Source organism: Impatiens glandulifera, chromosome 7 (genome assembly GCF_907164915.1).
Source record: "Impatiens glandulifera chromosome 7, dImpGla2.1, whole genome shotgun sequence".
Classification (NCBI taxonomy): domain Eukaryota; kingdom Viridiplantae; phylum Streptophyta; class Magnoliopsida; order Ericales; family Balsaminaceae; genus Impatiens; species Impatiens glandulifera.
The window spans coordinates 19568891-19640979 of record NC_061868.1 but is presented as its reverse complement, the minus strand read 5'-3'; the positions used below and the strand labels follow the sequence as shown (position 1 = coordinate 19640979).

The 72089-nt window shown below is 29.8% G+C and overlaps 5 protein-coding genes across 6 annotated transcripts; 3 read left to right on the top strand and 2 right to left on the bottom strand.

Moving 5' to 3' along the window:
- Positions 1 to 6083: 6083 nt before the first annotated feature.
- LOC124910713 (E3 ubiquitin-protein ligase RMA1H1-like) lies at positions 6084 to 7267 on the bottom strand. The gene is made up of 2 exons (XM_047451394.1): positions 7174 to 7267; positions 6084 to 6927 (listed from the first exon to the last, which is right to left on the bottom strand). The coding sequence occupies exon 2, from the start codon at positions 6913 to 6915 to the stop codon at positions 6235 to 6237; it is 681 nt and encodes a 226-aa protein (XP_047307350.1). The 5' UTR covers positions 6916 to 6927; positions 7174 to 7267; the 3' UTR covers positions 6084 to 6234.
- A 19338-nt stretch (positions 7268 to 26605) lies between these two features.
- On the top strand, positions 26606 to 29542 carry LOC124945764. 2 transcript variants are annotated; one of them, XM_047486257.1, is made up of 8 exons: positions 26606 to 26922; positions 27236 to 27376; positions 27473 to 27568; positions 27659 to 27785; positions 28715 to 28821; positions 28896 to 28976; positions 29050 to 29129; positions 29197 to 29542. In XM_047486257.1, the coding sequence occupies exons 1-8, from the start codon at positions 26614 to 26616 to the stop codon at positions 29414 to 29416; spliced, it is 1161 nt and encodes a 386-aa protein (XP_047342213.1). In that variant the 5' UTR covers positions 26606 to 26613; the 3' UTR covers positions 29417 to 29542. The 2 variants fall into 2 exon arrangements, with proteins under 2 accessions (XP_047342213.1, XP_047342214.1); XM_047486258.1 differs by lacking the exon at positions 29197 to 29542 and having other exon boundaries at positions 29050 to 29133.
- Positions 29543 to 32393: 2851 nt separating this feature from the next.
- On the top strand, positions 32394 to 34743 carry LOC124945166 (transcriptional regulator DEF1-like). Its single transcript, XM_047485554.1, has 3 exons — positions 32394 to 32664; positions 32849 to 33136; positions 33476 to 34743. The coding sequence occupies exons 1-3, from the start codon at positions 32503 to 32505 to the stop codon at positions 34364 to 34366; spliced, it is 1341 nt and encodes a 446-aa protein (XP_047341510.1). The 5' UTR covers positions 32394 to 32502; the 3' UTR covers positions 34367 to 34743.
- A 7216-nt stretch (positions 34744 to 41959) lies between these two features.
- Positions 41960 to 52517, top strand: LOC124945421 (two pore calcium channel protein 1-like). Its single transcript, XM_047485858.1, has 23 exons — positions 41960 to 42164; positions 42669 to 42812; positions 42908 to 43018; positions 43193 to 43288; positions 43936 to 44066; positions 44874 to 44934; positions 45148 to 45314; positions 46132 to 46237; positions 46350 to 46427; positions 46833 to 46894; positions 48847 to 48919; positions 49218 to 49283; positions 49395 to 49538; positions 49762 to 49819; positions 49909 to 50016; positions 50208 to 50271; positions 50436 to 50604; positions 50752 to 50816; positions 51486 to 51576; positions 51693 to 51779; positions 51871 to 51948; positions 52032 to 52066; positions 52172 to 52517. Exons 1-23 carry the CDS (start codon positions 42018 to 42020, stop codon positions 52263 to 52265), a joined length of 2235 nt encoding a protein of 744 aa, XP_047341814.1. The 5' UTR covers positions 41960 to 42017; the 3' UTR covers positions 52266 to 52517.
- Positions 52518 to 53716: 1199 nt separating this feature from the next.
- Positions 53717 to 61100, bottom strand: LOC124909610 (putative ubiquitin-conjugating enzyme E2 38). Its single transcript, XM_047450276.1, has 7 exons — positions 60933 to 61100; positions 60244 to 60424; positions 60012 to 60106; positions 59851 to 59911; positions 58488 to 58627; positions 57967 to 58266; positions 53717 to 53986 (listed from the first exon to the last, which is right to left on the bottom strand). Exons 1-7 carry the CDS (start codon positions 61002 to 61004, stop codon positions 53717 to 53719), a joined length of 1119 nt encoding a protein of 372 aa, XP_047306232.1. The 5' UTR covers positions 61005 to 61100.
- Between the last annotated feature and the right edge of the window lie 10989 nt (positions 61101 to 72089).

Here is a 72089-nt window from a genome sequence, read left to right as displayed (position 1 = left end):
ATTTAGTACTTAAAAGTCATTATTAGATATAAGATTGGTGTCCCAATATTCTATTCGTTGCAACTTAATTCTAAGAAACATAGACTAATTTGACTTACTTATTTTATACGTTGAATCGGTTAAAAATTATTTAAATTAATAATTATTAATTTATCAATAAATTAATAATTATTAATTGATCGATAAATTGATAAATTAATAACTCTTTAAATTAATTAAAAAAATCGATTCCAACATTATTAATTTAAAATTTTGTATTCTCATTTTAAGTTTTTTTAATCCATGATATACTTTATTGGTTATCCTTCCTATTATTAATTTTTATTATTTCACTCAAATTACAATAATTACTTTTTCATTTTATTTATTCCCCAAACTCATTTTATCCATCAAAAAATATATATATATATATTTAATATTTTTTCTCATTTTTTTTTTAGGATAGTCATTTAAACATATCTCATCTATTTAGAGGGTAGAATGGTTATTAAATTTTAAAAAAATAATAAGAATTTTATCCAAAATCCAGATAAAATAGATAAATAAATCAAACAAAATCAAACAAGCTCTAATTATTCATTTTACATTGATATTTGCTGGTAACATTTAAGATTTCATTAAGATAGCTTAAATTACTATTAAGTTTAAATTGAAATAAGGATAATAAAGGAGTGGTGAGAATATTGATAGTAAAAGAAATGACATTTCCATTATATATATATTAGATATAGATATAGGAAAAGAATGCAATATAATCACATTCATTATAAAATTTCATTTGTACAATTTTGTTCTATCATCATCTCAAATCATTATAAAAGTGCATCCTTTTTATTTTCCATACAAATCAACCAAGTCACGTGACAATGAAATTGCCCATAACTTGAGTAATTAACCATCAAGATTATCAGAACAAGATTAAGCATCCATGATGCAACTGCACAACAAAGAAGAAAAAAGCGCATTCCATTCTATTGAGAGATTCATCCATTTTCATCAAGTGATGCCTCCGCCTAGGATTAGTAGTTACAGTAAGATAACATGAATTTGGTAACTATCTTAGTTTGGATAGTTTGGATTGAATCTATTGTTAGAATTTTTAGGTTCACTAGTATAATAAATAATTGTGCAATTGTCATAATTAATATAAGCCAAAATAATGTGATCTAATATGATTAAGTTTATGACTTATGGGTGTATTTGTCATGAATATAAAGTGAGGATACTTAAGTGGCATTTCTAATTTTATGAACAAACTGAATTAGAAATAACTTAACTATAATAACTAACTTAATGTTAGTTATATGTAACGGTAATGGTCCACATTTGAAGTATGGTCAATTCTCTTTTGCGTCCCCATCAACAGAGAGAGAAATCTATTGACGTACTTATTAAATGGAAGAATCATTATATATAAGGAAAGTTCAAGGAAAGAGATTAAAGAATCATTCCATTCATGCAAAGTCTAAGAAATAGAAGATTCATGATTCATCAAGTTAAGGTACCTTAGATTTTAATTTCTCACACATTAAATTTGAATCTAGTTAAGATAATTCTAACAATTGGTATCCAATTGGTATCAGAGTCAATCCTAATTAAGTGTTGAGAATATATATCATTGGTTTAAGATATATATGTATGGATTGATAATAATTTCAAATAATACATTTATTTATAATTTCAAATAATATTCTTAGGAATAAATATATTAATTTTGATAATATTATTAAGAATATATATTTTAGATTTGAAGTTTTAAATCGGATTATATATATTTATTTATTTATCTTTCATTAAGATTAATATATATTGTTTAGATTAGATTGTATGATGTATCATGAAGATTGATGTTAAGAGATATTTATATTATCTCATATTGGATTCTTTTCAAATGATGTTATCAGATTATATATATTAGTTTATAAACCATAATGTCAAGAATATATATTGAAAGTTTTAATCAGAAAGACTTATCTATCATTAAAATTCATATATTTTGAATTTTGATAATGACAATGATAAAAATATATATATATCTTAGATTTGAAAATTTTAATCGGAAAGATAAATATATATATATATATATATTTCATAAAGATTCATATATTCTGAATTAATTAAATTTTATGATATTATATATATAATGAAGATTGAAGATAGATTTATAGATTTACAGATTTACGGATATTTCTATTCTCTATTTATGCTATTATTAAGATAAGATCCTAGATTTACCGGATATTTAGATTCTCGGGAATAATATATGCATTAGTTTATGAATTTAAACTAATATATATATATATATATATATAAATTATTTAAAAATTATTTAAAAACATGTTATCAAATAATTGAGTACGATAATATAAAGATTTATGATATTATCATGGATATTTACTTTCTATTTTGTTAAGTTAAGTTGCTAAATTTAAGAATATTCAGATTTTCTAGTTAAGTTAGGTGTAGTTAGAGAGAAATTCTACCATTGATATAATATATATTATAAATTTAAAGAGAGAAATAAATAATTTTATTATTAGATATATATAAATCAATATATAATAAAATTTTAATTATATCTTTTGTTTTATGAAAAAAATTAAGGTCAATGATTATTAAATAAATTAATGAATAATTAGAATAAATATTTGAAATTTCGTCAAATAATTTTGAAGATTTATTATTTAATTTAATTAGTAAGAGACATTACAAATTTCAAAATCAAGTAAGATTTGACCTATGTATAATTTTATTTTTTATAATAAAATAAATTACATGTTTCTTGGAAAATTACTATTGATTCATATTAAATAATATGACATTTAAATTTAAAATAATGATATTATTGTTCATTATTTGGATTATATTGATTGATACAAATAATCACCAAAGTAACAATGTTTCTTGAAATTAATTCAAGACAATTTTGAATTGTAATATTGTGTAATTCATGTGATTATATTATTTGGCCCAAAAATTAATAATTAATTGACAGAATTGCATTAATACTTAGATATGTAATAATTATAAAGTTGTATTTATGTGAATAATTAATCCATCCAAAGATAGATTGATTATTTAACTTATATTATTATTAATGTTTGATTATTACACCAAAATATTATTAGCAATTAATATTACTGTTCAAAGACTTGATATTAATGTTGCATTAAGTATTTTGAGATGGGATAAATCATTATTTGAATTTAGTTGTTACTTAAGTTTATAAATATGATCAACTATTTTATTGAATAATCTAAGTGATTAAGGACTACAATTTTTATTATGTAAAGTTAAAGATTTTTTTTTTAGACGAGACTACAATATTTTTTTGAGGATATTGAGTTTGAGGGGGAAAATGATTTTATCTTTAAAAATGATTTAGATCAATAATTCCTATTGTGGAAGATTTGATTTATATCTCAAGTGTTTTTTGACATTAATAAGGATTTTATTGATATTGATGATAATGTTAAAAAAATCAAGAGTAACAAGACAATATTGATCAAATTTATTAAGTACAAACTCAACAACCTCAAAATCTAAGTGTCTTTATAACAATCCAATTTAATTGAATTACTCTTTAAAAATAATTTATGGTACTCGTTACATATATTGATATGGAGCTTCACCATAATAGATGTTAAGGGGTTTTTCAATAGACACATTGAAAAAACAATTTTGTGCAATGAGAAAACTTTGTGTCGAGAGACCAAATTAATATGGTTTGCAAATTAAAGAAATTCATCTATAAACTTAAAGAAGCGTCTCGTTAGTAATAGCATAAATTTCACAAAATATAAATTCTCTCTTTTGGTTTTGATGTGAATTTAATAGATTATTGTGTATCACAAGTTCAGTGGGAGTAAACATTTATTTATGGTTTTATATATGGGTAATATTTTGTTTGTCACAAATTTTGTTTGACATTAAGTAGCCAATACTTATGAGATATTTGAAAAAAACTAAAAATTAAATGCTCGCATATAGAAAGTCGGAAAGTCTTGAGATCATTGAGTATTTTGACTTCGATCTTACGGGATGACAAAACAGTATGAAATCCACTCCGAGTTATATTTTCCGCTAACTGGTTTTGTCATTTCTTGAAGAAGTGTCAAACAAAACTTATGATGTCATTCACTATTGCAGCGGAATTTATGACATGTTATTAGGCATCAAATTAATTAATTGATATTGACATCAAGTTTATTGTTATGAAAGAAATGATACAAAGTAGATAAATTTCTATAAAATATTTATGGACAAACTCTATGGTTATGAACTTCTTGATAATGGGTTTATCGTCCATTGTCTTTCATAAGAATATTGCTCGTATGAGTGTCGTAGAGATCGATAATCTCTAACTTCAGTGGGAGTTTATAGTTTGGTTGTCTTTTAGTTTAGTTATTTTATAGATATTTATGAGGTTTTTATTCTGATCAGAAATTAAGTATTATTCAGTTCATTATACTTTGTATAATTATGTTTTAAAGTATGATCTAACTAAAATCAAGTAGGACCAGTTGAAAATTGACATAAAAAGATCACTTTGAATGGAATTTTCATTCCTCACATTCATGATATGATTTGTCAATTAATTGTATTGATTTATGTGATCATTGTTGGATTTAGTTGTGCTTAAATACAACGACGAGCTCTTTGGTCATATATTGATATAATTAATTGATAAAATTGTTTGTACAACATATGATTGAGATGACATAAAACTTCAGGCGCATTATGGTTCATACATTTATTTTTGTACATACGTGACCCAGTGGGAGATTGTTGGAATTTTTAGGGTCACTAGTATAATAAATAATTATGCAATTGTCATATTTAATATAAGCCAAAATAATGTGATCTAATATGATTAAGTTTATGACTTATGGGTGTATTTGTCATTAATATAAAATGAGGAAACATAAGTGACATTTCTAATTTTATGAAGGGGCAGAATTAAAAATAACCTAACTATAATAACTAACTTAATGTTAGTTATATGTAACGGTAATGGTCCCCATTTGAAGTAGAGTCAATTCTCTTTTGCGTCCCCATCAACAGAGAGAGAAATCTATTGACGTACTCATCAAATGGAAGAATCATTCCATATAAGAAAAGTTCAATGAAAGAGATTAAAGAATCATTACATCCATGCAAAGTCTAAGAAATAAAAGATTCATGAATCATCAAATTAAGGTACGTCTTCCGCCATTCAGATTTTAATTTCTCACTCATTAAATTATAATTTAATTAAGATAATTCTAACCCCAAATATGGAATATAATTTATATTAAATTATTAATTATGATAGATATATGTATTCTAAATTTTTGCAAAAAAATTGAAGAGTAAAGAAAAAAAAGATAAATTCTACACATTTGTTGAATTTTTTATGTGACGGATAGCTATACGACGGTGTGATTATACAACTCTATTATTGAAAGTGACTTTTCATCTATACATAAAAACAATTATATCCGTAACGTTTCCATGTTTCCTACATCCAATTTGGCTCTATTTTACATTTATTGACAAATATGGGATCATCTTTCTTTTATTTTTACTTTTTATCCAATCCATCATGCTTATTTTTGTCCTCCAAAAGTATTTATTTATTTTCTTTATTTTTCTAACAAAATTATTTGTATATTTATAAAAAAAAAATTATTATCTAACCACTCATTAAAACAATTTAGATGACCAGAGTCATTTTTATTCATATTGTATAAAAACGTTTTAAATTGAATTGATAACAACTATAGATAATCGGAATAATTTCTTAAAATTAAAAACTAAAAAATATATATTTAAAAATCATTATTAACCCATTTTTCTATGTTCCTTTTATTTATTTTTTTATATATATATATTCTCATTTTAATCCATCATACTTTATTGGTTATCCTTCTTATTGTTTTTTATTATTATTATTTTATCCAACTCATTTTATCCATAAAATAATTTTTTTTTTTAATTTAGTGGTTTAAACATACAGTATCTCTAAAGATTAGAGAATAAAATGAGAATTTTATCCATAAAAAAATAACATTTCCATTATATATATTAGATATAGATATAGTAAAAGAATGCAATATAATGAAACTCATAATAAAATTCCAAAATACAACAATGTACAATTTTGTTCTATCTTCATCTCAAAGCTTTATAAAAGTGCATCCTTACAAACCACCAAATTGATGACAATGGAATTGCCCATAACTTGAGTAATTATCAGAACAAGATTAGACATGCAAGTGCACAACAGAGGAGAAAAAAGCTCATTCTATTGAGAGATTCATCCATTTTCATCAAGTGATGTCTCAGCCTAGGACTAGTAGTAGTTCCAGCAAGATTATATGAATTATTAGGGTTACCTGATGAATTACCGAAAAACCTCCAGTAAACCAGCTTACCAAATATTCCATTGTAGCTGCTGATGCTGATGTTGCTGCTACTAGTTTCTTCAATATTATGATTATTATCAAAGAAAAGTATTGAAGAGTTTGATTCAACAAATTGAATTGCAGGTCTTGGAGGTATTATAACTCCTGATGGCTGAGAAGAATTATAATCTGTAGTTTGGTAGATAGGAACAAGTGTGTCTTGAGATATATCAGATCTACATACAGGACAGCAATATTGTTGTTGCTCTTCTTCGTTTTCATTGGAATTATTAGTATTCATCCATTTGTAAATGCAAGGCCAGCAATAAAGATGACCACATAATGTCACAACAGGTTCTTGAACTGAATCTAGACATATGTTACAATCAAATCCTCTGCATGACCTTCTTCTTTCCATTTCATCTATTGAATCAGATTCATCTGAATACTTCATTAAATATTCATCTACTTCTTCCTCATGATGATGATTCGATCCAGCTCCTAACACCTCTTCAAAGTACTCATCCATGTCCAAGTCCAACTAAAGTCATGAAAAGGTAACAGAAATTAGACGATGAAGCAATAATTAATAAACAAACCGCTTACTTACATGGATCTAATACTAGAAAACAAAATTCATTCAATCCAAAACTCAAAGTTCAGTTTACTACTCATTCATCATATGATTCAACTCTCCAAAACGATCAAATATCTATCATCTGATTACAATTACGAGCAGCTAATAGATAGATAGATTGAGAGAGAGAGAGGATAAGCAGTGTTTTACCTGTTAAAAGTTGTTATTCCTTGCAGAGCTTTAATGGCGGATATTTTGATTATGAAAGAGATGACCGAAAGCAATTGAAAAAGATGTAAAAAATGTTGCAGAGTAAGAAAATACAGTAACACCTCTATTTATATAGGAGAGAGAATTGAAGTGGCCCACGCTGACGGTGACGTGTGCGTATATTAAGCGCGATTTGCGTGACCCAAACACAATCCTATTTACTCTAAATCAAAATAACTTAATTTAATTAAAATTTATATATATTATTTAAAAAGTCTAATTAAAATTATATCAAGTTATGGTTAATAATTAATAATGTAATATTAAGGCAATCCAAAATGAATTACATGACAGCTAATAGTTTATTATAAGAAATTTAGCTAGACAAATTAATATTATTTTAAATTAAGAGTTTTTTAATAAGGAATGAACATGATATTTATTATGTTAGGAAAAGTCTATTTAATTTCTTCTCGTTTGTTTGTGGTATTTATGTACTAGTTTTTAAAATAAATATATAATATAAAATAAAAGAAGTGATGGAGAAGGAATGATATGTATTTGATAAAATATTAAATAAATAAGAGAAATTATTTATTTTTATCCTATTAAGTTAATATATAATAAATAATTCCTATTCTTTTTCAATTTAGTTATTTCTCTATTATTACTATAAATTATTTATTATTCAATCAATAATATTATTTTAATATTTTTCTTCAAAAACTCAATCAAATAATTCTTATTTATTTTATCAATTCTAGAAATCAAACCTGGTATTAGAGCTTATAAGGGAAAACTCCCGAAAACGATTTCAATGGAATAACAATATCACTTCTCAGTTCTACCAATAATATCTGGAAGTGTAAAACTTGATAAATATAACTATATCTATTGGAAATCACAAGTTACTCCAATCATGATAGGTTGTGATTTTATGGATATAGTAGATGAAAGTCTTAAAACTCCTCCCAAATTTCTTCAAGAAACAGATGGTCAAAATAATACAATTCAAATCAAGAATCCAAAGTTTAAACAATGGCGTATCCAAGATCAAAGGGTACTTGCATGACTCTTTTCAACATTAACCGACGAGATTCGTCAGCAAGTCTCAAAATTATCTTCGGCGCAAGATCTTTGGAAACCCTAGAGAAAATTTATGTTTCTCAATCAAAGAGCCGACTATTTCAGTTACGGAGTCAACTCCTAAATGCATACAAAGGTAGTGACTCTCTTCTTAACTTCATTCAACACATCAAAAACCTATCAGATGCATTTATCGTTGCCGGACAATATATTTCTGATCAAGATATGCAACTAACTCTACTCAACGGGCTTGGAGACGAGTTCGAGCCGATGATATGTGCTCTAACTTCCAGACAAGATCTATTGTTTAATGAGATTACAAACATCCTTCTAAATCATGAACAACGACTCATATTCAAGAAAAGAAAAGAAAATTCCATTATAAAAATATTTCGTGCTCAAACGTTTTGGCGAATGTTACTTATATTAATGGACATAGAGGCGGAAAGAACCAAAGACAGAACCGGGACAATAATCGTTCGCAATGTAATTTTTGTCATAAAATTGGTCATCGCTCCGAAAGTTGTTTTTAGGGTTTAGGGATACCAAGGACATATTGCTCTCGAGTGCCCTATTTTTAATCCTTCCACAAATCTTACGACAAAGTTAGTTACATCTTTTACTATTGTAGATCCCACTTGGTGTCCAGATTCAGGTGCTACTGACCATATTACTTCCTATCTTAATAATCTACACGTACATGCTCCTTATACAGGTACTCAAACTATCAAAGTCTGAAACGGTATGCCTCTGAATATTTATAATATTGGTACCACTAAAATTTTAAATCAACAAAAATCTCTCTACTTATGTAATATCTTACACGTTCCGGATATTACTAAAAATCTGATGAGTGTCGCGAGATTTTCATCAGATAATAACGTATTTTTTGAATTTCACCTAAATGTTTGTCTTATTAAAAACCGAGATACGAAGATAGTGCTTCTTAAAGGATTACTCAAGGACGGACTTTATTGCATTGAACCTACTAAAAGTTCGTTTTCAACATATTCTGATAAACAAATATTTATTGGTATTCGATCTTCGGCTCAAATTTGGCATTCACGACTTGGACATCCTTCTAGCACTACTACATCTTTAGTTATATCACACTTTAAATTACCAGTTTCAGGTAGTAATACTGTTAGATAAATTCAGACCGGTTCAAATAAACCTAACTTAAACAAATTTCCCATGCAGGAACAAGGAACCGGACCGGATGAATAAAAGAAAACCAACTGAAGAAACCGAACCGGTCAAGCTACCAAACCGATCAAGTGTATTCGGAACGTGACCGCACAAAGGAAGGATCGGCCAAAGCTCAAAACCGGAACCATCAAACAGCCGATCATCCACATGACAAGAACAACCGGAAGAAGTCCGGTTACTTTACTATCAAAAGACGTTCGGCCAAGTCAAGTGGCCGGCCTGTACAAGAAGACATTTCGGGTATCTGTTGAGAACGATACTAAAGGAACAGACTGAATACTTCCATATCTATGCAAGTCTGAGGAAAGACTATAGGCTGCAGAAGACAGTACTACCGGATCCTTCTACTTCGGGATAAGTCAGAAAGGAAATCTTCAAAGTACAGACAACTGTCCAAACAGACAGTGCCTACATTAAGTAAAAGACAAACCCGGCAGGTTTGCTTTACAGACCGGCAGGTCTGAAACAGGACGCCAGGTCTAAGATTGACCGTCAGGTCTGAGGAGACGACCGCAAGTCTGAGACACTGAATCACTGCACCTCTGATCAGCCAATCAGATTCAAGGCAGTGAAATATGACCGTTGGCATATTTCACCTATAAAAGGAGGCAGTTGAAGAAGAGTAAATGGGGGACAAGCAGTTACAAGAGTTACAGAAAGTTACAAGTGGGATACACAGCTGGGAGACTTAAGTGCGACACACACTGAGATACCGAAAGCTAAGAGCATTTACTACAAGTGATAACAGTGTGCTATTCTAGAAAGCCTAAGTGTTGAGAGCTTAAGTGTGATTACAATTTCGGTGTAAATTGTACGGGTATTATCGAGCAGGAAATAAGTCTCGATCGGATTGTATTTGTATTCCTTAGTGAATATCCTTCTCGCGGTTTCGAGAGGAAGGGGTGACGTAGGAGTTTCTATCTCCGAACATCCATAAAATCTGTTGTGTTATTTACTTTCTGCAGGCTTCATTACATAGCCGACTAACTTAACCATACCGCTCCAAACCGAATCTATACTAACCATACCAAACTTCCAGGTTACCGAAACCGACCCACCATCCTTCAAATCTCCATCATCCGAAACCGATTCCGCCTATCACACAAGCATACCGCTTCAACCTGAAAGCAAACCTCTTCCGCGCTTGAACCTAGTTCAAGGGTTTGTGACAGGTTGTGTAGTATTGAAACCCCGGTATTAATCTCTAACAGGATTAACTACCACCCTACGAGTGTGAACCGCTAACCGGTCCAACCCCCGGTCTACCAGCGGCGATCTAGATCCTAACAAATACTATTTCTTTTGTGGATCATGTCAATATGGGAAAGCACATAAACTACCTTTTTCGGCTTCAAAATCTACATCTATGGCTCCTTTAGACCTAATTCATTCGGATGTTTGGGGACCTGCTCCTAAATTTCCGTCTACTAGTTGTCGTTATTTCGTACATTTTATGGATAATTTTAGAAAATTCACATGGATATATCCGCTAAAGAAAAAGTCAGATGTTTTGAATACGTTTATCAACTTTCTTCGACTTGTTGAAACTTTATTTAGTCGTAAAATCAAAATATTGCAAAGTGATTGGGGAGGAGAATATAGAAATTTCAAATTATTAACGGATAATCATGATATTTTACATCGTTTATCTTGCCCACATAGTAGTGAGCAAAATAGTATTGCTGAACGAAAAATTCATCATATTACGGAAACTGGTCTCACTTTATTGGCTCATGCATCTATGCCACTATATTATTGGAGTGAAGCTTTTGAAACAGCCACATATCTTATCAATCGTCTTCCTACTCTGACATTACATCAACGTTCATCATTCGAGACTATATTTAACTCTTCTCCTGACTATGGTTTTTTGAAGACATTTGGGTGTTTTTGTTATCCACTCACACGGCCGTACAATCAACACAAACTTGATTTTCATACTACTGAATGCAGTTTCTTTGGTTACAATTCATCTCATAAAGGTTATAAGTGTCTTCACATTCCGTCTGGACGAATATTTATCTCTCGACATGTCACTTTTGACGAACTCACTTTTCCTTTCAAAAGTAAGGACTTTGTGCACTTGTTTAAACCACAAAAAGATAATGAGACATCGCTTCCAACAACTATACTTAATTCATCAATACCACCTCTATTATCTCATATCACTTCACCGTCTCCATCATCACCCTCTTCGACCTCCACAACATCACCAAACACTATATCATCTTCTTCCACCTACTATTATTGTTCCTTCAACACAACCAATTATCACAACAGTTAATGCACATAAATCTTTTACTCATCAAATGATCACACGCAATAAAGCACGATCTATGTCATCATCAGCTCTCATTGTTACTTCTTCCGCTACTACACCTACATGTTTTACCAAAGCTAATAAGGATCCGCAATGGCGTCTTGCCATGACAAATGAATATAACGATCTTATTCAAAATAAAACATGGTCTCTTATTCCTCGTACACCATCTCATAATATTGTTGGATGTAAATGGGTTTTCAAACTCAAGCATAAAGTTGGCGGGTCTATTGATCGACATAAAGCACGTCTCGTGGCTAAAGGATTCCATCAACAATAAGGTATTGATTATGAAGAGACATTCATTCCTGTGGTAAAACTCACTACTATTCGTGTTATTCTTTCTTTGGCAATATCTTATCAATGGTTCATTCATCAACTTGATATTAGTAATGCATTTCTTCATGGGTCTCTACAAGAAGAAGTTTACATGGCACAACTACCCGGTTTTGTCCATCCAGATTTTCCTAATCATATATGCAAACTTCATAAAGCAATATACGGTTTTAAACAGTATCCTCATGTCTGGTATGCTACTCTCCGGACTGCTTTACTATCTCTTGATTTCAAAGAATCGAAATCTGACACGGCTCTTTTCACGTATCATGTACCTCAAATAACATCATACTTTTTAGTATATGTGGACGATATTATTCTCATAGGCAACTCTAAATCGTTTCTAACAAAAATTATATTTCAATTAAATAAATTATTCCCTGTTAAAGATTAATGTCAATTACATTACTTTCTTGGAATGGAAGCCACTCGTACCAAAGATGACTTATTTCTTTCTCAATCCAAGTATATTGACGATATTCTCACTCGGGCTGATATGCTTCAAGCAAAGCCATTACACACTCCCGTCTCTGTTGGCTCATCCCTTTCTAAACATGATGGTAATCCTTTATCTGATTCGTTTCTCTATCGTAGTATAGTAGGGCTCTACAATATCTTACACTAACTCATCCTAAGTTAGTCTTTGATGTCAATCGAGCTTGTCAATTCATGCAAACTCCCACATCTTCTCATTGGGGAGCGGTTAAACGTATTCTTCGATATCTTCGCCATACTCCTCGTCATGGGATATTTCTTCGTCCAAATTCACAATTCACTCTTGATGCCTACTCTAATGCTGACTGGGCAGGATGTCCCGATGATCGTCGTTCAACAACTGGATTTTGTATTTTTCTAGGTGACAACCTCATTTCTTGGAATTCTAAGAAACAACAAGTAGTTGCTCGCTCTAGTACTGGATTTGAATACCGTGCTCTTGCATATACAATTGTTGATCTTTGTTGGATTCAATCTCTACTTAGTGAACTTCGAGTTTCACTTTCTTCTTCCCCGGTTCTATGGTGTGATAATATTGGTGCCGTATTTTTATCAGCAAACCCGGTATTTTATGCTCGCACAAAACATATTGAAATCGATTTTCACTTTGTTCGAGAAAAAATTGCTCGTAAACAACTACTCATCTAATACATTTCTACTGAAGATCAAGTGACTGATATCTTCACCAAAGGTCTTTTTTCTCATCGATTTGCTCTTTTACGTAGCAAGCTCACGGTTTGTGTCTCACCTTTTCTCTTGAATGGGATGATAAAGTATTAAATAAATAAGAGAAATTATTTATTTATCTCCTATTAATTAGGTTAAATATAATAATGAATTTTTATAATTTCTCAATTTAGTTATTTCTCTATTATTATTATAAATAGATAAACTATTATAAATATTATTATTCAATCAATAAAATTATTATAATCTTTCTCTTCAAGAACTGAAATCAAATAATTCTTGTTTATTTTATCAATTCTAGAAATCTGCGCTCTGATCCTAAACATGCTCTGATACTACCTGATCTGATCCTAAGTGTTGATTAAAATATGAAAACCATATTAGAAATATGATAGCTAGCTAGCTAGGGATAAATTAACAAATATATAAATAATGGCTAAAACAATTTAAGATTAGTTCAAACTTCAAATTTCACTTTTGAGTTAATATTTTATTATTTACATTATGATTTTAAACAAAAGATTTATTATATTAAATTTACTCAAAATTATATTCAATTTTAAAGCAAATAGTCAAGTTGACTTTAAAATTTAGATGGTGATTTAGAAAATATATTAATCATAATTCAGAAAACTATTGTATATATCAAACAAAAAAACAAACCTACTTCCAACTTTAATTTTAACATTTTAAATAATATTGCAATTGTATTGGAATGGTAACAAAATATATAATGTAATTGATTGTTTCAAATGACAAATTATATCACAAATTTAATGAAGTATGTTGTTAACTAGGCTCGATATAATTGTTGGACTGATTCACATAAATGAGAATACATTGTTATTTTATTATATTTTATTTAACATTTGACTTATCCTTTCTAAGTTGGTAGAGATCAATAATTAAAGAGTTTACTTTTATTTTAAAATAAATATGTCAACAAATAGTATTATACTGAACATTACTAAAAACAATTCAGAATTATTTATATGATTTTATCCTTGTAAAATAAATTATTTAAAGCGTGATCAATTCACTTTATATAAGTGTTTTCATTTAAATATAAAAATTAATTATTACAAATAATGTTATAATTATTGAAGATTTGTTTTCAAAATAACCATAAATTTATATATTTTAGACAAAACTTTACATAATCGTTTCATTTAGAAACATTTGTTATTTTTATTTGAACATTAAATTTTTAAGAAAGAAAGATAAATTCAAAATTTTATTTTTATTTTTATTTTTTTATCTGGATCCAAATATATATCCAAAATGTGATTGACTCATTTGAAAAAGAAAAATACTAAAAAGGATTTTACACCCATTTTAATATTCAAAGAAAAATGTTTTTTTTTTTTTTTCGCATTGGCTTAGGGCATTAACTTATTCTATTAATTAGTAAGAAATTTATGGAAATAAATAATGATATCCCCCATCTAAAGGTTGACTGAAATCAAATGTTTTTTTTTTCAAATAGTGTTTTATTTAAAATTCAATAAATGATTAATGTTAATCAATTTACATCCTTTAATACATAGTTAACTTTCTTATTAAAAATATATAATATTATTACAAATGTAATTTTAATGAAAATTGAATATCTAAGTGACTAAAACGATAAGTGGATTTGATATATAAAAATTTCTCTCATTTATATGAAATTGAGACTCGCAATTATTTTTCATCTCGTCATGACATTCACTTTAATTTAAAGCGTTCTAAATGATAATCGAATTTGTGATTTTTAATCTCTTAATAATCACTCTTACCCTTAAATTAAGTTAATTATTCAAATTCGAGGCACTTTTAAAAGTCAATTTTTTCCTCCATACTCTTGTTTATATCTTTTATATTTATGTTTTATATGATATATATGGGTTCTATGTTTATTTATTGATATTTTTTTTTCTTTCTTTATTTGTTTTGTAAGTTTTGTTTTCTCTTATTTATCACTATACTCTTGCTTCTTGTAGCTTCTTTTATGTCATTGTAATAGTTGTCAATTCTCTAACAACATGTGTGTATTTAGAAAAATAAAATAAAAGCTGAGTGACCACATATTTATTTCTTTATTGTGGAAACAAAAAATGAAAGGTCATTGGTTGAATTGGTAACATCAAGGCTCAAGAAGCCCATACATGAGAAATAAAAGTGATCCACCTATTGCCACACATTTTTGGCTTGAACCAAAATTAGGTGAATTGATGATATTCAACATTAGTTCCACCACACCACACATTTCTCAAATACGGATATGATGATAGTTACAAGAAACAAACATACAAACACAAGAATTTATTTTATTTTACGCAATTACCTCATTTGAAAACAATTTTTGTAATTGTTTGGTACATATACATTTCCATTGATATTTATAGTGTCTATTAATTGCGTCTCAAATGTATGCTCAAACTCTAATTGTGATAGATGTTATTAGTAAAATTGTTTAAATTTAAAACTTTTATAACAATGATGTGAACGGTTGAATATGCTCTGTTAAGTAAACAATAAGGCTATTGAGGTTATAATCCGTTTGATTTGATCAATCGATTTGTACACTGAAATACATAATTAAATTATTGAAATCGGTTTGAAAATTTTCAAACCATCAGTTTTCGGTTTGTTATTCATTTCGTTTTAGTCTTGTTCAGTCGATTTGATCGTTTTATTTGTTCTTAAATGTAACTGCTAAACAATAAATTAAAGTATGCATAAAATGTTTGAAAAACTATATAATAACAATAATAAAAGGAAGGAAAAAAAAGATAGCATACAAACTGGTTTAATCGTACATATTTTTTTTTTACTACAAATAAAAATCTTTCTACAATTATTTTTAATTTTAAAAAAAAAATGAACTTAATAATTAAGAGAGATTTAAGTATAAACTCTTAATCATAGCTGAATTAAGCATTTTAATCATTATTGGTAGGTCGAATTGGTGAATCGACCGCAACTAAACCAACAAACCGAACAGTTGAGTTTGGTTTAGACATTTAACAAATAATTGGTTATTCAATTTGATCGGTTCAGTTTAAATTAGCTTGATCGATTTTAATTACCAGCTTAAAACTAATTATTCTCATGTTAAGAAAAACTCCAACTATTCTTTATTGCGAGGAAAAGAAAATAAGCACTTTTAATATTTGAAGATGAAGCTTCGTGACTAAGAGCCTAACCATTAGGCAATATGTCAATTTTTTGAAAGGAACAATATGTCACTCATCTCCATAATTTTTTTTAATAACACTTTTTTACCTTTAATTTTCTTTTACTTGGCCAAACTCATCACACATTAATGATTAAAACAATAATAATTATCTACTCTTTATAAACTTTTTGAGAAGCATCATTACACACAATGAAAAAAATACGAGACTAACAAAATGGGTCAAAACAAGGAAATCATTATACTAACCTACTAAACTTTAAAGTTATCAAGAAGATCATTCCCATAAGAAGATCTGCACATTCATATAGTTGTCATAGAAATAGAACTTATAATCATTTTCGAATAACAATATTTATTTTCAAGACCCAAAATATCCATTAAAACATAATTGAGATTGAGAGTTCTAACCATTTGAATTATAACCAGTAGATATGTTTTCCAAAAGAAGAGAGATCAAGAGTGAAAGTAATATTTTAAGTTTAAGAGTAGGCTGACCTAATTTATTTTGAGAGATTAAAATAGTCGAAGTGTATTAACGTCCAATTCAACTCTAAAACAAGCAAAGGAAAATGTATGAGTAAATGTTCGATTACGATAAGATCGAGAAACACAATGACTACTTAGTTCGACTACATGTACATCCTAATAATTCATTTATTTAAGATGGTCTCTACTAATGAACTACATTTGAGAATTGATAGATTATGGAAAGAAAAAAACTTGGAGAATAAGATGAATGAAGTGAGACAAGGAAAATAAAATAAAAATCTATTTTTAAATTTTATATGTATTTCATGTACCTTCACCACTAATGAGTTAGTCTAACATATCCCAATTTTCAGAATCAAGGGATTATAGGTTGGAAAAATAATTATTAAACTGCTTAGTTTATTTTAAAGTGGTTTATATGCATGAATGTTTGTTGATTTTATGTTAGTACTTAATCTGTCCTAATGGTTTTAAAATATGGATTAAGACACGATTAATGTCTATATAAAAATGTGATGCATGCAATTCATAGAAGTTTTATGTTTTCGTGGTTGTTAGTAAACTTGAGTTTTACGAGCAAAAAAATGTGTGAATCTGATTATTTAAAAAGTTAATAAGTTTTTGCACTTAATTAATCAATTTTAAGATTTAATCACTTATAAGATTTGACTTATTTTTTATTATAACTTTTTCAAATGATGGTTAATGTGAATAACGTTGGGTCATGTGGTGTATTATTTGTGATTATATCAAATGATGGTTAATGTGAATAACTTTGGGTGTGGTGTGCAAAACGTTTGAATGTTTGAAAATTGATAAGTTGACCAATTTGATGACTGAACATATTTTATAAGTTTATAAAATATTTATGAAATGAATGCATTTTGTTTAGATTTTAAAAAAATGTCAAACACTAATCTTTTCAAACATATTAAATAAATGCGTATAATTATGATGGGGGCTATAATTGTTATTTATGCATATTTATTAAAAACAATTGAAATCAGAAATATTTATCTTTTTGGAATAATTTAGCACTATTCCTAGGGATGACCTCCCATTTATGATCAATTTTCATTTTATTTTTGTATGTATCATTGATATTATAGAATGGTTAATAAATTTCCCCTCTAATTTACAATTCTCATATTCAATATTAGTCAAGGATATTCTACCTCGGTAGTAAAATACTCGTCTCTAAACCCAATTTTTATTTTATTATTTGATTATGATCCCGACTTCGACGGGTATCTTTATTTTTATTCTTCTCTCCGATTTGCCGGGTATTCAATCCCGATGAGTATCCTATTAGTCGATTAAAGTGTGAATTTATATATTTTATTAAAAAAAAGTTACAAAATAAATATTGAAAATAAATATTGAAGAATAACTAAATAATAAATAACTTTAAAATTAGTAATATTAAATATTTTTTTAAAAATTTGAAAACATTACTTTGTTATATAAGTATGATGTAGATGTGAAAGAGTTGTTATTATAATTAAAGAAGAAAATATAGAGTAAATAAAGAAAAATTAAGGATGGAAGATGAAATTGATTAGAGATAAAATTAATATTTTGCTAGTTAGAAGATGAAGATGAAGATGAAGATGAAGATGAAGATGAAGATGAAGATGAAGATGAAGATGAAGATGAAGATGAAGATGAAGATGAAGATGAAGATGAAGATGAAGATGAAGATGAAGATGAAGATGAAGATGAAGATTGGAGAATGAAGAAGGGTTAACGTTTTTGTATTAGAAAAAGAAGTTGATGTGAAGTGTGGGTAATGAAATAAATGATATAATTATTATAATAAATGTAACGATGGGGATGTGAAATGTCATATTAGTATTTAGAAAAAAAATATATAAATATATTTTATATTAGTATAGTCGGGTATCGGAGTTCGGGTTTAAGTTTCACATACTTTCATCTCTGAACCGATTGAGTATATTTTCTACTACCCATCTTCGATCGAACTCAACCATCGAGTACCTACAAGTATCGAGCATACGGATACTCATTGTCATTCTAGGCAGTTGAGACAAAGAAAACACCAAAATTATAAATGAATCAAAGCTAAAAAGAAAAAAAATAAGACAACAAATAAATAATAGTAAAAAATATTATTAGTTATAAACTTATGAAAAAATGATAATAATCTTTGAAGCAATTGGAAAATCCAAGAGAGCTTCAACCAAAGTGGGTATGAATGTATGATGACCTATTAAGAATTTTAATTGATCTAGAGTTCTCAAATAATTAGAATATTGATACTCCTTAATTCTCATAAACCTAAACCACTTCTTTTTTTTATTTAAGAAATCTATATACGTGGAAAAAGGGGGCAAATTGTTAAATTAAGATTAAAGGGAAAATCGTTAAATTAAGTTGAATTATGAAAAAGGTTTTAATTGATTAAAATGAACTTAGGATAATTAAAATGAACCCACATGGTTTTGATGAATGAATAAAACTAAGTTCAGCAATGTCTTAATGTGCAGGTAAAATCATAGACTCGCTAAACAGCAGAACTACCATCAGCTGAAGTTCGCTGGCAGCAGAGTTGTTCAAACAACAGAGTTCGCTGACAGCAGAGTTGTTCAAACAACAGAGCTCGCTAGCAGTAGAGTTACTCAAACAACAGAGTTCGCTGGCAGCAGAGTTGCTCAAACAGCAAAGTTACAATCAGCAAACTTGCTATCAGCTGAGCTGCTACATCAGCAGAGTTGTCATCAACAGACTCGCTATTAGTTGAGCTACTCCATCATCAAGTTTCCATCAGCAGACTCGTTATCAGCTAAGCTTCTCCATCAGCAAAGTTGCCATCAGCAGACTCGCTATCAGCTAAGCTGCTCCATCAGTAGAGTTGTCATCAACAGACTCGCTATCAGCTGAGCTGCTCCATCAGTAGAGTTTGCCAACAATAGAGTTGCTCAAATAGTTGAGCTCGCTATCAATAGAGTAGCTCATCAGCAGAGTTGATCATTAGAAAAATTTGCTAGCAGTAGAGCTCGCCATCAGCAGAGTGCGCTAACAGCTGAGCTGAGCTGATCAACAATTGAGTTCATTATCAGCAGAGCTGATCATCAACAGAGCTCGCTATCAGTTGAGTTTTACATCAGCTGAATGCTTATCATCTAAGTCAAGTAGCTGAGTATGCATAAATTGCAATACAACAAAATGTACGACCAACTCTCTACTCTGACATGCAAAACGATAAATGAATATTCCATTCCCCTGCGCACTAAAATCTCATACGCCAGGCATACGACAAACGTACCATTTCCACATATCGAAAAATGGTTTCAACCATTGCCATGCATCAAATATAAAAAGGCATCAAATAGCAATGGTTAATCCTCTCCATTCGACTCAAGTGCTCGCTCTTCTCGCTCGTTATTCGAAAGTCACTACGTTACGCATACACGAGACGATATACGTTGAGCAATAATCTTTTATATAATTTGATAATCATTTTACTTGTGTAAGTTGAACAGATAATTGTCTGTTCAACAAGATAGTTTGAGAGCTAGAAGGTCAGACATGCAAGTGTTAAGACCTATGATCTAAGGGTTTGTGTAGCATCTATACAAATCAAAGTTTCTAGTGGAATTATTCTAGAAACATAAAAAGGGGTAACGTAGGAGTTTCATCTCCGAACATTAAAAAAATCTTGTGTTGTATTTTCATTGTTTCATTCATTGTTATATCTTCCGCTTCAAATCCTACAAGTATTTTCCGCACTTTAAACCGTTCAAGAGTTTTTGCTACGATTTGTCCAAGAATAGAAACAGATGTTCAATCTCTAATAGGATTAAAATCGCATTTAAGTGAAAAATAGAACAATATTATTCAACCCCCCTATTATAACTATTGTCTTTGATCCTAACAAGTGGTATCAGAGCAAAGTTTTCTATTCTTAAGCTACTGTAGATATCTGAATCATGTCTTACCTAAACAAGATTCTAATATTCTCAAAGGAAGACTATGATGACTAGAAGATTAGAATACAAGAACATCTAGCGGCACAAGATGATGACATGAGGTATGTCATCATAGATGGTCCCATGAAGATACTAAAGTTCAACACAACTAGAAATACAACGGTGGGTGCTCCTCAGATGATGGAGAAACCCAGATACGAGTGGACTGTTGAAGACAAGAGGAAGGTCAACCTCGATAATGTGGACAAAAACATCCTATACAAAACTTTAGACAAGAACATATTCAGTAATATCAAATCATGTTCCTCATCCAAAGAGATCTGAGAGAAGCTGACTCAACTTTGTGAAGGCAACAATCAAACAAAAAAAAGCTGATGGTTTCCACACAAAAGTTCAACAGCATCAGGATGCGTCCGAGTGAGACTATGATTGAGTTCGACGAAAGATTCAGCAGAATAGTCATTGAACTCTCAACCCTGGGAAAGGTATATAGAAATGGGGAAGTTATTATCAAAGATATTAGAGCTTTTCCTAGAGAATAGGATATCAAAACGATGGCTATGAGGGAATCCAAGGACTTCAACAAGATCGAGTTGCATGATCTCTTTATCGATCTGAAGGTCTATGAGTTTGAAATAAACTCAAGGAATGAGGATGAGTTGTCCACCTCCATCACAACACAAGCATTGGTGACTACTGAAGAGTCACCTACTTTGACATCTGCTAAGTCTGCTGAACAGATCAACAACAATGCGATGTCATTATTTGTCAAAAAGTTTAGAAAGTTCATGAGGAAGAATCATTCTAACTCTAATCTTAATAGAAATAATTATAAAAACAAGTCTAATGCTAATTTAAAATGTTTTAATTGTGACAGACCAGGTCATTTTATGGTTGACTACAAGAAACTCAAAAGGGATGACAAGAAGCCATTCGAGAGGAAGTACAAGGAGGATCACAAATCTTACGCGTTAAACATACTCACACATAAGATTTCAAGGACCGTAATATCAATCCCAACAAATTTTATAATAAAGTGAGCAATGCAAAAATATATTTAGTGATGTTTTGACGCATTAAGTTTACTATGTCCAAGTGTTATATGTTTATAATTGGTATAATATTTTATTTGTATTTCTTATGTAGTGTAATTGCCACTAAATAGATAAATAAAATTAATTTTATCCTTTTAAAAGAAAAAACCCTTAAAAAGAATGAAAAGAATCTTTTGCAGTTGTTGAATGATGAGTTTACTAATAATTTTAATATCAACTGCATTTTTCTTTAATTTTCCTGTGTAGTCCTGTTAGTTTAAATTGGAATTGTTTTTTTTTTAATAATTAAAGTGTATGATCAAGATTGTTCACTTGATGTATTTCCTATTTAATTTATTTTAGTCAAATGAGTCCAATTGAAGAAATTGTAAGGGCAACCACTACGGAAGAGTTCTTAGATTGTTTTGATAACACAACAGAATCCGTTAAGGAACACTTGATTCATGTTGAAAATGAAATAGAAGAGATTAGTGAAAATGCTACTCCAAAAAAATATATAGAAGTACGATTTGGGAGCATTTCACTAAGGAGAGTATTGAAGGAATTCTTAAAGCCAAATGTAATTATTGTGATAAATATTTGGGTGGTTCTTCGATCAATGGAACTTCACATTTGTTTAAAAATCATGGAAGATGCAAGAAAGTGCAAAAAGTATATTTGTTGAAGGAAAAATAAGTTATTGAGACTAATTCATTTACTAATGAAGAATTTCGAAGACATGTTGCAATGTTGATCCTTATCCATGACTATTCACTTTCTATGATAGAACACATCAAGTTTAGAGATTTACTTGAATATGTTTGTCAAAAACCGATGCGATTTCCTTCGAGAAACATCACAAAAAAGACGTGTTAAAGATTTATGAGGCCGAAAAAGTTAGAGTGAAACTTTTGGTAAAAAGAAATTAATCAATAATCGTTATCACCACTGACATGTGGAATTGTACATACCAACGGAAAATATATATGGTTGTGACAACACATTTTATCGATGATAAATGGGTGTTGCAAAGTTTTTTGTTGAGATTTATCTATGTACCATGTCCACATAAGAGCGAAAATTTGGCCAATGTGTTAACGAATACATTGTTGAAATAGAATTTGGACTTCAAATTGTCAACCATCACTGTTATCAATTGCTCTACAAATGATGTAATGGTTCAAGATGTGGTGCGTAGGACTATAGGTTGCACAAAAGTCATTTGTTATTTAACGGTGAATATGTTCATATGCGTTATTGTGCACATATTTTGAATTTGATTGTGAAATATGAGTTAGATGTTATTAAGTCGTTAATTGAGAAAATACGTGATAGTGTCGTGTATTGGTTGGCTTCGCCTAGAAGGATTGAGGAATTTGAAGATAATGCAATGAAACTAGGAATTCACATGGGTAATAAATTGTCTTTTGATTGTCAAATTCGATGGAATTCAACTTTTTTCATGCGAAGAACTACTTTGTAATATAAGTTGATTTTTTGTCGATGCTCTCTTCGGGATAGACAATATAAACACGAGCCAAATGATAATGAATGAGATCTTGCCCAAGAAGTATGTGAAAGACTTGAACTATTTTTCAATGCGACTGAGTTATTTTCTTCAACAAAATATCCTATGTCCAATATATGTTTTGCTAAAATATGTGAGATTAAACTGACTTTCGTTACTTGGATAGAATTTCTCATTGAAAAGATTCAAAATATGACAATTTTAATGATGTCGAAGTTTGACAAATATTGGTTAGATACACCTATCTTGATGGTTGTTGCTTGTATTTTGGATCTAAATAGTAAATTGAAGTTGGTTCAATATTATTTTACACATTTCTACTCAAGTGAATGGAAAACAAAGTTAGATGAAGTGCATTAAAAGTTTTATTATTTATTGAAGGAATACACAAATAATATTCCAATGCCCCACTGACCACAAGTGACACAATTATTCTCCAGTCAATGAGTATTATCTATCATGTAGACTTTACTAGTTTTTTTGAAAGCGACGAATATATGAGCACACAAATGAAATCTTAGCTAGATATGTATTTGGAGGAAAAATTGTTTCCAACAATCTTGAATACTAATGTTCTCGCTTATTGGAATGGTGACTTTAAATATCTCACGTTACGAGCAATTGCAAGAGATTTGTTGGCGATTCCAATGTCAACAGTTGTTTCAGAGTCTTTTGGTAAAATTGTTGGTCCTCATTGGAATAGGCTTAATGTGAAGATGATGGAGGCTCTTATGTGTGAAAAAGTTAGTTATCAGGTATTGTTAATAATATTTTGAAAAACAATAAAGTTCTTATTCTATTTTTTTATTATTATCCATTTTTTTTATTACTAATGTGTTGGTGAACCTCCAAATGAAACATCGTTCATGGACGCCAGTGGCGGACCTACAAGGGGGGCCTTGGGGGGCCCGGGCCTCCCCCAACCAGGGTAAAAGTTTTAAGATATTATATATATATGTTTATCAAATAAGGCTTTGCCTGAGTGGTTTTGGAGCTGAAATGTATAGTAGAGGTCAGGTGATGAAACCCTACCACTAACATTTCTTTAATTATAACCTTATTTTATACCAAAATTCAAATATAATTTTATTAAAGTAATTATTATTAATATTTTATTTTATACAAAAAAAAAAATATTTTCTAAAATACAACTAATTATTATTAATATTTTATTTTATACAAATCTTTTTTCTAAAATACAATATTTATAATAATACATAAATTTTAGTTAATATATAAATAACATTTATTTATATAAGTTAAAATATACAGAATTATATATAAAATAATGAAAATCATATAATATTATTATTTATTTTAAAACTACATTTATATTATAATTTATTTATATATATATTTTATTAATTTTAATATAATTAATAATACAAATTACTTATAAATATAAGGGTAAAATAACCATTTATATAAATATAAGAGTAAAATATTATTTTATATTTCTTAATTTTAAATTAATTTTAAATTATTTCAACAAATAAATGTATTTGTTAGATTTTATTTAGGGGTTGTGACACATATTTATTTTTAATCATTTATTTTATGTAGGATATAGAATAATGAAGATGTTCTATAAACGAATTTGTACTTCTACATCAATGACCAACATGAGTCTTCTCAATCAATTAATGAGCCTACTAATGAGTCTAATGTTACTGATCAAATATACATGGTTAGAATATAGCATATCAAAAGATGCATCATTTTGTTTTTGATGTTATCTTTTTAAACCTTTAAATAGAGAAAACGTAGATGATACATTTATAAGAGATGAGTACAAAAATTGGAAAAGAGCATTAGAAAGATTCGATCGTCATATGAGAACTTCAAATAGTTGTCATAATGAAGCTAGAATTCAATTTGAATCATTTTAAGATCAAAGACATAACGTGAGAAACGTTTTACGTACACATGGTCGTGATATAGAAATAAATTATCACACATGTTTAACGACAATATTTGATGTAACACGCTTTCTATTGAGGCAAGGATTACCTTTTCGAGGACATGATTAGTCAAGTAGTTCATCAAATAAAGGAAATTTTCTTGAATTGATTGATTGATATAGTCAACGTAATGAAGATATTTGTCTTCTTTTATACCGACTCATGGACAAGAATAATTTAGTAATTGTGCTTATTAGTATTTTTATGTAATTATCGAGTAAAATTTTAATTAAAAAATGCATTTATTTGATAGCCAAAAAATGCTACGTTATTAGGTATTTGGCCCCCCCGAGAAAATATTTCTGGGTCCGCCACTGATGGACGCAGATATAGATTTAGATCTAAATTGCGATAAAGATTTTGGTATAATTTTATTATTTGAGATCATAATTTGTAAATGATTTTAGCTAATTATTTTTTATTTTTACAGATGTAAATGACGTTGAGGAGAGGATTGAAGAATGAAGATTTTAAGAATTTGATATATTTTTGAGAAAATATATTTTAAATTTGATATATTTTGGAGATCTATTATTTTGTTTGTGTTAGATCTAATATTTTGTTTGCCAAAATTAATTTTGGATCTATTGGTGTGAAAAAAAAAAAGGTTATTATGTTGTATGTTATATTACTATATTAGATAGATATGTAATTTGTGTCAAAATAGTGGAAACATATTTTTCATGTTATTGTTGGACTTTTTTCTAAATAAATTGAAAAAAAATTGATTCTATAATAGTTAAGATAATATTCAACTAGTTTATGTATATTAAGATTATGAGTTCTTTCTAGTTGATTAGAAATAATAAATGTAACATGTAACTTTTTCTATATTTGTACATAGAATTATTTAAAATTAATTTTTGTTTATTTTATTTTACAAGAATAAAAAAATATTTTAAAATGTAAAAATAAATATTAAATTATTAATTAGTTAAAAATAAATTATATAGACTAAAAAAATCCTAAAAAAATAATTTTGAACATCTAATTTCGGTTTGAGTATTATTGCGCCGGGTTAAGTTCTGGTCAATCATAGACACGATTATTCGAGGAAAATTTGGGTCCGATTCGATTCAAGTCCGATTCGGATCCTCGGACCCGAAAATTTGCCATGCCTTCAAAAGATAGGCGGGTGGGGATTCTAAGAACCGGGGTTCGACAATGCTCCGGCTTCCAACTAGTCCTGCTAGTGCTAGAGCCGTGATGCTCCAATGCCATACCCTCTTCTTCGCAAGACCTCAAATGGGTCCGCCACCAACAACCTTTTCTCCATCAGCCATGTCTTCTTCTTCCCGTGAAGCTCATGGCCTCTGCGAAAACTCTTCTGCTATAACCCTTCATGAATGGCAAGGATGGGGAACACATTCCCAAGTACCCGCCATGGTTGAGGAGATTGTCGACGACTTAATGACTCTTCAGAGAGACGCCGATGCCCGTTTGACTTTCGGTGGCCTTGGTGGGAAATTGCAGGTTCAATTTGCTTATACCCATCATCGTTTTTCTTCCCTGTTATTCATTCTCATCAAATTATATCCAGCTCAATCATGATAGTTCTTGGAATGGGTTGGTATCTTGCTTCAAAGCAAGCTAATTTGTTTCATTGGAACCAAATTGTTCATTGGTGCTAGGTTTTGACCATGAACATTCTAGACCTAGATGGATCTAGATCCAATTTTGAGCATGAACATTGATCTTGATTAAAGAACTCTAGATGATATTGCATTTGTACACATATCTATTGATCAGCTTTCATTTATTGTTGATGTAAAATTGTGTTAATCAGGGAGACTTAAAGGTGTATGAAGATAAGAAACATAGAGCAAAATACCAATCTTTGAGTGGTTCTGAGCAGAAACTCCAATTCTTTTCTGCACGACAAATAGCATGTCGTTTGCTTGGGAGCAGAGGTTACCTTTGTCAGAAAGTATGAATTTGATCATTGATTATTCCTTTATGGGTTATAAGTCATTTCAAAGTGCATTAACTTCTTTGAATGAAATTGATGATTTTTGTTGCATAGTGTTGGCTTTCTATGGAAGATTGTATGTGTTCGAGACTGATACCATCTTGCTCATTGTGGAAAGGAATGCGGTTTTGGGTGTATATGCACCCGAAGGTTTTGAAATTTTAGTCATTTTAAATAATGTATTTGTTTTACTTAACTCTTGGAATGAAATTCAATAATGGTATGGTGGTTGTTTATCAGGATTTTTTAAGACAGAACAACACGGGTAAATTGTTATGGCAAGTTTTTGGCTCCCAAGATGCGAGTTTGTGCCTTTATGGGATTTCTGAACATGAAGAAATCATGTGGGATGCATTTAAACATGCAGGTATCAATCGTCTTGCTCTTTTTCAGTTTAATATTACTCTCCTCTTTAGGCACGAGAGTAACATTTTTGTTCTCCCATTTTATTTTATTTTATTTTGAAAATTAGTATTTTTTTTTTGCGACTATGGTTTATTCCCTTGAGGAGGTTAGCACGACCCCCACTTAAATTAGGTATTCCTTAGTGGGAATCGAACCTCAAGATTCTTTCCACTTGAGCTACATTGGGTCAGTTAAAAAAAAGGATTTTTTTTTTTTTCAATCTTTGTCACAATCACAATCTGATTTGAAAATTATCAAAATTATTATTGAAAATGATTTTTTTGTCTTTTGGTATAGGATTTTTTGTGAATCATGATCCACATTATTTTCTAGATCATGATCCAACTTATAGCATGGTTTTTAATATGTTTTATTTGGTATATAAATTACTTTCTAGATCACGACCCAATTATAGCATAATTTTGTGTTTCATTTGATATAGACATCATGATCAAATTATTTTTTAATTATATTATTTTCTAGATCATTGTAATTTTTTAGAGACAACAAATCTAGGTTTTGGGATCATGATCAACTTGACAAAATTGTGTGACAAAACAACCTGTACTACCTTTTTTGAAAAACTATGTATATGACTCGATTTGGAATCACCATTTCGATTAGATTTCTCAACGGACGATTATCCGGATGGGATCACGTTTGGAAACAGAGTGTACTTGAACTTAATCCGCCTTAGATCCAGATAGTTCAAAAAAAGGTGTCAACAATAGAATTGCTCTTCTGGCTCGAGGCAGTGAGGGCTAGAAAAAATTGTTTTAAAAACATTTCATACCGAATATATCTGGATTGTCTTTTGAAATTCATTCACGGGTTCTTGTTTCTCCCCTTTAGTTATGTTTTATGACACATTGCTCTCCACATCAACTGCAGGGAGGGGAAACGTTTGTTGTCTTTATCCTAATAAGAATGCTCCAAGCTTCAATGTGCAAGAGTTCTTTAATATAGATTCATCTAGAGATCTAGAGTGCTCAACAATGGTGATTTGTTTATACATTCTTGATTTTTTTAGTAAGAATCTTCTTGTGGTGATCTTGAAATTGGTTCTACACAGGAAAATGTAGACAAGACTGTACATTTCATATTGATTGATGGTACATGGAATAACTCTGCTGCAATGGTTAATCGTTTAAAGGTCATATTCCTTTTCACATTTTTTTAGAATATGTAAATTTTCTGTCTTCATTCGAATATTAATTTGCTAACAGGACCGATCAAAGGAAATATGGGGAGATGACATTCATTGCGTTTCTTTGTCTAGTGGCGAATCTGCTATGCATAGACTTAGGTGAGACAATCTTGATCTTCATGTTTTTTTGTTTTAAGGATTGATGAATTATATGTTTGAAGGACAGGCCACAACCGTCGTTGGATAGGACTTGTACAGCAGCAGCAGGCATCAGCCTGTTGAGTGAGCTTCACGAAATACAAATACTGTCGAAAGTTGGTTTGGATAAACAAGCCGAAGCAGTTGAAGAAGCTTTAACGATCCTTTTAGAAGCTCTTACTGCTCGACGGCTTCGAATGGGAAGATCCACCACTCGAAAAGCTAGACATGACTATAATATGGATTAGAAAATCTTAGCTGTTGGTAAAACATTCTTTTGTGGGTTAATTTATACATGAACTGATAATGTAGACAATTTTTGACAGTATAATTTTGAATTTGGTAATGTGACAAATTAAGATATTATTTGATAATTGTCTTTTGTGAGCTCTAAAATTCTTTTTTATTCAATAAAAACATAAAATATGTCTATCTAATAGTAAGAAAATAATAATAATTTTATTAACATTTAAAATTTTTACATTATTTTTTATTTTGCTTTTCTCCTCCCTTTGTAATGTTTTGTTCTCTTTCAATAAAAAGTTAATATTTAAAATAAAATTTTCTAACTAAATAAAAAATAATAACTAAAAATGAAATATTTTAATTGAATAAAAATATTTGAATTTCTTAATAAATATAATATTTAACATCATCAATAACAATCAAAACCTTAATTTTTTTAAATCTTTAAATTGCTTAATAAATTAATGTTTAATAAGTTCAATTTTACAAATATTAATTAAAAACAAGCTACTAACTTTCATATATTTCAATTTGGTAATATCTCCAAAATTTATAGTCTATACTAATATTACTTAGTATATTTTTCCCAAAAATATTACTTAAGTATATTTTGACCTTGATTAAATTATAATCAAATATATTATTTTTTTTTTGTTCAAATTGATTCTATATCACCTATCTTAACAAATTTATTTTCATTATTTTAAACTTTAAAAAATACTACAGTGATTTAACTCAACAATACCCAGCAATTTATTTTTTTATCATTGTTTTTTTTTTTTTAAATAATAATTTGTATGTATTTATATAATATTAATATAATTCCAAACTCCCTGATTGTCCCATACTCTCAATGGATCTGAAACTAAATAAACTACATATATAATTGAAGGATATTCATGATTCAGCATAAAATCTGGTGATATTAATTGTAAACCATTCTCCTATAAAACTATTAGAAATATGTTACTTCAAACTACAAAATTTTATAACTTAATTTAATAGTATTTGAGAATAAAATATTGATATTTTTTTATTTAAAAAATTCAAATTATTTTTATTTGTGAGAATCAAACTCGTGATATTTAATTTGTTAGACACCGAATTGTTAACATTTAAATTAACAATGTTGAGCAATACTTAGTTTTGTTTGAATATAAGAAGTTAACATGATATTGATATCGAATCTTACATTTTTTTTACGGTAATAAAATTATAATATAGTTGATTTTTTTTATTCTTTCTTAAATAGAGTAACCTTATATATTTTATTTTTTTGAAACGAAACAAAATTTTATTAAATTATAATTGTCATATCAATTTTAATATTAATAGAAATATGTTTTAACTAGTACAAATTATCCAAAAGCCATGTATTCATGAGTTCTTTCCAATTTTGAGTTTTCATATTTTTATTATTATATACTATTATTTCACATATATTACCATAATCTTGAAAAAGTGTACTGCTAATATTCAAATCCTTTTACATGTTTCACCAATTTATTTAAATAATTTGATCCATCCCTTTATCTTACAACTTTGATTATTAAAACATTTTCACACACATGGTCACTAAATGTGGCACATTTACCAAGTGCTAATAAAGGGGGAAAAGCAATCTCTATATGATTTCAAGGTTTACTTTCTTCCTTAAATTTAAACTAAAGTAAACTAAAATATTATTATACTATTTTTTTTTTCTCTAAATATAGTAAATTAAGCTATTTTTTACTTCTTTTTTTTTATATCTTAAATTGAAGTAGATAATTAAAACAAAGAAAGAAGTTAATGATAAATTATTGTGTGAGCATATTTGTAAAATTAGATATTATAAGAGATAACAAGCTAATAAAATAATGACAACAATTTAAAAGAGTTAATCAAGTAGGACATAAACTTCTATTGAAATTGAAGCCTCATCCCCACCTAATGCAAAAACAAAGCTGACTTGATATCATCCACATATCTTGGACATCTAAACATATAAAAATGATTAAATAACAATATAAGAAGTAGTGTGAATTAAAATTATATATTTTATTTTATTTTTGAATTTAGCACCAGCATAACATAAAGTAATGCTCCCAACTTTCGAATTATACACTAAAAAAAAAAAAATCATTCAATTTATTAATTAAAATATAAAAATATTTTTTATTAATTTATTATATATTAATATCATGTAAGATTTTGTATTTAAAAATATCAACTTCATCAAAATCATTAAATTCAACATTTTTAAAAATAATTTATATTTATTTTAATAAATAATCAAACAAGCTTTAGTTATTATTATTATTATTTTAGTGAAATTGATTATGTGACATTTTTTATTAGTATACTGTACAATTATTGTTACTTAATATACCTAACAAGATATCATTTAATATTACATACTAATATTAAAACAAAAATCATAACTTATTAAGGTAGTAGTTAATTTGAGAGAATTTTAAATATAAAAGTCCTAATTTTGATTATAACTTTTGAACAATAAATTGCATTAAAAAAAAATGATGAACCTATTAATGAAACTAACTTATTGTTTTCATAATTTTATTAATACTTTCATAATTTTTCACTACAATTTATAAGTGTGAATGGTATAAAATAAGTCACCTAAATGACTAACTTACTTCACCAATATAATTCGGTAGAAAGAGTCTAACATAAAAAACTAAAATGTCACGAATTTTGATTCTTACTTTAAAAACAAATGAATGAATGCGAAAAACATGATGATTGTGTCTTGTATTGCTAATTCATATTTATTCAAAAGTAAAAAAAAAAATAGACTAACTTCTTCTAGATGATTCAAGACCTTAAAATTTTTGGTTGATAATTAGTAGGTACCACCAAACAAGCCCTAGCAATAATAGTACGGGTCGGTGTGTGTTATCTTCTTAATTACGATCTTGTCTAATATTTTGGCAACGTTTTTTTTTTTTGTTTTTTTTTATAAGACAGACAGACACGCAAATCTGTCTTTCTTTCTCAATCTCTCAAGGTTCTACATAACCTTATTTGTCTGTGTTATCATCCTTCAATCCCTTGAAAGAAACTAGCTTTTTTGGATTCTCTAGTTATGGCATCTGGATCGTCGGGCCGTAATAACTCGCCTTCTAAAGGTTTCGACTTCGCCGCCTCTGATGACATCCTTTGTTCCTACGAAGACTACGGAAACCAGGACGATGCTATTAATGCAACTCACTCTGATCCCGCCGCTATTCTAACCAATTCCAACAAGGTAACAAACAATCAACACCCATCTTCTTTCTTTCTTTCATTGATTCTTTTTTTAGGGTTTGTGTCGTTTAGCTTCAGAAATTAGCTTTTGATTTGTGTTTCTTAAACATTCTATTCGTTTATGTAATGATTGAACCAGATTCAGTTGTTCTTTCTCAGTAGTAGCTGTTGTTTATATGTATCAGGAATTTAACAAAAGCAGAATGGCTAGGTCAGCTGTACATCCAGCTCCAGCTTACGGTACAATAGATGAATCTTCTAACCATGAGATGATGACTACAATTGAGAAGACCATGAAGAGACATTCGGACAATCTTATGAGGTTTTTGGAGGGTCTTAGTTCACGTTTGTCGCAGTTAGAGTTATATTGTTATAATGTTGATAAATCAATTGGAGAACTGCGTTCTGATTTAGTTCATGATCATGGTGAGCAAGATTCTAAGCTCAAGTCTCTTGAGAAACACCTTCAGGAGGTGAGTCTATGTTACCTTTCGTTACCTGGTTGGTTTGATTAGTTACATCCATATACGAATTCAAAAGCTTTGTTTAGTCTGTTTCACATGGTTGTCATTCATGTTCAATTTTTGGTTCTATGGGAGAAGGCTTTTTGTGATATAGTTGGATTTGCTGGATCGCATTTTGGATGATATATATCTGCATTGGATCTCAACATGTATTGATGAATTATTTCATTCATGTTTCTTTTCGGTTGTTTCTATTGTACTTATGGATTAATAATGTCCTTCATATTATCACTTTCTAAATTGAAATTTAACGTTTATATATCCCTATTCTGTTGTACTTGTTTTCAGGTTCACAGGTCAGTTCAGGTTCTACGAGACAAGCAAGAATTAGCCGACACCCAGAAAGAATTGGCTAAACTCCAGCTCGCCCAAAAAGAACCTTCCGATATCCACTCCCATCAGAACAAAGATAGACCACCACAGGTTCAGTCAGTTTCTTCCGAGTCAAAAAAACCTGAAATCATGCCAGACCTACAAAACCAACAATTAGCCCTAGCCTTAAGTCATCAAGTTACCTCCAGACCACCAGAACAACACCAACACCAACACCAGCATCAGCCAATCGGTCCTCCAGTGAATACACCTCAAACACAACCAACATCATACTATATACCTTCCCAACCAATTCAAGCTCAGTTCATGCCATCATCCGAACCTCAATATCGAGCCAATCAGCCTCCACAGTACCAGCAATGGTCGACTCAGCAGATCATGACCCCACAAATTAGACCACAAACAGCGAATCCTGGTTATACCATTAACCCTTCGCCTGCAGATACTATACCGTATGGTTTTAATGGCCCGGTTAGAACAGTACAATCACCACCCCATCCTTCATTGCCACCAAACACGTATGTGATATACGAAAGTGAAGGTGGTGGTGGCCCACGGACTTATCGTCCTTCCCAACCCACTCATTTTCAACAGGGCAGTTATACACCAACTAGCTCACCAATTCAGAACCCACAACCAAATCAGATGAACCGACCCGGACCTCCCCAATATGTGCGTAGCCATCATCAATATGGGGATATAATTGAGAAAACCATTTCGATGGGTTATAGGGGAGATCACGTTGCTGCTGTGATTCAGAGGTTGGAGGAGAATGGTCAACCTGTTGATTTCAATGGTGTTCTTGATAGGTTGAATGGGCAGCAAAGAGGAGCGTGGGCAGGGTAATGTTTTCTCCTTTTTCTTCAATATTCCCCGAAAGCATCGCACCATCAGCCTCGATAGGATTATGGTTATTAGTTTTCTGGTCTCTTGTTGAATAAAGGAAAACGAAGCATTCTATGTTGTTTGAGTATATCCGGGGAGAGATGAGAACATCTTGGTATTATTGATGAGTTCTCGTCTTGAACCGGTTTTGGTTTCTTGCCACGTTTTAGTGTTTGGCAACAACCAACTAAAGATTTGTTTTTTTTTTCAATGTGCTGGTCTGGCTGATTATGTCGGGTATCTGTTGTAATGTTTGAAGAACTACGTGCTGGATATGTCTGTTTTAAGTTCTTAGATTTTTTGCTTTTATTATGATTGCAAGGTTTATGCTTTGTGAGTGTTTTGCTTTTCTTCTTTCTTAGATGTCATGTTTGTCATCGATGAGCTTAAATGATTGATCGATGTTCTAAATGTTGATCAGTTGCAGTTGTAATGTTGATCAATATAAGTAGAAATACATTTAAATAAATATAATCTAATAATCTCAGGCCTTACAATATCTCTTCTAATGGGTGGTTTGTACAATGAGATACCATTAAGTCAGTTTAATAATAAAAAAAAAATTAAGTTGTCGGTTTAAAAAAAATAAAATTAAACTTTTGGTTTATTGGAGTTTAGAAGATTGGTTTGGGTTGGTTCTAAAAATTATTGTTAAATAATATAATTATATTTTAAATTTGTTTTGAAAAATAAATATAAATTATATATATTTATTTTAAAAAATAATCATGTAAATTATTGAAAAGGAAAATAAGGTATTAAACTTGTAACCTAGCTATTCTTACACAAAGGACCAAGAACACGTTATATTCAAAAATAAGTTTTTAATTTCAATTTGGGTTTTTTTTAAAATGAAGAAGAATGGCATCTATTTAGATTTAAAAAATGTATTTAAATTATCAATATAATAATCAATTTACATTAAAAACGACATCATAACAACAATAAAGAAAATGTAAAAAAATGAGACTTTATTGATTTGAGCTTATATTATATATTATACACAAAGAATGGAAGAATTATGGAACCATAATTAAAAAGAGAATATGTGTGAATATCCCAACAACAGTTCCTAGGCTAGCTAGCAACCTCAAACCAAACTACAAAGCCTAGCTATGAAAATAGAAAAACTTAAAAAGCTTATAAAAGGTTCTCGACTTGCGTGTCCACTTCTAAACTGCTCTAATTAAGGTGATTAATGAAGGGCTTTAGCTAATTCAAATCCAAGCTACGTACTCCAATTTCTAGATCTAGTTTCTTTTGGCAACCAATGTTAATTTGTCAAGACAAATTCGAATTGTGTGGCTCTCTTATTTTAATGCTCGTGATATCCCCGGTGTCATTGATCAGAAACAACTACCGCCCTCGAAATCAAAAGAAAAACGGGGTCTTCTACCTGTTGCTGTGCGAAGAAGAAGGAAGATGTTGTTGGTTAGCTGTGCGTCTGCGTTCGGGTCAGGTCCTGCAAGGCCTAGGCCACTCGCATGTGTCCATGCATGGATTTAACATCTTCCTACGTTCCGCTTGGGCCTAGGTCCGGAGACTTAGGTCGCTAGTGACTTGATTGTGTTGTTGGTGCATTGACCAACCCCTAGGCCTGAGTCTGGATTAATCCACGCTTGGGTTTAGGTCGCTCAGACAAAGGAGGAGCCAGGATTTGAAATCTACTCGGGCTAATTTTTTATCAAAAAAATCTATTTGAGCTTGTTTGATAATAATAATATCAAGTAAACAAACAAAATAAACCAAGTTTATTGTCACTAGTACCTTTTAGCGACGGAAAATCATCAATAACCACATTGATTGTCGTTATTGTCAAATACATACAAAATATTTTAGACTACCCGGACTATAGTCCGGACAGCCTTATACTTGGATCCGCACCTGCGCTCAGACCTTGACTACACCGTAGACCGCTGACTAGGAGTGAATTTCCAAACTAACCTGATTTCCCGTTCAACTTTTCAAACTAACCTACCTTGTTCATTCATTCCCAACCTAACCTAATTTACTATTCAAATTCAGTTTTTATTTATTTATTACATTTAAATTCATTATATATTTAAATGGTTATTTTTATAAATTTGATATATTTAAATTATTATTTGTATAAATTAAATTATTTATATTTTGATATATATTTTAAATTATTATTTTTATAAATTTTATTATTTATATTTTGATATATATTTTAAATTCTTATTTTTTTTATAAATTTGATTATATATATTTACATTTCAATTATTATTTATATAAAATAATAAATATTCCTTTTAACATTTTAATAAATAATCGATAAATACTAATAAATTTAAAATATCTTAACCATAATAATATAATAATTAATCATTCATAAAAATGATTACAATCATAATTTCTTTAAATTATTGACGATTTTGCTTAGACCTTCCACAAATAATGGTCTTTCGTGAGTTATCTATTTCGGTTCGAATACGTTGGATTTAATTTCGTTGATTTTTCTTCCTTTTCAAATTTTTTATTGGGAACAAGATTATCATATTTCTCCCAATTATGTGCTATTGGAAACGTTCAATTTGATTCGTTAGGTATAGAGTGAAAATCACATTGTCACATCTCAAAAATTGGGTTCAATTCATTGATACATATCACAACCTAACAATAATTTCATAATCCAACAATATCCTGAGTAAAATCCTCAATAATTTAGAAAAAGGATGATTGTAATTATTTTTATGAATAGTTAATTATTATATTATTATGGTTAAGATATTTTAAATTTATTAATATTTATTAATAGAATGTTAAAGGGAATATTTATTATAATTAAAATGTAAGTATATATATATATATATATATATATATATATATATATATATATATATATATATATATATATATATATATTAAAATATAAATAATTAAATTTATAAAAAATAATAATTTAAAATATATATCAAAATATAAATAATCAAATTTATAAAAATAATAATTTAAAATATATATCAAAATATAAAATTTATTAAATAATAATTTAAATATATTAAATCTATAAAAATAATAGTTTTAAACATATATAGAGAGAGAAATGATTAGGTAAGGGAATTTGGTGAGGGAATGACTTGGCATAATTTTATTCGCTGAAAAAATCAAATAATTTCTCTCTTTTATCTCTTTCCTCTTACTTTTACATTTTACAACCAATGAAGGTGATGCCAAGTCATTCCCTCACCAAATTTCCTTACTAAATTCCCTCTCTCTATCACTCCTCATATATATATATATAAATTTAAAAAATTTGAGAGTTTGAATAGTAAATTAAGTTAGTTTGAAATTAATAAAAAAAGTAAGATAGTTTGAAAAGTTGAACGGCAAGGTTAGTTTGAGAATTGTTATTGTCAAATAACTACAAAATATTTTAGACTATAGTCCGGACAGCCTTGTACTTGGATCCCCTGCGCTCAGACCTTGACTACACCGTAGACCGCTGACTAGTCTGGATGGGCCTAAGCCCGGGTTCCGCGCCTGGGTTCGGGTCTTGCACCATTTGACCTGTGTCTGGGTCCTTTGATCAGCCTGGATGGGCGCTACTAACCTGTCTGGGCATTACTAATAGGCTCTACCAGTGGCTTTGGCGTTGACTCGCCTACAGACAATTTTTGGGTTAACTCCAATACAATTTGGAAATACCTAAAAACAAAACAATATTAATAATAGATAAATTCATTTCAAAATACCTTTCTATTTTTTTACACTTTATGTTTTAATTAAAATATAGTCCAAAATTAATTATTTTTAAAATTAATCAATTTAACATCGTCTCAAAAAATTATTTATTTATTTTTAATACCATAAATGAGCCCGTATGAATTTTTAAAAATAAAATTTAAAATATACTATAAAATTAGACAGTAAAAAATAAGTGTATAATGGATAAATGAAATTAAAATTTAAATTCACATGATTATAATTCTAATTCTACAAAAATTGACATTAAATTATAATTTAATTTATTTTATTTGAAAACAAATATATAATAATATATATATATATATATATTATATGTTATGATTAAAATATTATTTGACATCAATGTCAAAATTTTTGTAAGTTAGTCTAAGATTTCAATTCTCATAAATAAAAAGAACAAAAAAAAATAAAATAAAATAATATATATATATATACTGAAAAGTTAAATTCCTAAATTCAAAAAATATATGGTATAATAAACGTTTTAACTTTATAAGTTAAAAAATGTATAAACTTTTTAAATTAAAAATATTAACTTATATATTAAATTAAAAAATATTAGTTTTACATATTAATTTCTTAAATTTAAAAAATAAATTATCGATTCAACCTGTTAATTGTGTGGTAATAATAAAATAATGAGATATTTTGTTTGAAAAACATAAAAAAAAAGTAAATATTGAAATTACAATTCCAAAATAAAAAAAATGAAATTAAGAATGGTAAAATTACATTGATTTGAAGTTTAATTCCAGTTCTTAATCTTAATAAATGATTTACTAAACCTATGAATTAAAATTAATCTCAATTTTAATTATAATTTTATGATTATCAAACATACCCTTAATAATTTATTTAGAAGCACTTATGATTATGTTGATCTTTTTAAATATTAATATTTTTATAATAAGAAATTAATTTGTATTAAATCAAATAAGAATTTATATAATAAAAAAAATATCTACAAAATTATGACTAAAAAAAGCTCATTTGAATGAATTCAATAACAATTAGGGATAAAAAAAAAATTAAGTTGGACAAAGTGATTGAGAAGAATTATTTTCTACTTAATTTTTTTAAAGTGAAATTTATCTTTGATAGATATAATACCTATTTTTTTTTTTTTTTTTTATCAAATATAACTAACCATCTACAAATATGGTCAAAATAGCGAGAAACTCATATTAGATGACATCTATAAAAAAGACCTCGAGACGAAAAATGAATTCAAAGAACTCTTTATTGAAAAAAATTTAAAAACTTCGTATCCGACAACATAATCTCATTTGGTGTAAAGAAGGAAACAAACACGGACTTGAGAAATAATTATTAATACGATTGGAGAGTATGAGAAACATACTACTCGCAAAAAAATAGAGTATTATTGGGAATACAAAAATTTGAGACGACAAATTCGATTCAGCTAAATAGAATGCTGCATCGAACAAAACACAACACCAACTCATATTAGAATGATAAAAAGAGAAACAAAACACTCTGATGCTAACAAAATCACTAAGAGGATCGTTAACCAGATGCCTTTTAACTGTTCTATGTCTGCGTCGGGTTCAATTTGAGTTATTTTAATAACCAAAACAAATCAAATATTATTTTATTTTCTCTCATTTATCACATTACTCAATTTATTAATCAAAATATTAAAATATATTTTATTTTAAATTATTAATTTAATTTAATTTATACATATTAATACCTTTAAATCTTTCTACAAAAAAAATAAAAATAAATTCATTATCTCTTCAAAATCATCACCTATCTTTAATCATTTTTTCTCTTAATTTTTTAAATAACCCTTACTGAATCTTAGTAGACCATCTCCAACTTAGCTGGATTATCATATTAAGAACTTTTTTTTTCACTCCAACCCAACTGGATACGCAACCTCATTTAGAATTTTCTAAAGAATAAAAATAAATGTGTTTACACTTTACACCATTCATAAACCCATTTTGTTAAATTTTAAATTAGTCCTTTAATTGTTAGACTATGTTAATTTTATATATTTAACTTTTTATATATGTTTAATTTTATATATAATTTTTGTACATGTTTAATTTTTTATACAGTGTTTTTATATGTTTAACTTTTTTATATAATTTCTTTTATATGTTTATATATATATATATTTTTTAAATTATTAATTTATAATTAATTTTATCATAATTTTTTTAATGGGATAAGTTTAAAAAAAAATATTAAAGTTTAATTTATAAAATTATAAATACATAAGTAGAATTAAAAAATGAAAAAAAATTGGTGTAAACAAAATATTTCAAAAATATTGTTTTAAGTTTAAAATATAGAATTTTGAGTTAGAGTTAAAATATTATTTGATTTGACACCTACTATAATTTTTAGTTTGAGAATGAAATTTTAGTATGGTTTAAAATTGGAATTGAATAGACAAATATTATTAAATTTATTAAAATATACATAATTAAAAAAAATATTGAAAACATTATTTCATTTCAATACACACTCAAATAAAAAGCTTAAAAAATATATAACTTAAATAAAAAATTAAAATAATTGGCTCAAGCCCATTTTTAGCTCCGAACTGATAAAACAAACAGAATCTTATGTCCAATAAATTCATATTTTTATTCAAATTGATTTGATAATTTTTAGGTAAAAGTTATATATTAAATGAATTCAGCATGTGCTGGTGAGTGGTACTGGTGAGAAACACCAGACAAGTAGACTCGTGGCGAGATCCAAATGAAAAATAGAGAATTGTTTTATTTATTTATTATTTCATTTTATTCTTCCATGTATATTTATGATCTTATCTACTCCATTACTAGGAATAAATCTACCATCTTATTTATTCAAAACCCTTATTTAAAAATATTAATGGTATGATATTTTATGTGTAAAATATTTAATAATGTTAGTTAAAAAAAAGACTTATTTTAAAAATTCACATTTTAAAGAAAAATTCAAAAAATTCATTTTAAAATTGTCTAGAATTTAATGATAGATCTATCTATTAATAATGTAAAAAAGGTATTTTTCAAATTTCACTAAAATAAAACATTCAACATTAATCTACTCCATTTTGATTTATATAAACTACATGCATGCACGATCGACAATTTGACACGTTACTACATTTGTAGTTGATTAATTAACAATTCAATTATAATTAATTTCATGAAAGTTGACTTTCTTTTTCTAAAAACACATAACAAGTCATTTTCATTGTAATTATTTCAATTAAATTCTATTAATTATAAACTTTAATTTTAAAATGAAAAAAATAATATAGATTCATATATAGTAAATTTAATATGAATATTACAAATATGATAAAGAATATTAATAATGAATTTATTAAAATGTTTAAAATTTCTAAAAAAAGAAAAATAATAATAAAATGAATGTTTGCCGACAGTGTGAACAACCCTAGTTATCACACTGACCAAGTGACTACATCTCCATCATTGTCATAATTAACATAATCCAACTAATATATTTTTTTTTCAATCAATTTTTGATTAAGATATATTAAATATAAATAAATTTGTGGTATAGAATTTTCATAATATTTAAAAAAACAAATTTTAACTAATTCGTTATTCTATGTTATGGGTAAGCTGATTGAAACGTTTTAACGTTTCAAGATATAATAAAAAATTGTGTTTAAACGCAAAATATATATACGATGAAATTATTTGAAAAAAAAGATTAGAATTTATCCTTTAATAAAAAAATTGTGTTTAAACGCAAAATATATATACAGTAGGATTATTTGAAAAAAAAGATTTAGAGTTTATCGGTTAATACGGTAGATAAAAGCATTAAGAGATTCAACCGATTCTCGATTTGATCCAATAGTCGCGATAGTTTACGCGCCACGAAGATGGATGAAGCTTTGCTGAGCGAGGAAGGCGGTGGTCAACCTGCAAGTTCCGATCGGGGGAAATTTCATCCGCCGTTGTTCCATCGAAGAGCCGATGCCATTGCTTACGGTTCACCTTATCAGAAAGCGGCTGCGCTTGTTGATCTGGTTCGTCATATTCATCTTTCTCTCTGTCATATACTCTATCTAGGCGAATGTACTTATACTTGCTGCTGATTCATGTTCATAGTCATATTTATACAAGCATCTTCTTAATTATGCTGTTTAGATTTAATGCTTGTGATTAACGCAACTTTTAAGTCTTTCTAGCTTATATAACGCTGATTTGTGTGTGAATATTTTCATTTCCGGATGTTTGACTTTCTTTTATATGCAAGAACTTTCCAGGGATCATTGGTCATTTCTAGGTGATTTTACTAATATATCAGAAGATAGAAGACATTTCTTATTTGGTAGGATGAAGATGAAAATAAACTATAACATGTATATCTATATCTATACATTATACACATAAATAACATAAGATCAAATATTATGTGTTGTTAATTAAGGTAAAAAATATGGACGATCTCTACACTTTGCTCTTATTTTGCTATAAATTGAAATAGTTATCCACTTCTGATTAGCTGAGAATGGGAACGGACTTTGCAGGCTGAAGATGGTGTCGGGTTGCCTGAACAAATTCTTGATCAGCCAAGCTTTGAAGCTGCAGCAAAACACTACTTCATGTTTATTCGGTTTGACATTCTTTGGACTCTTAATTTCTTGGCTTTGGTAGTTCTGAATTTCTTTGAGGTAATTAGCATACTTAAGGTTTTTTTGATGCCTATACTTATTAATACTTTGCGAGATATCAATCAAATATAAGTGGAATTATTTTCTATTTTCAGAAGCCACTGTGGTGCATTAAAAACTCATCCGGGATTTCTTGCAATAACAGAGAATACTATTTCCTTGGCCAGTTGCCGTATTTGACTGCTGCGGAATCACTAATTTATGAGGTGAAGAATATTTCACTGATTAACTTCTTCACAAGTTCATTTGGTTGCTCTGTAGTTTTTTCTCAACTTTATCTAGATTTGTTCTAGCCATTTTTCTCAACTGAATGGAGAAATAAGTAGCTTGCATATCTGCTTCTGCACATACTTTCTCAAGTAATATCTACTACCTTGCAGGGTGTCACTGTTATTGTTCTCTGTGTACACACGTTTTTTCCCATCTCCTATGAAGGATTTCATATTTTCTGGACAAGACATGTCAATAAATTAAAGGTACTCACTTCCAGTATCGACCCTCATTTGACTAATTTTCCATGATGACAATGCATAACAACCAGTAGAATTGCCTTCTAATTCATAATATCCATTTTTGTTGTGGTTCTCTTTATAATTGGTACTGCAAACATTAAATGTCTATCAAAAGTTTGTATGACTTTTATGTCAGTTCCAGAACCTTTTTCTAGAAAATATGCTTAGGGTAAAAGATATGTGTCATGATGTTTTGGCGAAAAAGTATGTCTAATAATGAATAGGATGTCTACCACGCACAATCAGAGACGACTTTCCATATTTTTCATGGGTTGTTGGCTATATAGGTATCAATCATATTCTTGAGAATGTAAATAGTGCCTCATTACTTGCAAGCAGTTACTAAACCATGTACATGAAGAAACTGTGCTTCCACATTGTCTGTTCGGTAATCCTAATCTTGTTGATTAGTATTTAGCTTATCAAATCCTATTAATTACCTTTGGAATATTTGAAATTGATTAAATCATCCGTTTGTAATTTCTATAATCTGTTGCTACCTATAGAACCAACTCATAATTTATAATTTATACTATGAATTTGTTTGATGGTTGAATTTCTGGTGGTTACTGTTTAAATATTCTGATATTATCTCTAACTTTTTTTTTCAGGTTCTTTCCCTGCTAATTTTGGTTGTTGATCTAGTAGTCTATGTGCTCTATGTATCTCCAGTGGCCATCTATTTTCTTCCATTTAGGGTTGCTCCCTATATACGGGTCATTCTTTTCATTCTCAATATTAGGTATGGAAGACAAGGGCTCATTCTCTAGGTTCCTTTTGATGTCATGCTTATTTAGATATAAATCTTCCTCCTATTGAGCAAAATAATAATTGAAGCATTGCTGCATGTTTACAAACATCCGGGGCAGAGTGGAAACCTTATTTGATCTCTGCAGCTGGCTAAATGTCTGATTAACCTCATAATGTTTTCCCAAATCTGAATTTTTTTCTTTGGGGCGTGGAGTTTCCAATCAAATTAACAATAACTACGGGATTTATGTTTTAAATGATGTAATCAAGATCTCTATTTTACTCCTTGAGCAAAACACAACAAATCATACAGTTATTGTTATATGTCTTGATCTGGAAATGCACGAATGAATTTGCCTCATCTCTGGACTGACATCTATTTTTGTTGCCATTTTATCTTATTTATGTTATGTGTCTAGATTCCCTGTCTATACCGAAACCTCAGCTTAAGAATGACACTGGTTCAAATGTATGTAACTAACTCTTTAAGTCCTTACATGAGAGCAAGCCTAATTTTTTTTAAGCCCCATAACCATTGCCCGAGAAGATTAAAGAAGGAAGGAGATGGTTACAGATGAGACATGATGGATAGAATTTGTCATTTCTAGAAGCCACATGGATGTTACATCAACATCACAACTTGGAAAAAATTAAAGATTTTTCTCATTTATGCTCATGCATTTTTGCCTCACTTTTCTTGTGAAGACAATATACTTTTTTTTTTATTAGAATAAGGAATAGTTATGATCGCGAGAAGAGATCATATTATTTAACAAATTGCAATGTTCCATTTGTATAGGGAGTTGCGAGAGAGTATTGTAATACTGGCTGGAATGCTTAGCACATACTTGAATGTTTTGGTTAGTTCCCTTCTGAAGACATCTGAATTCCAGTTGCTATTTCTGATTTATTTTTCCTGCTAATTTATTTAGATAAATGCTTCCTCTAAATGTGTAATCAGGCATAGTTCTGTCACTTGATTAAGTAATGAGAAAATATTTTGTATGAGAATTTCCAAGTTCACTTATAAGTTATAGGACATTTTGCTAGTTCCACGTTTTCTTCTTGTGCAGGCTTTGTGGCTATTATTTCTGCTCTTTTCCAGTTGGGTAGCGTATGTTATGTTTGAAGATACTGACCAAGGGAAGACAATTTTTACATCCTTCGCGGAAACATTGTATCAAATGTTTATCTTATTCACCACATCAAACAATCCAGATGTATGGATTCCTGCTTATAAGTAAGTGATCTATATAAATTTCGCTAGCCTTGCAACAATTTTTGAGATATTTTGAGTCTTTTGCATCTTTTAGCAGGACTTCCCAGTATAGGATGCTCTTAAGAAAAGCATCTTCACTCTCTCTATCTACTTCACTGATTAACGCATTTCCTTTAGACGTGAATAATGTGTCATAAGTAATCTATGAGCTGGTTCACAGAGTCTTCTTCAAGTTGTCAGACTCAGTCACTGCTAAAGTTGTAGTGCAATTGGAATATACATTCTTAAAAGACATCGCCTTAGAATATGAATTAAAATTAGTCATGTTTTGTCATTTATATCATATTGCATGGACCTTTTTCAAAAAAAAAAATTGATCATGTTTTTTTTACATACTTGTATAAACATATTACACATGTGATTTTAACATTGAAGTTTGTGATTGGTTTACTCAAACTCACCCCCTTCCCTCAGTTCCAAACTATTGATGTAATAGGAACTAGCATGGAGAACTGCCACAACATTTCTTCTTGGTCATTTTGTCATCTTTTGTCCATTTCAATTGATTTTTAGTTCCCCTGGGCTCTCCAAATTTACATGCTCACTATGTAGGCTGTGAGCTAATACTTCTAATTCACATGGCTATCTGGTTATCTATGGGAAGGCGTTTCTTGTCCTATTTCTGGAATTCAGTCTACTATATTTTCTTCTACCGTTTCATTATTTATTTTGAACACTTTGAATAAATTAGGTTTTCTAAAATGTTTGAAATCTATTTATGTAAAGTGATAAGTTTTACTTCTCAAATGTTTTATTAACTGCCTTATTCCTGTACCAGGGCTTCACGTTGGTATTGCTTATTTTTTGTTTTCTACGTGCTGTTGGGTGTCTACTTTGTCACAAACTTGATTCTTGCTGTTGTATATGATAGTTTCAAAGATCAGGTATGGTTTTCTTTTTTCCCATTTCTTGTTTTAATAGGTTTAAGACATCCTAGGTTTTACAATCATCTCACTGAGTCACTGTCTTAATCTTGTTCATTTATTTTCATATTAGCTTGCAAAACAAGTGATAGAGAAAGACCGAATGAGACAAAGGATTCTAGGGAAAGCCTTCAAGTTAATTGATAAATATGTAAGTACAACACTATGTATTTTCTTTGTTAGTTTTCCTTTTTTCCCTTTGTTTGCACTTTTCAATTTTGTAACATTTGCGACCCATCAATTATTTTTACAAGCATCTTCATCTTTTCAAGAAAAGTAACTACCACATGAATATTCATGCTTATGATCTGTCAATGTGTGACACCTATTTCTGACAAAATTGTTTCCAAAGCATGAGTGAGTGCTCTAACAAGTACATGCAACTTCAGTTAGCTTCTTTTCATCTTCTTTTAAATTCGAACGTGACATTGATATAGGAAGTTCCAATTGGTTTTGGAAAACAAGGACACTCCTTCCAATGACCACTTCCTTCCATCCTTATAACATTGAGGTAGATTCTATGTGGTAATATTTAAAGGTTATTCCTTTTTTTCAGAACTATGGATTTATTGATAAGGAACAATGCATCCATCTTTTCGAAGAACTGAATAATTACAGGTATGGTTGACCTCCCAAATTTTCGTATACAAGTTAGCATTTTCTTTCAAGTTATATTGAAGTTATGTTAGCTGAGGAACTTAACAAATTCAGACTACTAAACAACTTATCCTTGTAGATAGTAGTAATTTTTTTTTGTCACTTCTAGTTTTCTCATGTCCTCCAAACAAACAAGTCCTTACCAAAACTCTTTCCCATGCAAGACACTTCATGGTTCCTTTTTAATTGTGTATATGTGTCGTAATCCTCAATTTTCTTATATTTTAATTCCTGCAGACTTTCCCTATTTAAATCTTTGGTTAATGAAATTGAATTCCTTAATGTTTGTCATATTTTGTAAATAACTTGCCATTGGAAAAGCATATAAGAGTTTTTTTTTTGTAAAAGAAAAGCATATAAGAGTTCTGATTGCACGGTCCTTCTTTACAGGAATGGCATTGTCCAAACAAGTATTCCTTCCGATCCATATTTGGATATAAAATGAATGATATTAAATTCTTGCCTGAGATATTGAATTGGAGTAATATGGGTGCAGAATCAAATTTTAATTTATAATGTAAGATTTTATGCCATTTGTAGAATTATGACACTCAACATGTTGAGTGTTGTCAGTTTTTACCTTTATCACACTCAATGTCCTTTAAATATCTAGATTTCTCATGTAAACTTAACTAACTATCTAAATAATATTTTCCATCTCTCTGTAAATTTTTACATGATATCAGAGTGAGTAGGTTTTCCATCTTGAAGAAACCTATTCACAATTTTCCGTTGCCTCTTCCAATGGTGAAAATAACCATTGGAGGAGAACTCAAATGATTCTATAATCTCATATTTTTCCAAAATTGTATATCACTAAATCCCAGTGCGTTTTTATCTCTTTTTGGCAGTTTCGTCGTTTCGAAACTGCAATTTTTTTTCTCAGTCGAATCTGTATCGAGCTTCATCTTCGTGTCTCGACAATTTTTTTCCCAACATTTCTTCTGTCTAAAAATTATCACTTTTCACTTCAAGAACTCCAAGAGCCAAGTGCCAAGTTCCAAGAGTCAAGAGTCACTCCTCTAACAATGTGAAGCATGAATTAGAATTAGTCAAATTGAAAGAATGTCATCAACATTTTCATCTCTTCGGCAACATCCTCTCCACTCTCATAGCTGCCCAAGGCTTTTCCTATTAGGTGACTGACATTCTCACCAAAGTTCTTCCCAAGTGGAATTTCGAAGAACTATGTGGCAAGTTAGGTTCTCTTAATATCGTTTACCCAACTTGAAGGGGAGTGTAGAATTATGCAGTTACTTGCACTCAACATGTTGCTTTGTTTGCACTCAACATGTTGAGTGTCGTCAGTATTTATCTTTATCACACTCAAAGTCCTTTAAATATCTGAATTTCTCATGTAAACTTCAACTAACTATCTAAATAATATTTTTCATCTCTCAAATTTCTACAACATTCAAATAAGAGCTACCACTAAAAGCGACCAGAACTGAATTATGCGAGAATTGAGAGGAGAAGGATGAAGTAATCTTTGAAGTTTTATTTCTCACTGGTGAATTCAGATCAAATTTTCTCTTTTCCTAGGCATGCAACTAATCTTCTTGTACTGATCTTTTCACTTCAGGTCCATTTGTTGTTAGTATGGCATTGTGTGTGAAGTCTGATACCATCCTTTTCCATAAACTATACTTTTCATATATTGGCTTTTAAACATAAACTATTGAAAATTACTCCTATATGCATATTTTTTATTTGGAGCCTTGGATGTATTTTCTCTATTGTTCAATAATTTCCTCTCAGAATTGATTTCTCCTCCTGATAGGGTGCTCCATCCCTTGATCTTTTTTGTTCTGAATACATTTTTCTTTATGCTAATATTTGAGTATTTAAAATTGATTAACCATGTGATGTTTTTCTTTTCATATGAATTTTAACTCATTTTATTGCTTATTCAGGACATTGCCAAAAATATCAAGGGACGATTTCGAGTTGATATTCCATGAGCTAGATGATAGTCAGGACTTCAAGGTTTTTCTTTTCTCATTTATTTTTTTGTCTCAAATGAAGTATCTTTCTTTTAATGTAAACAAAATGGATTTTTCAATTGAACTTATTGCACTCCCTTTTGTGGCAATCCAGACAAATCTTTTTTTTCATTTCTACTTGACTATAATAACATAATTAGCAAAGAGATTTTACATTATTTGGAAATTGAGTCCCAGATAGAATATTCCTGGTAGTTATAGAATAGCAGCTGTTAAGTAAAGTATGATTTTGTCCTTTGCTTCCCTACCTCTAGTTTTTATGAGTTTGATTTCTAATGCAGATCAACAGAGATGAATTTGCTGATCTTTGCCATGCTATTGCATTGCGATTTCAGAAGGAGGATTGTGTATGTTTTTCTTCTTGTTTTAAAGGATCAAAACGTCAGTTCATATGATTATTTCAATAAGGAATTCTAATTAAATGTTTAGAATCTTGAAGAATATTCTTTGTTTTGCAGCCATCTTATCTTGAAAACTATCCATATGTATACCATTCATGCTTGTCTGAGAAATTGAAAGAATTTGTTCGAAGCCCCATGTTTGGGTATATAGTGGCTTTCGTCCTCATCATGAATCTTGTTGCTGTTATTATTGAAACCACGGTATGACTATAATAGGTTGCCTGATGGATACTAACTTTCTTCTTTGTTGTTTTCCGCCTTTTGTGTTTCTTTTGACTGTAAAATGATTGCATGCACCTTGGTTCATAAACTTTTTTCATACAAAGTTGACCCTCTTTAAAAACATAAATCAAATAACTGTTTGTATACTACTTTGGAAATATGTCTCACTTATACAAGCTGTTCTCTTTATCGCTGGTTGCAGCTTGATATTGAAAACAGTTCCGCACAGACCATTTGGCAAAAGGCGGAGTTCGTCTTTGGTAAGTTCTTAAATGATTTAATACGTGGGTATAATTATCTATATTGTCCAAGCACTTGTATATATTATTTACATTGTAATGTTCCACAGGGTGGTTATATGTCTTAGAAATGGCATTGAAAGTTTATGTATGTGGGTTTGGAAACTATTGGAGAGATGGGCAAAATCGTTTTGATTTCTTTATCACATGGATCATTGGTGAGTAAACTTTCTTTAATACATTCGTTCTAGAAATCAAAGAGCTCGTGCAATAGAGATTATCTATAATAGATACATAAAGATAATACTATCAAATTCTTAATCAATTTCAATCACATATGGTTATCTTCATTCATATCCAAATCATGGGATATATCGTATCTAATATTTCAATATATATTTCATTGCAGTTATTGGAGAAACAGCAACTTTTGTGTCCCCTAAAAATGTAACGTTTCTTTCTAATGGAGAATGGTAAGTACTAACATACTTTATGCCTCTTCATGAACAGTATATTTATAACATACAAGAATAGAATTTTGCTTGAACAGGCTGCAAGTATGTTGTGTGATTGAATCATTTTCTTGTATATAATCTGAATAACGCAAATTGTCTTCAACTGCCTCTGGTCACTACAGGATTCGTTATCTTCTTCTTGCAAGAATGTTAAGACTTATTAGACTCTTGATGCATGTCCAACGCTACCGTGCATTTGTAGCCACATTCTTGACCCTAATTCCAAGTTTGATGCCTTTCCTTGGGACCATATTCTGTGTCTTGTGCATCTATTGCTCCGTTGGTTTACAGGTAATCAAGCTAATTTGATATCCCAACCAAATCATCAAACTCAAATACTAAAATACTCTTACTTTATTCTTTATATTCCATTAATAAGTTGACCTATTTTACAATTTCATTTCATAAAGTTAAAATATTTTATCTTTACTGTGGCAGGTATTTGGAGGGTTGGTGAATGCTGGCAACACTGAGCTGAAGGAAACAGATCTTTCTGAGGATGAGTATCCTTAGTCATGTAAAACATTGTTAAAGAAAATTCTATACTATGTAGCACGGATACTCCAAATTTTTTTTTTTCGGAGTATCGGATACGGATACGACACGGATACGGATACGATACGGCAAAACGGGTATCGGATACGGCAAAAGAAGTGTCGTTGACTTTTTATGGAGTTGACCAATCCGATACGGTTTGGATACGGCTTGGATACGTTTTTGGATACGTTTTGGGTAATTTTTAAAAAGTAAAAATTTTAGGAGGACTGAAATGTTTAAAACAAAACTAACCCTAAACTAACATTGCCTCTTCTTGACTCAAGCTTCCTTTATCTTACTTTGTCTATCTTATGTGTTTCTTAGATAAACAAGATAAACTTAAGATTCACATCAAGTTATTAACCAACTATTAATATTTTTTAATTTTTTTAATTATTATTTTATATATTTTTTTTAATAGTTTTTAATAATATGCGTATCCTAAACGTATTGTATCCTATATTTTCAAACTTGCCGTATCGCCGTATCCGTATCGTATTTGATACGATACCCGTATCCGTATCCGTGCAACATAGATTCTATATTTTGAAAAAGAAGTTAATAGGCAGAAGAAGCTCACAACAGTTGATAAGAAAATTATTTACAAACTAAATTCATTTTTCTTAACAAGATAGATATTTACTTTTCAATTTTAATGACTATCCTAATGGAATGGTGACACTCTTCAATTTACTCGTGATGGGGAATTGGCAAGTGTGGATGCAGGTAAATTGATCTTATACTACGTTCTCAAAAAAAAAAAATTGATCTTATACTAATTTTAATGATATTAGCTAGCTTGCGATGATTTGATTAAATATTTTTATTTTGTTTAATGTCAGAGTTACAAGGATCTGACAGGAACCTATTGGACATACACATACTTTGTCAGTTTCTATCTGATTACAGTTTTACTGCTTCTAAATCTGGTTAGTCTGATCAGTCACTAATTATTACTAAAAGTTATAAGAAATGGTCGCGATTAAAATATATAATTCCTTTCTTTTGGTTTACTTTCAGGTTGTAGCATTTGTTCTGGAGGCATTCTTTGCTGAAATGGAAATGGAGACATCAGATCAATCTGAAGAAGCTTCAAATGTCAGTAATCTTCAACTCGATATCTATAATATATAATTTAACAAAAAAACAAAAAATTAACCTCATATCTCGTATAAATGCAGGAAGTTGGTGTCAAAAACAGGCGTCGTAATGTTGGGTATTTAACTAATTTTTCATTAATCATTCATATGCGGGAAGTTGTATTAATAAATTATAATTAAGTTGGGTTGGCTATAAATGAATGATTTAATTAATTGTGCAGAACAAAATCGAGGAGTCAAAGAATTGATGCTCTTCTTCACCATATGTTGAGTGGAGAGCTTGATCAGACACAAACACAATTACTTAGTACTTAAAGTAAGCATACTTTAATTCCTTAATTTATATGCAAATGATTCATTTCTATTTCTATATTTGTGTTTTTATTTTTTATTTTTGTCTGTAGCAATCTATTTTTGAAAGTGAGGCTATTTAATTTTAATTTATTACTCTTCTAATTAAGGAGAGTACTCATCATTTGTAATATGCTATATATAACTTTATAGTAAAAACTCAAATTAATCTTTTTATCCCTGTTTAATTTATTTAGAAGCAGGGTAAAATTACATGATTTTGAGAAACTATAAATAATTTTTTTACATGATTTTGAGAAACTATAAATAATTTATTGGTAACTCCATTAAAGTAATTGGAGTGGTTCATAAGAAACAAAAAATTACAAATTAATGCAAGCTTCACAACTTAGTAGGAGCAAGGAAATTAATACTAACTTTATTTTGCCATTGTTTTTTCCATTTTGTTCCTTAAATCCTTTAAATGATTTTTTATTTATTTATATTGTTAATAGCTAATCAATTAGATATAGTTAGGACTCATGTGAGACCGCAGTGGAGAGGCATGGTGGGTTAGCTCTTCTGGATAGTAAATTTTGGTTAAAATATAAAAATAAATTACAATTCAATATTTGAAACAATTTAACTAACAAACATTTTCTAAAACATAAAACATGGTTTTATAAAGGAACTGTTGGAACTAATTTGGTAAGGGAATCAAGTATTTAAAAAGATGAAAGTGTATTAGGAATCATCCCAACCGAGTCAAAGCCAAAGAAGGGCAGCAAACGAACAAGAAATGACCGTGTTTTTAAATCTTAAACTAAGGAAGAACACCAATAGAAGCATCTATATCTTCAAGTAAGGAAGATCACCAATAGAAGCTTCCAATTCCTCCCGACCAATAGGTTACTAATTCAGATTCTCTATAGCCATATTTTTCACCAAAATATGACACACGACTTCAAGGTCGTGATTCATGCCTCATAACCGTCCCCAATGATTTTATATGAATTCGGACAATGAAGCAAAAGTTGAGATTAGACTCTACATCCTTAAAACACATACACCATAACAATTCACATAATATACATCTATTGTTGGGTCAAGATCCTATCAATGATAACACTACAACCAAAAAGGAGATCTTCCCAACTCTATATGTTATCATAGTATATGTTATCACAGACACAAGGGTCTCAGAAATAGTTTACCCAACAAACACATTTTACATATAACTATGAGTAGTTGATAGAGAATTTGCATTTATAACAACTTTTCAAGCCATGTTGTTACTTACTGTGAAACCAATATGAATGAATCCAGCATATATTTGAATCAATCAAATAATCCCAAAACTATCATCTGAAACAAAAGTTGTCAAACCTCTTAGTATCAAAGGTGCCTTTTGAAGAAGCAAACAGAAGAAATGATCCAATGTCATATAAAATTAGAAGTGAACTGAATTATATTATCTAAATATTAGACTTCATAGATGGATGCCACTTTACGTAGCGAAATTTCTCACAGTCGGTTGCTCCGTTATCAATAAATTTGTTGACTAAACCATCCATCATTCCACACAACGCAATCTTAAACTCATTGCTTGGACCAGAATGATCATCGTCACCAAAAAATCCTCCTCCAAACGCCCCTATTGGAGTACCGTCTATGTAAGATTTGCAAGCCGACAAAATATGATGTGCACGAACACGAAAGTGCCACCTAATCAACTCTTCAAAATGCTGCATCAATGATAAAGAGAAAAAATTGTATTAAATTAAGAAACAAAGTAATCTTATATAATCATGAAATATCTATAAATAAAATTTCAAAATAAAAATAACCCAAATATAACTTGAAATAAAATAAAAAATATAATAAGATATTGAGATGGCAGTGGGAGAAAAATAATTCAAAATAATTTTGGAGAAAATATAGGTAATTAATGTTCAAAATAAAATTCTAAATAAAGTAACAAAATTGTTTCAAAATTAGTCATTATATAATAAAAACTGAAAAATTGATTTTTTTTGCTAAATATTCTGTCTTCATGTTGATAAAGATCTTAAAAAGTTTAAATCTGTGAACTATTTTAATTAAAAATCAAAATAATTAATAATAATAATAATGACTGATAATTTTCTTTTCTTCTTTTATCTGAAAAAACAATTCATCCCGAAGATAGTCATCATTCATATCGGTATATATGTTAAAAAAAAATGTGAAATTGAAGTGACAAGGTATGTGAAAAAGAGAACCCTTTCTAAAAGAAGGGAGAGAACGAGGTTTATTAGAGATATCAGTTTGAACTCACCAAATTCTATATTGGAATGGGAAATATCGTAATTTTAAATCAATTATACTTTAATGACATATATCACCAACTCTCTTATTCATAACTGAACAAAATTTAACCTTACATATTAATGTGAAATTATCACACACATATTAATATGGTTTGTTATTTCGGCCAAATATCTGATATAAAACTTCCAGCACAAATTCTAGAGTGTAAATCTCCATTTGAAGTTTTATTCAATATTAAAGTTTTTTAGTCCGAATGTTATTATATTATATAACCATACAATTCACACAAACTAGATTTTAGATCTATCCGTGTTTGTTTCTTGATTATAGATCTTCTCACAAATATATAAATGTTTACATATTTAAATATGTCGTATTTTTTTTATATCTCGACATATCATTTTTAATGAAACATTGTTTTCAATATCACTTTCACATCAACATTAACCCAACATGTGACTAACACTAACATTGGTTCAAATTCCCTTGAGATACATATTGATCTCTCCTCTACACAAATCTCAACTAAGTCTCTCTTACCACTCATGCATAAGTTAATTCTACATACTCTTTATGTTGAATCGAATGTCAACTCATTCTAGAATGTAAATACAAAGTCCAAACTTATAAAAGATGATGTCAAAATCTCATCACCGCAATGGATGTCTTCAACTCAACTTGTGTTGACTTTGTGCTCGATCTCATGTTCCTACTAAAAACTATGTTATTACTATCACTTCCGTTTTAGAACCAACATGTATAATAGTGCCAAGAAAGATTCAGCATGAAGCTCTCCCATGGTTTCTAAATTCAATATATTTCTCTACAATCATACATCGTTAGTTGTTACTTGCTCGCCATAACAAAATATTGTTGGATGCAAATAAATTTTTAAAATTAAACATAAAGTTAATAGTTACTAAACAATACCAAGTATGTCCCGTTACTAATGGTTTTCATCAATATGGAGAAACATCAAGTCTTGTAGTCAGATCAACGACAAATTTTACCGTTTTAACTTTTGTAGTTACTCGTGGGTGGTCGTTTCATCAATTGGATGTGCTTAATGTATATTAATACATGATACACCTGGCGAAGGAGTCTAAATGACACAACCTCTAGATTTGTTTTATCCCAAATTTCTTAATCATGTTTATCGTCATAACAAACCAATTTATTGCCACAAAATAGACCCCTCGAGCTTGATATGCTATATTCCTCAAAGGATTTAACGAAACCAACTTCATATATCATAGATCTTGTCAATAATATACTACAACAATTAAACGTTTGAGTGATATATTCACAATTAAATATCTCGGTCATATAGAACAAGTTATATGGATAAAAACATGTATTTCTTCCAGATTGATCATATCTCAGACAAAATACATTCAGAAATTCTTACATGATATGCATCCTGTCAAACCACTAACATACCTATTGATTCAGATTCATGATCCACTTTCTGATTCTACAGTCTAGAAATCATTGGATTGATGTCAAATAAAATTTTCCATACCTACGACATATTCTCAATCAAGGAATATTTAATTCAAATTGGGTTGATGGTCTAGAGGGCCGAAATCAACAATCAATTATTTGCGTTTTTCTTCATAATAACCTCATCTTCTTTTGAATATTCAAAGAAACAATAAGTAGAGGCATAATCTCATAATATTGTGCAGTTGCTCATGCAACAACAAAATTATGTTGACTTTAATCATTTAAGTGAATTAAAAATCATGTTACCTACTCCACATACACTATGGTGTGACAATAGTGAATTTATTTGTTTATCTTCTAATATAATGTTTAATGATCCTAAATACACATAAAAATTGATTTCATTTTGTTCACGAATTACACCAAAATTGTTTCACATCTAATCTATTCTCACCTAATACTAAATTACAGATATCTCTTGGAAAACCATTCTTCACATAGTATGTTTCAATGTTTTACTTTCAGATATATTCAAAAAGTAACAAATTTCTAACATTATGTTATTCGTTTTTATATTTCTATTCATACCCTATTTTTTTTATTCTTATTCTTATTTCTGTTTCATTTATAATTTATTTATTTTCTTAATTCAATTTTTTTAATGTAATTGAAAATAAGACAATTGAATTATATAATATTCTAGTAATAAAATATCAGCTTTGACAAAATTTTCAATTTTAGAACTTATTATTTTTTTCTAATTTGATCAATAAAGAATAATAGTTTTCAAATAGGATCTTTCATATTTTATTATATATCATTGGAAATCAAATTAGAAATGTCTTCACACACACAATATACAAATTGTTCTCATTAGGTTATAACACCACAACTAATACACATATTTTAGCAAGGTTAGCTATAACATTATCTAATTTATTACCTAGTAAACAAAAACCAAAAATAATTCTATGAACAAAAAGGATCTTTAAGCCTTCTTGAAACTAACAATGCTTCTTATTTCCATGACAATTGATACTATTGACATGAGGATGAATAAGGGATATCCCTGAAAAGGAACTTAGTGACAAATTTGAGGTTCTCCATTATATTGTTTTGTTTTTGTATCTAAAAGGAGAGCAATAGTAGACATAAATGGTTGAGTGTCAAGCTCAATAAAGACGGTTAGTATAACCTGATCTTTCACAATCTCTTCAATGCAAGAAGAAGAATCAATAACATTTATATGCTGTGAGTTATCGAGAGCAAGGTTGAGAACTCTCGTGATATTAAAGATTCCATCTTAATTTAACAAAACTTTGTACCTAGGGAAGACAAGCAAGCCTGATTAGATGCAATCTCATTCCGGTATTATTTTACTTTTCAGTGAGGAAAGTTGTATTACATTAAAAATTGTCTACACAACAAAGTCATTCATCATGACTTCTTCACATTGGCTTAAAGACTATTTTGTTTGAACATAGATGATGACTTTCAAACAAATATTACTTTTTCTTTGCCTTGGTAGGTCATTCACAAGTAGGTCTTGAATTGGGACATACTTTTTGGTAGGTAATTTATTTTTCTTTACCTTCTTTCCTAGAAGTGGATGTGGGATTTTAGTCTATAAAAAAAAAAATAGAAAATCCTAATCATCTCATTTAGTTTTAAATTTGATTTGTCATTCCAATCTAACTTAATTATGATGGAATTTAGAATTAATCAATTACACTATCACACAAGACATAAGCAAAATTCGAATTTATAATACATATTTGTCAATCAAAATCCAATACTTTTACCAAATACAAATTTAAAAAAATGGATCAAGACAAAAAAAAATAATAGGAAATATGGTATCCTATTTACAAATAATTTTATTATATAAAAAAATTTGCTATGTGTAAACATAACTATCATAAACTAATAAAATAATTTTGAAGTAATTATAAATTATACATATACATACCTTTGGTGGGCTTGTAAGTGTGTTCATCATTGTCTTTAGTGATAGGATGAAGACAGATTCATTGTAATCCTTAGACTTCTTTTTACCCTTTTTTCCAACATAAATTTTTGAATTTCCAGGTTCATTGAAAAAGGGTTTAGAGTTGAAAATCAAAACTTGTATGGAGCACAAAACTTGTGCCATGGTTGACATTTTCGGTATCGGTTCACCTTTCTCAAGCTTCCATGTGTTCAATCGCACTATCCCATCTTTGGACATGTTTGGGTTCAATTGAAGACCACCCGAATGGTAGTAAACAATCTAAAAATGTATTTTTAAAAGGAACCGATTAGTAAAGTACTGTAACATCCAAAAAAATAAATATATGAATTGTTACAAACATAATTAAAAGTTGATGACTTCTATTTTCTTACAACGTTTTATCGTAATGTGATTAAATAACTTTTATTGTGATTATGTATGGACTCTTTTTAAAAAAGTGAACAAAAGATAAACTCTAAACCCGTGACCCAATTACATACCGGGAGTACATCTGGATATGAAGGAGGGAAGGCGAGATCAAAGACAAAGAGACCATCGTGATATGGGGTTCCAGCTGATCCCACTATGACGGCCTGGATAAGATCCATCCTTGCTTCACATGCTTTAACATTTATGGAGTCTGCAAAAGATGGATATTTAACTTATGATTAATTCTTTAACAAACCAAGTTAATAGAGATAAAGTTGATTGATATATTCATGATAAAATCATTTAAAATCTCTATGATACAAGTTATAACATAAATAGTTATAACTATAAGTCATGTAAAATTAAAAAAATTACTGTTAGAAAAATAATTAGTTCAACAAAAAGAGAAAGTAATAATCCAATTCAAGGCAAACATGAGTCAACACATATACTATACTTCCAAAAAAAATGTAAGATATATGGGAAGGAAAATCGAACTAGATATGCACAAATTTTAATAATAATTGCCAAAAATTATAAACCCGAATCACATGCCAAATCAAAAAGAAAAATAAACATCATAAAAAGACAAGTCAATAAATTAAACAACTTATGTTACAATTATTATTATTTTAAATTTATTTAAACGAGTTACGAAAACATAAAGTCACTTAGGCACATTTGAAACACTTTCTGAAACTAGATATGGACAGTTTCCATATTGATTGAGGCAATCAAATACAACTTCATCTAGACCTTTAAACCTTTAAGACGTTCAAAGACAATCACATCTAAGTCTAGGGGGAATAGATTAATAAAAATATCTAAAACACATTTGATCTTTTAAAACACATTTGATCTTTTAGATGAAAAAGATGAATTTGATTTTGATGAAAAAAGTGAAGAAGAGAATGATGTTGAGCATTATGCAATTTCAAATGAAGAAGATGATCTTGATCTTGATGAAGAAAAAGATGACAATGAACTTTAGATTATGTCTTGAACTTTTTTAAAGTTTAAGAATTGATGGTTTAAGTTTTGAACTTTTATTTTGTTATGTTTTTTATTTTTGATACTTATATATTTTTTATGCTCTATTTTCAAATAGCCCTTACTACGCTATAACCATGAACAACTTTGACGCTATTGAGCGATATACACTATTGACAACTATGCACTAAGGTATGAAAAAACTACTATTCCTATGGTAATAATGTAGTTATCCTGAAGTATCCTAACCTAGAACTAAATATTCAGTTTTGAAGAACATAAACCAGAATTCAAGTTTCAATTATTAACTATATAACCTAGAATAGAATATTGATCACTTGTCACCTTCAATTGTAGTAAGATCTCTTAATTTATTAAAAACCTAAATTCCATGATTTATTCCAGAAAAGAATAAAGAAGAAGAAGATAAAGCAAACTCCTCACCTGGCATGTTGTCCAGAAATTTCAACTCTTCCTGGACTCTCTTAATCCACATCGACGAAGGCTGCCACAAAAGAAGCTCATTAAAAATTGACATAGGTAAGCATGCATATGTGCAACATACACATGAACACAATCAAAGATGATAATTAACATAAATTCACCTTGTGCAGATTCAATGTTTCAAAGAAGTGATTTGGAAACCTATCCACAAAATCGAATCTCCCATAATGTTTAAACTCAGTCATGTCTTCGCCACCTGCATTTAATATAATCGTTAGAACCAAAACTGATCTACTGTCCTTCTAGAAATATGGATAACTGCACATTTTGCACTAGCACAAGATGCACAACACTCAATCGAAGATTCAATATACGACAAAAACACAAACTTACTAGGAATAGTATAATTGGGGAAAGCAACTGTCGCCAGAACTTTATCTACTTGAGTTTGCAGCGCTCGGAGGCAATCATCCGATTCATATCCGTTGCTATCATCATAATCTGAAAGACCTTGATAACTAGCATCATTATTTTCATGAGATCCAGATTTCCCCAATTCCTCAATGATAGGTCCCTGAAGAAAACAGATTAAAAGTTGTCACCACCAAGCAAATTTCAGCAAATCATAAAAACCCATAAACAGGAACAGACATGGGTGTGCTAAATAAACCTCTATAAGGACAGATTGAGAGAATATGGTGAAAATATGAAGAATTTGATGAGTATAAAAAAAGAGAAACAATAGATTTAAGTTTCACCTACCATAATTGAAACACATTACTAGGTTTCTTTTCAATCCAGTGACATTTCCAAGCTTAAAGGCTATCTAATCACCAAGAGAAGCATATATCTATCTATCTAGTAAGTTGTTTATGCAACTGCAAGACCCAATTTGATTTAACACAAAACATAGTACTCTTGCCTACTAGAAAGGATCTAGAGAAGAAAACACATTCCAGATTTACTACAGAGCTTTGATTACGTCAAAACACCAAATTTAGCTAACATTCAGAACGCAAGTTGAGCCGATCAGAGAAAAAGTAGTGATTCTAGCGATAGACTAAATGGGTAAACAAAAAGACCTGATTTTGAATTTCCTTGTTTGAGATGGAATCAAGGTAAGCTTGCAACTTCAAATGGTTAATACGATCCATATCTCTTGAAGAAAACGGCGATCAAAACTTAGCAGCGAGCGACTGAGCGATGTTTTCTCCGTTGTTCCCCCTCTCTAGGTTCGTAATGATAAGGATTTCCAGCATCATGGACTATTTTTACTCAAGGCGCCAAATTCTGGCAATCCCAAATGATCTTAAGGGCTTGTTTGTTTCATATAAATTATTTCCAATAAAGCAAATTAAAGAGCTTAAAACATACTTTTATTTTATATTACTATGTTTAGGATGAATGATTTGTGTAAGCCAAAAATGGATTATTTACTATTAATTATTTGTGTAATGAACTATAATAATATTTTTTTTGTATTTAATATTTTATTTGTTATTTTTAATTTAATAATCTAGTACCTTGTCCCCAACTTTAATTTAACAAGTTAGTTAGTAAGTTAATATTTTAATATAAAAATATTTTAGTTAATGATTTAAACAATTTAATTAATGAAGTGATTGATTATTGATTTTGCTAATAAACATTGCAACCTGTTTTGAATTTGCTCGTTGGTTAATATTTTTTTAATTTACATTAAATTTGGTTGTGGTCATGCTCTTCAACTGCTCATAAGTTGTAGATGTCTAAAGAGATGGGTTGTCGGGTCAACAAGGTAGCTTGTCTCAATGTCAGAAGAATCAGTATCTTCTCAGACCATCTCCAACCTACAAACCCATTCCTAAACCCAAAATGCAGTAAATGTCACTTCAAACAGTAATTCATCTCCAACCCAAGAACCCATTTTCAACCTCAAAAGAATATTCTTAGAATATTCTTTTCTTACACTAACTTTTAACCTTATTAATATTATCTATATATTTATTAACTTTACATATTTAACCCTAATCTTTTTTTTATTTTTAATAAAATTAAAATAAAATTAATTATATATCAATAATTCATACTTAACATATAATTTAATAATATATTTAAATAAATAAACATATTATACTAAAATTTAAGTTATAGAATATAACATAAAAATATATAATAAAATAAAAAATAAATTAAATAAAATTTAAGTATAATAAAATTTAATATTTAATTATAGAGCAAATGAAATGTTTCAAATAATTCATATAAACAAGTTTAATATTTAAATTAAAGAGTATATATATTTCAAGGGCTTATTTGAAAAAGTATAAAAAAAATTTGGGAAATGAACAGTAACTACGCATATATGGGTTTTTTTGTTTACTCTCACAGTAAATTCTCATTTTGGGTATGCGTATGGTGGCCGGTTGGAGCAAAAATGGGAATGCGTTTGCGTTTTGGTGTCCGGTTGGAGATGGTCTCAGCACAAAAGATTTGATCGTTGAAGTCACATTGAAGTCGGAAGACATTCGCTATGATGCTTGAAGTGAGGTTTTCACGTCAGCCCGACACCAATTTTTGCATGTGAATCCACCTATGAACATTAATAATGATGGTCGTTGGAACTAGCCTATACTCATCTTCATTGAAACAATCTTAGTTATGCACACTGCTTAGATTTTTCTTTTATAGTTTACTGTTTTAATTGTTATATAGTAAGGATGTCATAAATAACTTGTACACTATTATTTTGGTGAGTTGTTAGTATACTTTTAATCGACTCACTACTATAAGAAAACAATTAACATCTCTTATCAAATTTTGCTTTTTTATTTAATACAATCAATCAATTGTAAAATAAAAATAATAAAAATAAATAGCTTTATTTTGATATTGGAATCCAAACCCATTCTTGTATCTGTTACTTACCATATAATTGTCCTTCAATTTTTAAATAAGAAAAATAATAAGGAAAAATGCTAAAAATAACTATACTAAATTGTGAAACAAATCCATATCTTTGAAATATCCATGTTAGAAACATTAATAAAATCTTCAAAATTAAAAAAAATATTGAATCGAACCATATCAATTTTGAGAATTTAATGTATTCACTACTTTTTTTTCCTTCTAAATCAATAATTATTAACATTTTAATTACATATTAGTTGGCTGCTCTTGATTCTTTCTAACCTTCATTTAGTATCTTGTTAGCATGAAATGATGATTTATTAATACTTGTCTGTCAATGAGTATTCATTTCAAGAACAATGGAGAAAACTTCATATGGGTGATTTTGACAATTTACGAGCCTTTGTTACCCTAGTTCAAGTCTGACTTCTTTAGTAAGCTCCTTATAGGGTTTGTAGATGAGATTTGTCTATAGTGTTTGTCGGGACATGAGTGTAGTAAGACATCTAAATGAACGAAAGGGGTCAGAAGACTCACGAGTCTTGTGTGTGAGTTTTCTAAAACGATCCAACACTTTGGCTTATTAATTGGCCTTTGGAAGACTATCAATTCCCATTCAGAGAGCTAATTATAATTGTGGCTCCATGCAATCTTGTATTTGTATTGACCATATAAAGTGAGTGTTTCTATCCTCTTGAGTGACCAATTTATTGTAAAAGTTAATTTTGTCGTAGTTGTTCATATAAATAGTTCAATTTGATTGATCGTAAAGTAGTAGAGTTGGTTTCTCCTTTATTGTAATAGTTGGTGGACTTGAAAACTCTTCCAAAATTGTTTAAAGTTGGTTTGTTGGTGATGGAATATCTTATGCACAAAAAATTCCGATTAATGACAGGTAAAAAGATGCATACCATATTATTTAGCTTTATTTAGGAGGAAAATAATAAGAAATAAATGTTCGATTTATATGAATTAAATTTTAATTTATGTTTACAAAATTAAAACTAGCCTAAGTTTAATCTTCTTTTTCCTTAAAATGGAATTATTTTCAAATTGATGAGTACATCATTATCTTTATCTCTATTGATAAGATAAAATCAAAATCGAATCCATCTCATTTCGGGACTATCATGGTTAAAAAAAAGTTACCAACATAATGTTAGTTATTTTAGTTTGGTTATTTCTAATTTAGTCATTTATAAAATTAAAAATACCACTTAAGTATCCTCACTTTATATAAATAACAAATATACCCATAAACTATAAACTTGATTTCACATTATAATACTGATTAGAAATAAATCACTGACTTTGAATATTTAGTTTAAATAATTAAAGAGGGAGAAATTATAAGATTAATTTAACTAATTAACTTAGGATAATTAGCCAACGATTATAAAACTATAAGGTTTTGAATATTTAGTTTAAAATAATCAAAAAAGGAGAAATTGTTAAATAAAAATAATTAATTAAATATTAGTATTAATTAACTATTAAATAAAGAACCTAACTTTGTTAATTTAATTTTGTGCAGGATTAAATTAATAAAGATGCCCAGTATTATACTAAAATCAGCATTTAATCAAAGATCGGTTGCATTTTATAAAAGGCATAACTGGTCATTTTACAAGATCGGTAGTTTGTAAAATCGGCATTTTACAGATCGACTTTATATCAAAAATACGCGTCCGACTTTTTGACAGTTCGGTAGTTTGTAAAATCGACATTTTACAAACACATATCCGTCATTTTACATAATCGGCATTTTGGCAAGTCGACTTTTTGGCATATCGGCATTTTGCAGATCAACTTTATATCAAAAGCACGCGTTCGACTTTTTGGCAAATTGACAGTTTGTAAAATCGCCATTTTACAAACACGTATCCGACATTTTACATAATCGGCATTTTGGCAAATCGACTTTTTGGCAGATCGACAGTTTGTAAAATCAGCATTTTACAAACACGTATCCAGCATTTTACATAATCGACATTTTGGCAAATCAGCATTTTACAGATAGGCTTTATATCAAAAGCACGCGTTCGGCTTTTTGGCAAATCGGCAGTTTGTAAAATCGACATTTTACAAACACGTATCCAACTTTATCTATATGTGTTCGACATTTTTACAAGACGCGTCCGATAGTTTATAAATCGGCATTATGTGAAGTGTAACCGGTTATTTATGAATCGATATTTTACATCAATTCGACATTTTGCAAGTCGGCTTTCTTTTTACAAAACACGCGTCCGATATTATATAATCGGTATTATATAATCAGTATTATAAAAATCGCCTCCGATAATTTGTGAATTCAGCTTTATATCAAATTGGAGCGCATCCGGTACTTTACTATTTTGGTGATACATTGGAACGCTTCTAGTTTTATCAGAAGTCAACTTTACGCTTCTCCAGCAGTTGTTTCCTTTTTGGTGCAAAGACGGATGAAAACATTTTTGGCAGCAGCAGAGCTTTGCTAAAAAACCCAAAGACAAGTCAAACTTCCGAGATTTACGCTCCTCGTAAATCATAATCCCATTAATGACATTTTGGCTTATTATCATTCAAGTTCAGAAAAGATCAAAGAATATCTCATCTGATGTACTACTCTGGACTTTAACCAATCAAGATCAAGATAGATTTCTTATGAAGCAAATTTATCCGTTGAGCAGCAAAAATATGCCCGTTGACATTTGCCTACTTAAGAAGACAGAGGACAAATTGCTTCACACCGATTTTCTCTCTGAACAATCACTTTGCGAACCTTAAGCCATCAACTCTCTCATGCTCTATAAGTGTCATAGTCCAATTTGATTGATTGTAAAGTAGTGGAGTTGGTTTCTCTTCACTAAGATTTGAGAAAAAGTAGTTGGATAGAGACTTTATCACACACAAACATATATGGTGATTCAACTAGGTGGTGGTTCACCTTTATTGTAATATAGGTTTGTGCATATATGTTATATGCTTAATTATGTACTCTTTCTTTAACAAAAAATATTTAATGTCAATAAATTTTGACTTTGTCATTAATTATTACTAAAGGTTATAAGAAATGGCCGCAATTAAAATATATAATTCTTTTCTTTCGATTTAGGTTGTAACATTTGTTCTGGAGGCATTCTTTGCTGAAATGGAAATGTGGGCATTAGAAGCTTCAAATGTATTTAATTTTCAACTCGATATGTATAATATATAATTTAATCAAAAGTTAATAAAATTAACCTCATATCTCATATAAATGCATGAAGTTGGTGACAAATGTTGTTTTTTAGCACAATTAAAATACCACATCGGATGATGATGGGAGTGAGGAAAGTTTCTTAGTACGTATATAAAGAAACTCTTCTCACAATTAGAATCCCATGTTAGAAGATGATGAGAGTGATAAAAGTTTCTTAGTCTATAAAAGTAACTCTCCTCCCTTTGATTTGTGACACCCAATATTTGTATCTCTTCTTCCTTATTTATTGATATCCTTTGTGCTTGAAGACATATACAACCTTTGGCCGAACTCCATTATCAAATTCTTTTTCTTATATTTCTTCTTTTATTCTATCAGTTTTCCATAACAAGTGGTATTAGAGACGAATATTTATCCTTGACATGGCGGCTGAGGCTTCAAATGGCCATCAACTCCTTCGTCATCTTGGATGAAGACCTCGATGTCGAATTTGAAATTTGCAGTGGAAGTATTTGATGGTACTGAGTATTTTGATATGTGACAAGGTGAAGTTTTAGATTGTCTTTTCTAACAGAGTCTAGACGCTGCTATTGAGGTAAAAAAGCCAGATGAATGGAGTATCATTAATTGATTGACGTGCGAAACAATTCGATTGTGCCTGTCTAGAGAGCAAACGTATGCCGTGAAGAACGGAACTTTTGCACAGAAACTATGGCAAGCCTTGGAGGACAAATTTTTAAAAAAGAGTGGTCATAATAAGCTCCTTATAAAAAACATTTATTCCGGTTTGATTACTAGTCAGGTACCATCATGAATGAAAACATCACTAAGTTTAATCAATCAGTAGCAGATCATTTAAATCTTGATGTAAAATTTGAGGATGAAGATTTGGACTTGATGTTGTTATTTTCCCTTCCTAAATTTGAACATTTAGAAATATCGTTGCTTAATGGAAAGAGAAATTTATCTTTTGATGCTGTAAGTTTTGCTTTATATAGTCATGAATTGAGAAAGCATGACAAAATAAAAAATAAAATAGCTATAACAAATGAAGCATTGATGGTCAGGGCCATCAACAAAGCAAATAAAAAGGGGAGGAAGAATATTCATAAGTAGAGTTGCCAAAGATGAATGTGCTTTTTTTTCCAAAAAAAAAGATGAATGTGCTTTCTGTCGTGAGAAAGAAAATTGAAAGAATAACTGCCCAAATTTGAATTAAAAGATAAAGATTCTGAAGATGCAAATGCTTTAGAAAAAAAATGTAATGCAAATTCAAAATTCTCTTTGTCGATGTTACACACAATATCACATCCTGACGCGTGGATATTGGACCCAACCTGCACCTATCATATGGCACCAGTTCGAGAGTGGTTCTTTGACTTTAAAAACCAGACGATGAAGTTGTTGACATGGGAGATGCCAATACATGTAAAATAAAGGGGATATGATCAATAAAGATGAGAAATAATGATAGATCCACCAGAATTATTAGAGATGTTCGGTACATACCGAATATGAAAAAGAATCATTTCTTTGGAGGCCTTAGAGTTAAAAGACCTACATGTGGGAATGAAAATTGATTTTTTAAAGTATTCTCTAGAGCACTAGTGATGTTGAAAATCCATCAAGAAAATTAAAAATTAGTATTACTATGAAGGTTATACAGTTAATGAGACAACAACAACTGTATCAACTTCCGATAGTGGTAAGGAATTGGAGGAACAAAGCTTTGAAATATGCGTTTGGGACATCCTGGTGAGAAATCTATGCAAACTATTGTTAAGCAAGGATTTCTGAAAGGTATAAAAGTTTGTAAATTAAATTTTATGAACATTGTGTTATGGGAAAATAAAGAAGAGCAAAATTTGGCACTACTATCCTTAACATCAAGGGTATTTTGGACTATATAAACTCAAATATCTAGGGACCTACCAAGACTCCATCTCTTGGAAGTAGACATTATTTTGTTATTGTTGATAATTTTTCCAGAAGAGTATAGGTGTTTCGAATGAAGAACAAAGATGAAGTGTTTGAGATTTTTCTTAAATGGAAAACTCAAGTTGAAAATGAGATAGGAAGAAATATCAAAATTCTCCAAACTAATAACGGTAGACAATACAAGAATGATCCATTCCAGAAGTTATGCCAAGAGTGTGTCATAGTTTGACACTTCACAGTAAGAAAAACACCACACTAGAATGGAGTATCGGAACGTATGAATATGACATTGGAGGAGAAATTTCATTGTATGTTGTCCAATGTTGGGTTAAACAAGAAATTTTATGCATAAATTGTGGTATACACTCAACATTTGGTAAATCGTCTACCATAATCTACACTTGGTGGAAAGACTCCATTAGAGGTATGGTCGGAAAACCTGTAACTATTTATGATTCTTTGTATATTTTTGATTCTACAACATATTTTTATGTAGTTGAATTAAAGTTAGATCCACGAGCAAATAAGACTTTTTATGAGATTTACTACTAGAGTTAAAGGATACCGCCTCTAATGTTTGGATGCAAAGAAAATCATTATTAATAGAGATGTTACTTTTGACGAATCTTCAATGTTGAATTAGGTAACACTAGACAAGAATGTTTGTACTCCACAATAGGTGATGTTTGAGCAGATAAAGATAAGCCAACTACAAGTGACTCTTCGACGACAGACGGATAGTCAGATGAGGAAGAAGTTCTGACCCAAGAACCTTCACAATAACACGAATTAATTGTTATGAACAGACCAACTAGGGTTTGTTGATATGGAGACCTATGCACTTCTAGTCGTAGATGATGTTCCATCAACTTTTTTAGATGTCATCCAAAGTAATGAAAATGTAAAATAGAAAGGTGTTATGGAAGATGAGATGAAATCTCTTCAGAAGAATGAGACATGCATGACATATCTACCAAAAAGGAAGAAGGCTATTGGTTGTAAATGGATCTTTGCTAAGAAAGAAGGATTTACCAAAAATATTGTTGTTCGCCGCTATAATGGAAGATTGGTAGCTAAAGAATACGCTAAAAATAAAGGATTTCATTATAATGAGGTATTTTCTCATGTTGTTAAACACTCTTCTATTAAAATTTTGTTGTCCTTGGTAGCGTAGATGAATTTGGAGCTAACGATGTGAAGACCGCAATCCTACACGGTCATTTGAATGAGGAAATTTACATGTCTTAACTAGATTGATTCAAAGTTACTAATAAATAAAATTGGGTTTGAAAGTTGAACAAATTATTGTACGGATTTAAGCAATCGCTAAGACAGTGGTACAAGCAACTTGACAAGTTTATGATGGACCACAAGTATACAATAAGAAAATTCGATTCTTGTGTGTATTTGTGCAAACTACAAGATGAGTCTTATATCTATCTTCTCTTATATGTTGATGATATGTTGATAACATCAAAGAGCCAATATGAAATTGACAAATTGAAGGCTCAATTGAGCAAAGAGTTCGAGATGAAAGACATGGAAAACCCAAAATTTAAACATTATTTAGAATTGGTAAATATCTTGCGCATTTAAATTGGCGTTGAAGTGCCAATTGAAAGCACTTAAGAACTATTTTCTTAATGATGAAGATTTTTATTGGATATTGTGTCAAGGTGGAGATTTGTTATTTTATTGGCACAATAAGAGTCCCACATCAGATGATGATATAAAAAACTATTCTCACAATTAGAATCCCACATCGAAAGATGATGGGAGTGGGGCAAGTTTCTTAGTCTATTCCTTATTAATTATATCCTTAATATTTAGAGATGTAGGTAACATTTGGCCGAACTCCGTTATTGTATGTGTTAGGATCAGTGACAACAACAAAAGGGGGGTTGAATATTGTTGTTCTAATTTTCACTTTCAATGCGAATTTAATCATATTAAGGACTTAAAAAACTATTTCTATTCTTTAACAAATCGTAGCAAGCTCTTGAACGATTTCAAGTGCGGAAAATGCTTGCGGGATTTGAAGCGGGATTTAAAGCAGAAAATGCAGAACTGAATAAAGCAGTAAAGTAACAACACAAGATTTTATGGATATTCAGAGGTAAAACTACTATGTCACCCATTCTTCTGTTTCCAGAAAGATTCCACTAGAAGACTTAATTTGTATAGTCTCTACACAAACCCACTCAGATCACAGGTCTTAAACAACAGCATGTTCTGAACTCCTAGCTATCACTCTTTGTTGAATAGACAACATTCTGTTCAACTTACAACACTAAAATAACTATCAGGTAGTACAAAAGATTATCGCTCATCTTATCATAGTGATTTACAAAATACACTTAGTGAGAGATTAATCAAAGAGCTTTTTGGATCGTGAAAAGACGAAGAGTCGAGAGATCCAGAATTCAAGAATTCAAGCGTACAAATAAATTCGCCGTTATACTCTTATGTCCATTTTATATTTGAATCATAGTAACGGTCGAATCTAATTCGTAGATACGTGACAACTTTCTGTTTGTTGTATGCTAGGTGTATGAGATAGTACGCATAATAATAATATTCATTGGATCGTGATGTACGGGATTATACTGCGGAATATTCGGTACAACGTGGTGTACTAGATAGTACTGCGCAAATTATTGGAATAATCGTGTACATGGCAGTTGTACATTTTGGCGTCTTAAGCTGATGTGGAAGATGGCTGATATCGAGCTCCGCTGATGATCAACTCTCTTGATAAGGAAGTCAGTTGTTGAAGCAAATCAACTATTGACGCAACTCAACTGTTGGCTCAACCCAACTGTTGCCGCAACACTACTGTTGGAAACCCATCTGTTGACGCAACTCTTTTGTTTCCGCAACACTCCTATTGGCAACCCAACTGTTGACGCAACTTTGCTGTTCGCTAATCGGCTGTTAGCGCAACACAACTGTTGATGCAACACTACTGTTCTCTATTCGGCTGTTAGCGCTTCTTCAGACTGCTGTTAGCGCTAGGCTGTTACCAGTGTTTCTTCAGAATGCTGTTAGCGCCAGGCTGCTGCCAGCGCTTCTTCAACTCTACTGTTGGAGCAAGGTTGCTGCTAACGATTCTTCAACTCTGCTGTTGAAACAAGGATGCTGCTAACGTCTTTTCAGCTCTACTGACGTCAAATCTTCTTTCAGTGCCTCTACAGCTCTGTTGACGTCAACTTTGCTTCCAGCGCCTCTTCAGCTCTACATGCGCATTAAATATTTGTAGAACTTAGTTTTATTTATTTATCAACGCATCATCCAAATTATGTCGTATTGATTTTTATTATCTTAAGTTCATTTTAACCATTTAAAGCGTTTTCTTAATTCAACTTAATTAATGATTTCCCTTTTAATCTTAATTCTCCATTTTTCTTTTTTTTAACTTAATCTAACAATTTCCCCCTTTTTGATGATGTTAAAACTAAGTTATAAGATCAAGGAAGATCAGGGGACTAAGGATAACTTATATATATACATATAAAAATAAACACTTAAGATATTCATAGATTCTCCCCTTTGTAGCTCATGCCTTTAGTTGGCTTATTATGTTATATTCCTCTTCTAGGCTTCCCCCTCACTGATCTACCTCCTCTCCCGCTTCCCCGTTTTTAATATCAGCATCTTCAATTTGATTTTCTGCGACATGCTTGAGGTAGTCTACTACTTTGGCAATTTGCATACCAATAATATCAATCTTCGTGGAGAGATCGCTGTTTTGGCTGCAGATAGTATTGTTCAGAATAGTTTTCAGCCTAGTCATGGACTCCTTTATTATAGTGACCTCAATAGAACTCCTCGAAAAATGGATAAGGATTTTATCATGCGCCGATGCTACCGAGGCCGTTGCTTTTGAGGTAGTTGCTGACTGCTCTTTTAGGAATTTCAATTCACCAAAGATTGTTGTAATACTTTGTTGTAGAGGCGCAATGGTGATCTGGATGAGGCTTCGGAGGTCCATTGTTCCTCGAGATGACTCTTTAGGTGAGTGAGGAGTTGATTGCTCAAGTTGGGAACCGTCTGGAAGAATCTGAAGAGGAGCAATTTGTGTACTTTCCTGAATAGAAGACAACGCTGGATCTCTTGAAGACGAGGAAGCTCGAGGAGAAGGCACATGAATTAGCGCATGAGATCTGCAGTCAACCTCCTGAATCTCTGTACATATTTCTTTTATAATTCCAGTCACTACTACAGAGTG

What these genes read in the sequence shown, in the direction of transcription:
- LOC124910713 (XM_047451394.1), bottom strand. Translation starts at nt 6,915, where the DNA reads ATGGATGAGTACTTTGAAGAGGTGTTAGGAGCTGGATCGAATCATCAT.
- LOC124945764 (XM_047486257.1), top strand. Translation starts at nt 26,614, where the DNA reads ATGCTCCGGCTTCCAACTAGTCCTGCTAGTGCTAGAGCCGTGATGCTC. An exon ending in GGGTGTATATGCACCCGAAG is followed by an intron (nt 27,569 to 27,658) that starts GTTTTGAAATTT and finishes GTTGTTTATCAG; the next exon opens with GATTTTTTAAGACAGAACAA. An exon ending in GGATGCATTTAAACATGCAG is followed by an intron (nt 27,786 to 28,714) that starts GTATCAATCGTC and finishes CATCAACTGCAG; the next exon opens with GGAGGGGAAACGTTTGTTGT.
- LOC124945166 (XM_047485554.1), top strand. Translation starts at nt 32,503, where the DNA reads ATGGCATCTGGATCGTCGGGCCGTAATAACTCGCCTTCTAAAGGTTTC. An exon ending in TTCTAACCAATTCCAACAAG is followed by an intron (nt 32,665 to 32,848) that starts GTAACAAACAAT and finishes TATATGTATCAG; the next exon opens with GAATTTAACAAAAGCAGAAT. An exon ending in TTGAGAAACACCTTCAGGAG is followed by an intron (nt 33,137 to 33,475) that starts GTGAGTCTATGT and finishes ACTTGTTTTCAG; the next exon opens with GTTCACAGGTCAGTTCAGGT.
- LOC124945421 (XM_047485858.1), top strand. Translation starts at nt 42,018, where the DNA reads ATGGATGAAGCTTTGCTGAGCGAGGAAGGCGGTGGTCAACCTGCAAGT. An exon ending in CGGAATCACTAATTTATGAG is followed by an intron (nt 43,019 to 43,192) that starts GTGAAGAATATT and finishes ACTACCTTGCAG; the next exon opens with GGTGTCACTGTTATTGTTCT. An exon ending in TTTTACTGCTTCTAAATCTG is followed by an intron (nt 51,780 to 51,870) that starts GTTAGTCTGATC and finishes GTTTACTTTCAG; the next exon opens with GTTGTAGCATTTGTTCTGGA.
- LOC124909610 (XM_047450276.1), bottom strand. Translation starts at nt 61,004, where the DNA reads ATGGATCGTATTAACCATTTGAAGTTGCAAGCTTACCTTGATTCCATC. An exon ending in ACAAGGAAATTCAAAATCAG is followed by an intron (nt 60,425 to 60,932) that starts GTCTTTTTGTTT and finishes TGTTTTCTTCAG; the next exon opens with GGACCTATCATTGAGGAATT. An exon ending in CACTTACAAGCCCACCAAAG is followed by an intron (nt 53,987 to 57,966) that starts GTATGTATATGT and finishes TCATTGATGCAG; the next exon opens with CATTTTGAAGAGTTGATTAG.